This window comes from Gobio gobio, assembly GCF_949357685.1.
Source record: "Gobio gobio genome assembly, chromosome: 20".
Lineage (NCBI taxonomy): Eukaryota > Metazoa > Chordata > Actinopteri > Cypriniformes > Gobionidae > Gobio > Gobio gobio.
The window spans coordinates 16,682,712-16,754,800 of record NC_137113.1 but is presented as its reverse complement, the minus strand read 5'-3'; the positions used below and the strand labels follow the sequence as shown (position 1 = coordinate 16,754,800).

Genomic DNA, 72,089 nt, shown 5'->3' with positions numbered 1-72,089 from the left:
TTACCACGGAAAACAATTTTTTTATGTGTATTAACTTGCACGGATTAGTTGTTAACCCTAAAACCTGTAATGTGGGTTAGCAAAGTAAATAAGATCGATTTTGATTTCATGAGGACTTTAAGGGTAGGCACTTAGCAACAGACAACCAATAGCATGCCTCATATTCATGTGCTTTGGACAGTCATGCAACATTGTGTGTTGTATAAACAGTAGTTTAAGTGCTTGAGGGGAACAATGACAAATGGTGATGAAAAACACGTCAATTGAAGATTACTTTCTTATCTTATAAAAACCCCATTCAGGAAAAACCTGATATTACAGTCGGCAATGTATAATATGCGGATGCGCAATACTAGAGCCTTAACAGGTTTGGTATGTAAATGTTTCACTAAGTGGGCGTGGCTGCACTGTTTTCTGATTTGCATAATTAATTTAGTAAATTGGGTGCAATTCCTTTTGATAGCATGTGCAGTAGCAGTGGGCATAATTTCCCTCACATTTTGGGCCAGATTTACTAAAGACACGCAGTGAGAAATTAGCGCTGGAAAGGCGTGGACACGCCATATTGCATATGTATTTGTAGGTGTTTTCCAGAAATATATGGGAGGAGTCTAGGTAGTTTAGAAATATTCCAGAAATATTTGTAGGAGTTTTCCAGAAATATATGGGAGTTAAAAGGGTGTGAGATGGTGGTCTAGTGGGTTAAACCATGGAACTGACACACAGAAGGTTGCTGGTTCGATCCTAGTGGTCACCATCAGTGTGTCCTTGAGCAAGGCACTTTACTCTATGTCGCTCCAGGGGGATTGTCCCTGTAATAAGGGCACTGTAAGTCACTTTGGATAAAAGCGTCTGCCAAATGCATAAATGTAAATGTAAATGAATCACGCAAGGTGATTTACAAAGATTTGCGCTCGTCAATTTTTTGGTGTTTGCGCCATTATTTACAGCCCAGAAAAAGCACGTCTGAAACCAGATGCTAACTGGTAGATTGCGTTGGTCATTATGGAAATGATCCGGTTGCGTCTGTGATTTAATTTGCACGTTGTCAGTAGAACTGTCCACTCCCATCGGCACTTTTATGGAATTTCGCTCTCACGCTTATTTGCCCTGTTTAGTAAATCTGGCCCATAGACTACTCTTAATTTCCCTTGCCTTGTATCTTTGTATCTCTGGTCCCGTCTCACCGGACCACCTTACTCTATTTGGGGACAGTATTGCTGATTGGGCCCCCAGATATACATTACCCAGGTCCTCTTTGGGAATGCCTCCTTGCCTCAAATGCAATCTAATATTGTGTTGGGGCTGCTGCAATTTTCTCTGGGATATATATCCGAATGGCAGGAGTGAATGGATCTTAAGCTGCACAGTCTATTACATAGTGTATTAGGCCTGGCAAGAGCTCAGGCCATCAGAGCCTTGTGCACTTTATCACGATAATGAAAAATCTGCTGAGAGGCTTTGGACCGCACCTTGCGTTTTGCACATCTCCTGAATTTCCCAGAATGGGATAGCACATGGTCCAGCCAGGACAGCCAGCATGCAGAGCCAGGTGCATGAGTGTGCAGTAAAACAATCTTTATTTAAAGGTGCAGTGTGTAGTATTTCTGAGGATCTATTGAGAGAAATGCAATATAATATACATAGCTATGTTTTCAGTGGTGTATAAACATAATGCACCGTTATGCTTTTATTACCTTAGAATGAGCCATTTCTATCTCCATACACCGCAGGTCCCCTTACAGTGAAATCGGCATTTTGCGCCGTTGTGATTCTAACCCTGAACCTATCACTAAACCTAATCTAACCATGTAGTTACCTTATATTACCAGTACTTTCTTGGGTAACTACACTGTAAGTACATGTATTGTAAAGTAAAGTGTAACCCAGTATTTATTAATCTACTTTATTAATGTTAATACAAATACAGGTGTTCATCGTTAGCTCGGGTATATTAGATTATATTAACAGATGCAACTTTTGATTTTAATTATGTAAATGATGACCTGAAAATGATCTAAGATTAATAAATGGTTTAGAAATATTTTTAATTGCTAGTGTAATCTTGTTAACTAATATTAACAAATGGAACCTTATTGTAAAATGTTACCACAAAATGTATTATTATTTTGATGTTGTTGTTAATATATGTATATGATTGCGATATATATGCCTTATCAGAGATAGGCTTAAGTAAACGATGCATTTGTTGACTGAAGCCTCCATTTCTCTATGCAAAAACAGAGATAAGGTATTTGCATCAGTTAATACACTTGTTGAGCTTGCTGAGATATTGCAGCTCATGCTCCTTTAACTCTCCTGAAGTATTTGCTTCAGGAGAATAAAAATTCCATTAATGCACATATCTTTAAAAACTTGGGAGACAAGTGTTAATAGCCCTTTGTGCCTCTTTAGAGCGCTGAAATGAATTTAAACACTATTAAATGGACCTGCCTCAGGCTGCCAGTGTGCACACTTATGTTCAGGACTGGGCTGCAGAGTCAAGCTGTTCTTGCATTTAACATACAGTTGGAAACACTGCTCTCTAATGATTATGAAGCTTAAAACGGTTATTTTATGATACCACCCAGACACTATTCTTTAAAATATCCAAAGAGCAAGGGAATATTAATTGTTAATGATCTGATACATTTGTCATGTAGCTCAACCAGAGTATGATGCTAGTAATGCCGTGGTCATGTATTTGATTTTCAGGGAATGCATGGACTGATAGAATGTATAGATACAAGTTCTTTATCTTTAGATAAAATGCATAAATGGACATTAGGATGCAACTTTTTGTCGGTTAAACTTTAGGAAATTCCTAGACTGGGTTAACCCAGCCTGATCTGCCGGCAATTTGATTTCGCCCTGCAACTCAGTCCGGAAACCTGGTCATTCATTTCTACTGCTCCTGTTACACTTTTGCAGGAACCAATCACAGACTGGCTTATCCACCTCGCGCTATTGGCGGGTTTAACACAATGACGGATAGAGAAGCGATGGGTCGTTGCCCATTGATCACGCCTCTTGTGGTCTGATTGACTGAAGGACTATCCAATTGCGTACAGAGTCATTTGAATTATGCTCATTTATCATGCCTCTTGTGCAGTAGAAAATACAGAGCAGACTCCCCAGACCAATGTTCAATCTTAAATTTAACTTGGTCTGGTGATAGCCATCTATATCAATGGGCCCTATTTTAACGATCTAAGCGCATGGCGCAGGTGCACTTAGGGTGTGTCCGAATCCACTTTTGCTAGTTTAACGACGGAAAAAATTCGGCATATGGCCTAAAAGGGTTGTACCTAGTCTCTTAATGGCTGTGTCCGAAACCTGGAAAATGCTGCCTTCGGAGGACACATTTCAAGGCAGGAAGGCACATCCAAATCTATTGTTAGCATCACTTCCTGTCTCCTGAGATACCTTTATCTGATTGATTTTTGAAGGCAGCATATTTGTATCCTTCCCTGCCTTTGATATCCCACAATCCTGTGCTTTCCATTCTGTGACAGTTGAGTTGGAAAAAAAAGATGGCATCCGAAAGTTGCGTTTACTGGTCAGCCTGTGTGTAAATGTAAGTTTTTTACCAACATTTTCTACTTCTGATGTCATTTCTAGTGAGAAATTACTAATGTAGTAATTCAATATTTGTTTAGTTCTCACCAAAGCTCTCTCTATTTTGCTGTAGAACATTAAACGGTTACACTGTCTAAGAAGTCTGTCCAAAATTAGTTTCGTGAGGTGTCTTCATACATAAACGCTGCCTTACAAGCCATTGTCTGATAAGGCAGCGAGGCAACGAGTCAGCTGCCTAGGTTTTCGGACGCAGCCAATGAGTCATGGGTGTTTTGGGCGTAACGTGCAATAAACCAATCAGAGTGTCATCTCCCATTCCCTTTAAAAAACAGGTGCACTTGCACCATGCGGATTTGCCTTTTTACATCGTGGAATATAGACATCCTCAACCTGACGAGTCAAATACATGTATGTATTGCCACGATTGGTCAAATGATTAGCAGATTTCATCATTACTGCAAATAGGTTATTCTGATACATGCAATAACTAACCATTATGACATGTAGGCATTTTTATCTTTATGTTCACAATAATAATCTTTTACATTGTAATCCTTTTATTTTTAATATTTTGCATGTTTGTACGCTGCTGCACAACTGTGTGATTAACAAGCACGCGCGTTGTGCATCCGCCTATAAGCTCATATTACTCACGCGCCCTTTAAATTACACAAAAAATACTTTGACTTTAGACCAGGTTTTTGTTGGTCAATGGCACATTCGTTTTCAGTTGCCTCAAAATAGCAACATGCCAATGTGCCTGAACACACCTCATTTTCAGACCAGCACGCCCATGGGCGAACAGATGGGGCGCGAGAGCATTTGCTATTTAAACAACGTGGGCACTGGACGTGAAAATTATAACTGCATCAGGCTGAAACTAGCAAAAACCACGTCTGGCGTCGCATTGCGTCGGGTGTATGATAGGGTCCATAATCCCTGTGCAAGTGTCAAAGGGATAGATCATCCAAAAATGAAAATGTTGTCCTTACTTACAGTGCACCCTCAGGTTGTTCAAAACCTGTACGAGTTTCTTTCTTCTGTTGAACACAAAAGAAGATATTTTAAAGAATGTCAATAACCAGACAGTCAATGGGTGCCATCAACTGTCTGGTTACAAACATTCTTTAAAATATCTTCTTTTGTGTTCAACAGAAGAAAGAAACTCATACAGGTTTGGAACAACATGAGGTGAGTAAATGATGACAACATTTTCATTTTTGGTCGAACTAATCCTTTAAATAACTGCTTTACCAACTCCAAACAATCACTGACATATATTTGTATTTTATGAGCCTACTTTAATCCACCTATCCCTACATGCATTTCTGTGAGTGATCAGGTGGAAATTTTCTCTCTCATGACCTGGGATTGTTCATCTACATTTAGTTCCTCGGGTTTTACAGAGCCGGAAAATGGGTCAGATTTGTGGAGCATGACTGGATCAAAATTGTTCCTGCACTCTATATTATCATTTATGACTGCTGCAGGCAAACAGTGCAGGTTGGGCGGTCTCTCTGGCCATATACGTAATTATTCAGTCCATTTAAGAAAACAGTGTACTTGTGAGTTTTTAAGGCACAGAGAGAGGGCCAGACATCTGTGCATTTGAAAATGTGGATATTTTATTGGCAAAGAAATCATCCTGAAATGGCCTTTTTCATTTCAGACAGAGTTGTACATTTGTAGTGCAAAAAGTGATTTAATTAGAGAGAATTACACAGCATGCATCTCTATAATTGCTCTTTTTAAAATTTTTATAAGAAGAAGAGCAGTTGTGGAATCACAAAATAAATCAAATTCGATAACATCGTAATTAATGTAACTATTGTAAAAAATAAAAACACTGACTCGTACAGAAACGCAAACAATGGCACAATAGCGAGAGTAATGTAACAGTTCTTAAACCAATAGATGACTACATTCAACATTCAGTTGAATTGTTTGCACAGACTCATTTTACAAAACTGAAGAAGAAAAATGGGACATTAAAAGAGAGGGAGAGAGAGAGAAAATGATTAATTGAGCAGATATGAAAAAGTAACAGAGTGAAATAGTAAATGAAAGTGGGCGAGTGAGAAAGAGAGAGTTCGGGACTGAAAAACGGCTGCTCTGTGTGTATTTTCTGTTCGCCTCCTCCTCCCCTTTCCATCTCTCAGCTGAACGCTAATCAAAGGAAGTCTATCAATAGCCGGCCAAGATGAATGGAAGCCTCTGTAGTCCACGTCAACACAAAGAGCAAGAGAATGGGTAGTAATTAAAACAGAAACATAGATCGTGACAACTTGAAACACATGGGCCACTGCTACAGGACAAATCTTTTAATTAACCTTACAGAAATACCACATTAACCCTGATGTACTAGGCCTACAGTGTGAAGATGAAACCTGATTTGCACCATCCTAAATAAGCTGACTGTGTGAGTTGATATTGGGTTTCTCAGTAGGCCTACCTGAGGGGCCATTTACACAACACCGTTTTCAACTAAAAAATGGAAACTTTTTTATGCGTTTTGGCCGTTCATTTACACTACAACAGCGTTTTGGGGGGCTAAAAATAGCAAACTTTTGAAAATGGTTTCGAGTTTTTGAAAATCAGTTAATTTAATTTAATTAAAGGTTCTGTTTTTCGTGATCCCATTTTTCAAACTTTAGTTAGTGTGTAATGTTGCTGTTAGAGCATAAATAATACCTGTAAAATTATAAAGCTCAAAGTTCAATGCCAAGCGAGATATTTTATTTAACAGAAGTTCCCTTTCAAAGCCTACAGCGAACGGCCGGTCTGGACTACATCCTGGTACATCCTGCTTTAATTACGTCAGTAGAACAGTTTGTCGACTAACCTCCGCCCACAAGAATACGCGAAAAAGGGGGCGTGGTCTTGTTGCTCCCTCGTGGAGAAGAGGAAGTGTTGCGTTCGGTTTGGTTCGGTTCGGTTGCGTTTGTCGCCATGTCGTTCAGACGCTGTTATTTTCATCCCGGAGTCAAATCACCTTTGTTTGGCCTTCAGGGGCTGTAGTTTGAGCGCGTTCATCTCCCCGTTATGGTAAGAGGCGTGACCTTTCCGGGCAACGTGAGCTAAGCTGCTGTCGAATCACAACACGGGAACCGCTGGCACAATCAGAACTCGTTACGTATTTCTGAAGGAGGGACTTCATAGAACGAGGAAATTCTCAGGCCGTTTTGAGGACAGTGAAAACAGCAGTATACAGATAAGTAAATTGTGTGAAAAATACTGTGTTTTTACACATGAAACATGAACACATGTTATATTGCACACTGTAAACACAATCAAAGCTTCAAAAAAACACGAAAAACGGGACCTTTAATACAATTTTTAACTCAGCTGATTATTTCTAATGAAAACATTATTATCAACTCTTTCCCCGCCATCGTTATTTAAAAAAAAATGTGGTAATTTGCACAAAAATGTAACTAGAACATTTTGTATGAATATCTGAACATGCGATATATCAAACGAAAGAACGGTAACCCTTCATAATACAGGTGCACTAATATGCATTAATTCATGCTTAACTAATGCACAGATAATGTCAGGGCTGTGTGCAGGTAGGAAGACGACGGAAGAAGAATGAAGTTTAAAATGGAGTTTAATCACAGGAACAGGTAGGTACACACAACGTTACACAACGGAGATCGGACAAGGACTGAGAGACTAACGGTGGTAACCATGGGAACTGATGAGTGGCGGGAAACAGAACAAAGACCCATGTGACAAATAAAAACACAAAGTCCATGAACAAAACAGAACATGGCTGTGACAGATAATCATGAGTTAATGTATTACTCATGAAGGACTAAACATGTATTAATACATCTACAATAATATATCTTGTGATAAGTATGAATTGCTATTAATTATATATGAGCTCATGTATTAATTCCCTAATAACATAGTATATTAACTAATAATGGAAATGCATATGTGAATTATCACAATGGGTCAAAGCCATGCATTTCAACTTCCAGTTGTCTGCTTTAATTATGTTATGTAATTATGTTATACTTTACTTGTTGAGGCACATGACTATTAACTAATTGTTAAGTAATATGTCATTGTGGTTATGGCTTTTGAATTCATTTGGAATTGGTTAATAGTCATGTGCCTCAACAAGTAAAGTATAACATAATGATACCTTTGCAAAAGGTTAGCTAATGATTAATTAAAGCAGACAACTAAAAGTTGATATGCATGGCTTTGACCCATTGTGGTAATTAACAAATGAATTTACACTATTAGTTCATATAATATGTTATTAGGGAATTAATACAATATGACACATTTAACCAATAACAATTTAATGATTACTTAATCTATGAATCATATAGAATCTTCATTAGTTGCTGATGCAGTAATCATTAATAAATGGTTTAGTTCTTCATGAGTTATGATTATCTGTGCATTAGTTAAGCATGAATTAATGCATATTAGTGCACTCGTATTGTAAAGTTTTACAGAAAGAACAGAACCTCTGTTTAAAAAAACCCCCCAAAAAACGTTTTATTCTAGCCTCGTGCATTATTTTTTATTAAGACTTGACTGTGGGTACGTTTCATAAAAAAAGCAACATTTTAAGCAAAAAGATGAGAGAATCACGTTTTTGTCAAACTGGATCAGATTTAGTATGATGGGGAAAACACAGATGAAGTAGATTGAGTCCATCAACACCTTAAAGGGCCGGTCACACTGCACTTTTTGTTCCATTGACATCCATTGAAGCGCAAACGCATGCGTCAGACCGGAAACGCAAGCTCATGCGAAAAGTTTCGCATTGTGCTGCGCTCCAAAGTTCGAGCTTGGTGTACTCTGAGCTGCGAATTCGCATTGCATGACGTTGTGTGACCAGTAGAAGATCGATACGTCATGGCGTGACCTCTTGGCTGAATTAAAAGAACGATATTTTTGCATTTTGAGTGTATTATTATTTGTTACATGCTGAATTCATGTTTATACATGTTTATACGACCGTTGCAGTGTCCGAAGAAATTTTGCATACTCAAAGTCTAGTTTGACCGTGGCTATGCTTGCACAGTCCTAACCACTTCCTGGGTTGACATTTCACTCTGTAACATTAGGTCATTTTGCTTTAGGCTATGCTGTTTATTGGTGATGATTGCATTATTTTTACACATGAGATTGCTCGTTTCTGCTTCTTTTTTCCTTGCGTTTTGATCTGGAGATACTGTACTTGTTCAGGAGATGCATAATAGCGCTCTACCGTATAACAGTGATAACACAAATAGCCGTAAAAACTTGTCAGTGTCAACTCGCCAATGGCAGGGAAAGAAATCAAATGGAAAAATGCAACATAGAAGCAATTTTAGACCCTCATTGTATAGAGTGGTGCAGGGATGTCATCAAAACCAGGAAGACTAATTTGCCACTTTTTCCAAATTTCCTATGTGTTTTTAATTGTTGTTTTTTTTATTTATGAGTAAAGTAAAGCTTGTGGTAAACATAACTTGATGATACTTTGACGTTTTGTTCTACAACGTAAATTACACACCCACACCAAAAAAAAAAACCTAGAATTTTGAAGCAGATATGTATATTTTTTAAATGTTTCTTATAAGTAACTAGATAAGAAAGTTTGGGTATGAGTGTGTTCAGTGTACATTGTAGAACAAAATGTCAAAGTATCGTACGCTTTATTTTACTCATTAAAAAAGAAACCCCATTATAAAAACCCCATAAGAAAATCAGTGGTGATTCTGACGTTATACCTGCACCACTCTATTTACCCAGCATGCTTCCTTCTAGAAATAGAACAGATCAGATTACACACATAAATCCAATGGAACAGAATATGAATATAAGCTACTGGGGCCAACAGGTGTCATATGGATCCATTCCCCATGGTCTCATTTATTAAGCAGAATGAAATCTCTCTGTAGCAGGACATCTTTGGGGCGATTTTATGCATCATAGATTCAATTAAGTGCTCATTCGAGACCTATTATTCATTAGAAACATCCCCCTGACCAGCTGATAAGATGGGACAGCGGCAACCCATTTCTATGCTTTGAATAATAAATTGAATTTATTTTACAGGAACTGCATGTGTTTCTTAGACTTTCATCAGACTACAAGATGATAATTCTTGACAAATTGTAGCATTAGAACGTCATGTATTTTGGTGTAGAGCTTGATGCAGGCATGTAAACAAATCCGTTGTAATATCTTGCATTCAGCAACATATTTCAGTGTGAAAACTTGACTTTAATTGCTAGATCCATAGCCAGAAACAGTTACTCACATACTGTATATGTTAGTTAAAAATCCTCAATTTCGAATTAGTGTTATATTTTTTTTGTCCTGAGTTTAATATTTATGTGTCAAGATTGAATGCAGTTTCTATGGTGAGGAAATTACCCTAAACATATTAATATGACTCATTCAGGCCACAACAGGACATTATATGATCCTAATTTCAAAAAGCATAGCAAAATCCATTACAGCCTTCTGTTATTGGAGAGATGGATATGTATGGACCAAGGGTTATACTGCCTTTGTTCTGTCAAGGACATGGATGACCTGCCTTGATTTCATAGATAATTTCTACAATAGGCGGTGCTCGACACTATAATGGATCCAGCCTCCAAAACTGATTTCCTTTAGGACAGCCGAGTCGTCTCTGTGACTCTAGAAATTAAGATCCTCTCAAAGGATGTGCTCTGGGTTTCTTGTTTCCACTCCTAGTGTCTCACATATTGTTATTTAGTATTTCAGTCACTCATTCCTTCTTCCAGCCACAAGGTTGAAATTAAGTGTGAAAGAAATGTATCCTCATATTAGACAGGGCTGTCTGGCATTTCTTTTTTTAAATATATCGACAGTCAAAGTGACATCACTGTTTGTATTGTAAATTAATGGAGGGGGATGATTGTAAGTGAATGATGATAATCATGATACAAAAATATGGCTTCAGAAGTCTTGGGCTATAATGTATTAACTCTTTCCTCACCAGCGTTTAACATTTTTTTTTTTAGGTTTCCAGTCACTGCCGGCATCTTCTATTGCTTGTGTGTAAGCCATCTTCTATCGCTTGTTTCTTCTTTTTATGGTAAGTTTACCACACGGCACCATTTTCAACTTTTTATGCGTTTTGGCCATTCATCTGCACAACAACAGCCTTTTTGGGGCCTGAAAACACAAGCTTTTGAAAACGGGTTTCAAAGTGCACGGTTTTGAAAATTATACTTTTACCATCTCCATGTAAACAGCTAAAACGTGAAACTGTGAAAGCAGTAACATGGTCTAAAGCGCATGGCGCAAAGTGTACTTAGGGCGTGTCCGAATACACTTTTGCTAGTTTAATGATGGGAAAAATGGTCGACGCACCAGGCGCATGGTCCAAAATAATTGTCCCTATTCTCTTAATGAGTAATGGGTGTGTTTTGGCCATAATGTGCAGTAAACCAATCAGAGTCTCATCTCCCATTCCCTTTAAAAGCCAGTTGCACTTCCACCATGGCCGATTCGCTATTTACATGGCGGAATATAGACAGCCTCAACCTGACGAGTCAGTTTAAATACATGTGTGTATTGCCACGATTGGTCGGATAAGTAGCCAATTTCATTCGTCATTAATGCAATTAGGTAATTCTGATACATGCAATTACTATCCATTACATGTAGGCATTTTTATATTTATGTACACAATAGGGCTGGTCCGAATACCATTTTTTTGAGCTTTGAAGCTTCAGTAGTAATCAACATCGAATATTCGAAGCTTCGGAGGGAAGGGGCTGAACACATTCTTCTCTCTAATAAAGGCAGGAATCTCGAGAAGCGGCGCGCCTCACGCGGGCAGGGCTTATGTGCTCCGAGAACGGACACTGACCTAGTGATTCAAACCAAAGCACTGCAATGTGACGGTGAGGGAAAATGTTCTCACCGTCACACCCCTAACGGGTAAAAAGGCTAATACATTTTGATTCTATTATTCTATTTTCCACAATGTCAAACCAACACAGCTTAACCCAAAATGCAAGCTCAGGCATGCGCTTCTTCCATATAAGCTCATGTAGTTGTGTGCTCTAGACAGAGAATACTCCGTTGAAGGGAATGCTGAGAAGCAAATATATTAAGTATAACGAGGTTGGGTTCCTATTCAACTGTCCATCCTATTAAAAACTGCTAGGCTATAAAATAATTGTAAAAAAAAAAAAAGAGAATTGTATTTCGGCAGATTATATAGTGTAAACATATGCAAGCGCGAATGAGAACCGCTTCGAGGGGGATGCAAGATGTGCGCGAAAAAACAAAAGCAAAATACAAATATTCGAATCACAATTTTGAAAATCGAATACCAACCCATTGAACGGATATTCGATTATTCTGGTCCAGCCCTAGTACACAATAATAATCTTTTAAATAAATGTAAAATCCATTTATTTTTAATATTTGGCATGTTTGTGTGCTGCTGTTCATCAATGTATGTGAAATGAGCAGAGTGTACCCGTGTTGTGCACCCGCCTATAGGCGTATATTACTAACGCACCCTTTAAATAACACAAAAAAACTGCAGCATTGACTTTTGTTGGTTTTTGTTGCAGGTTTTTGTTGGTCAATGGGGCAGTCGATTTCAGTTGCCAAACATTGCACCTGAACACATCATTTTCAAACCAGCAGGCCCATGGGTGAACAGATAGGCACAAATGCATTTGCTATTTAAACAACTTGGCACAGGAGGTGAAAATGATAACTGCGTCGGGCTGAAACTAGCAAAAAACACTTGTGTTGCACATGGCGTGTATAAAAGGGCCCATGGTGTTTCTTGACAAAGCGACGTCTACAAGTTCTTCTTCTTTTGGTTTTATGTTGGGTTGCAAAACGACATCTCCAACTACTGGCCTGGCGTGCATAATACAGCCTTTTTAGTCGTTTTCGCTGATTTGTGTGAACGGGGATCGTTTTGACAACGTTGTCATCTGTTTTTAGTACATCATTATCGTGTAAATATACTCTTATTCGTTTGTTTTGGAGATTCTGAGCTACTTCAGAAGTTGTGTAATAGCGCCCCTACCATAACAGTAAAAACATGGATTGGTGGAAAAACTTGTCAATGGCGGGGAAAGAGTTATGCATTTATGGTGCCAAGATATTTTACAATATTTCTCATTATTTGTCTCACTGAGGAAAGAAAGTGACATGAGGTTTGGGACGGCATGAGGGTGAGTAAATGCGTTAGCTGCTTAAAGAAAGGCTTTTATTGTAAACTCAGTCGGTGGTTCAAACTCAAGCCCTTCTTAATTAGAAATGAATATGTATCCAAGTGCTCACTGGCAAGCTGCTAAAGTGTAGTCTCACTCAAACTGCGGGGCTATGGCATGGCAACCTAGGGGATGTTAATTTGCTGCCATGTTATGAGCCATGGCCAACTGCTGGGGCTGTCACCTTGGAAGGACAAAATGAACGATGATAAACAATGCAGGATTTATTCAGGTCGGTTTTACTTTAACCTTTTGACAGGAATACACACTGACATTTGTCTGTCATAATTTGAAACAGAGTTTTTTTTTGTTGTTCTTTTTTCATTTAGCTGAATACTAAAATAAAAAAATAATTATTTTAACACATTTTTTAAATATTTTAACAAGTAGAATGGGTTTCACTTCAACACATTTCAAAACATTACTTTTGAGTGTACAATTCTGCTTTCATCAGTAAAATGTATGAAGTTTAGAAGGAAAATGAAAAAAGTTTCAGAGTTTGCTGTTCATCCATATGTCCATGTCCAGAGGCAAAAACACAAGTATATCCATTTCTTACATCCTATATTGCTTCATTCTCTGCTGCCCATATACAGAAGATCTATTGCTTATATATGACTCTAGTCAAGCCGTTCCTGACACAAGGTGAAATTGGTCTTCGCCAACACATTTTGAACTCCATCTAAAGATAGAACCTCTGGCAATTTCAGAATGGTTGCAAACAGTAGAACTGAAATATCATTTTACAGTTTTCACCACTATCAACATTCTCATTTTAAACCATCCTTATGTTGTTCAGGCCATAGCAGACTTTAGTTAAATAGGTCAATCTACATCTAAAACTTTTCTAATTTTCTGTGATGTTAGATTATTTTTGTCCTTTAAAGGGTTAGTTCACCCAAAAATGAAAATTACCCCATGATTTACTCACCATCAAGCCAGCCTAGGTGTATGACTTTCTTCTTTCAGACAAATACGGTCAGAGCTCTTCCAAGCTTTATAATAGCAGTGAATGGGGGGTTGAGATTTTTAAGCCCAAAAAACTATCCATCCATCATAAAAGTACTCCACATGGCTCCGGCGGGTTAATAAATGCCTTTTGAAGCGAAACGATGCATTTTTGTAAGAAAAATGTCCATATTTAAAACTTTATAAACTAAAATAACTAGCTTCCGACAGACGGCCGTACACATCGATTTATGGCGAAAGAGTAGCCCCTGACCCAACATGACATCATGACTTTGCGTAAACATACACGCCACTTTCTAAAGCCAAATGGCGTGTTATCTGAACGCATTTTGAGCTATCCGCGTGTATGTCTACGCCGTGTGATTCCGCGTGTATGTCTACGCCCTGTGATTCCGCGTGAATGTAAATGGATTTATAAACATACTCAATGATGTTTTTTTGAAAATGTAAAAATGCAGAATGTTTCTTGTGATAGGTAGGTTTAGGGGCAGGGGCAGTGTGTGTGTGTGTATGTGATGGGTAGGTTTAGGGGTAGGGGCAGTGTATGGGGATAGAATAAAACGGCGTTGATAAACACGCTAAAAAACGATTATGCGTCTTGATAGCACGCCAAAATGCCATAGCGAATTGGCGTGTCATACATACGCCATTTCATGAGATCAGTCTGCCTGACCTGACGCATGTCATATTGACGAACGTGGAAGCACAGAGGATAGAGCAAAACAAAACACCAGTCACGAATTAGAAATCTAAAATGAGATTTTTAAAGGATTTCGATGTTGAGTTTGTTGCCCAGCCCTATTTGTTTGAACCACGAGGCTAGAGGCGTCAAAGTGCTACTCCTATGGGTCAGGGGTTACTCGTTTCGACTTGCGTTGTTATTTTAGTTCATAAAGTTTTAAATATGGCTATTTTTCTTTACACAAACGCATCACTTCGCTTCAGAAGGCCTTTATTAACCCCCGCGAGCGTGTGGATATCTTTTATGAAGGATGGATGCACTTTTTTGAGCTTCAAAATATCATCCTCCATTCACTGTCAGTATAAAGCTTGGAAGAGCCAGGAAATTATTAAATACATCTCAGATTGTATTTGTCTGAAAGAAGAAAGTCATATACACCTAGGATGGCTTGATGGTGGGTAAATAATGGGGTCATTTTCCTTTTATGGGTGAACTATCCCTTTAAGATCAGCCACAGTCTGTCTAATTACGGAGAGACAAAGATAACCCTCCAATGACAAGAACATCCCTTTGTTATCACAGAGCTGTCATTTGAAACACCGCTTTTAAATAATTAGAAAGTGGCGAGTGCCTTTGATTCGACGGAGCCGTCTCAAATGGGATGGTTAACCAAAGCTAATAACCCCACAGCCTCTCCTGTGAGCCCGGGCTGAAGTCTCGGCAGGATTGGGGTGAAAAGGCAGCGAATCAGGTCAGTTAGAAATGAACGTTTTTGACCCGCTGTCGTATCATGAGATCCCTTTGAGCAGAGACGAGAGCTAGAACAGATGATAAGTACAAAGGTTGGGAACTATCAATTCACACAGCACAGGGTTCCTTTAATTAAAACAGTGAGCACTAGGTCTCTCCATGATATGACAGTCAGAAGTCAACATTTGTAGAGCTAGACCAATTTAAAATGGACAGGTGTAAACTTCTACATGTTACAACGATGTAAACAATGAAATAACCAGCAACCAGTTCAAAACCAAACAAAACAATCCCTATTGGTTACTATTGGAACCCATTTCCAAGTAGTGATTAAAATTAATAACAATGTTTTTTTTAAACAATTCTCTTTAATGTGCAACATTTAGTTACAGCTCTTTAATTATAGATTTGATAGATTAGGACAGACCCTGGATTCCTGATATCACTGCTACTCTTCGATGAGATAAAACACACAGAACAGCATAGTACACGTATTACTCATATAGGTTAATTAACATTGTGCTAGCAACTTGATAAAAATCACCTCATTTGATTTGGATACGCTCAGTGCAGACAATGTACTTGTGATTGTGTGGTAACCTACATTAACTTACATCATTCATGTTGTAACCACATTCAATACCGTACCGATAGGTATGCAACAGAACACAGAGTATAAAAAGTATCTATGTTTTCAGTTGTTCATTGTTGTTTGCGGGCAGTGAGTTATTCTCGTTTATTAGCCTGTTCGGTTGTTAATTGATGGAATTTCAGACTGACAGGTTCTCTGTGGTGTCTTTCTCCATCGCCTTTCCCCTCTCCCGCCAGGCTGTGAAGCCCTTGGCTCAAGGTGACCAGCAGCATCTGGGACAATTCGCAACCCTGAAATGACGCTTCAGAGAAATGCAATGATATGAAGGCGTGACACTGGAGGTGTGAGTAATTGTTATATTGTGAGCATGTCTGTAATTGCGTGCATTTCCTTTCTTCCTTCTGACTAGTCCGTTCCATTTCTCTTTCTTTCCGTAATGGCACTGTGACAATGCGCTGTAAAACATTTACAGTAAATAACACAAAGATTATTGGAGGATGTTCGCAAGAAATGTAATTATTTGTGAAATTTACTAGCAGAAATTTGTTTCCACAACATATTCCCCCCCGTGTTAAGTCTATGATAAAAATCGTAAAAATACTGCTCTTTTTAGCACTTCGCCCCGGGGCGATTCCGAGGGGCTGAATTGCAAGCAAATCTTTAAAATGATGAGGCAGATTCAAATGAACATGTGAATTATTAATGTTTCGAATACACACGTCTGCCTCGTCATTCCATTGCATCTTTCTCAAAGCTGGATGAAGACTAGGCCCCCTTGACTTCTAAATGCTTTTCATTTTTCACCACAGCTACCTGTGGCGTTGATATATTGCTGCTTATTTCTTCCAGAGGACGATACCAAGCCTCCCTTGATGTTTTTATATGCATGTATTGAATCATTTATCAACTCGCAAGATCATTCAATAATACGCTTTTCAGAAACACAGAGAAATAAGACTTTGCTGGGATGATGATGATGATGATGATGATGGCTTTAGCCTGCCTCTCCTCTCCTCGTGCTTGGTTTTTTATGAAAATGAAATGTGTGTCGTTCTGCAGCAGGCCTCTTTTTTTGATGTCAGTCACGGAACTGGGAGAAACATTATGAAAAAAGTACAATTATCCTGCGGTACATAAATCTATCCGCGCACTCTGGCGGTATTGGAGATTAAATCACTGCTGCTGTGCAATGAACTGTAATATGGCAATAACAAAGAAAAGCTTGTGATGAAAAAAATGTAAAGTTTCTCGATGTTTAGATTCTGAAATGCTCCTCACTCACCGCTTGAAAAGAGGGCTCCTTATCGGGAGATAACAAAAGCCTTACAGCATAATTACCCCAGCCTAGGTCACCTTGGGCGTCGCGAGAACGCCGCGCGGTGGAGACAGCCGACATAATGAAATCCTAGAGTAAAGGACACTTTTTGGTAACACGTCCTCCTGTATAATCACTCCACAGAGTTGCTTTAATGAGACACTCATGACAACCTCAAATGAGCCTCATGAGCTCATAAACATTCAGATATTGTAGCTTAAATCCCAGTTGAAGGAAGTGTGGTTTCTCATTTCCTAGTTTCTTTTCCATCCGTTGCACCATCCTTCTCTCGCTCTTTCACACTCTGGAGCATCACAAGTTTATTTTGAGGCACAGACAGATTTCCTCGTGGGTATGTGAGGTTCAGTATGCAGGTCAAACAGACTTGGCAGCAGTCGTCCAATGGCAACAGCAAAACTCTACCCTAAACCTGATCTTGCGGGTGTCGGCAGACTTTTTTTTGGTGGAAATTATTAAGGTAATGCTTCTTTCCGTCGTGTCGCAACTGCAAACAGCCAATCCCTGTTAAAAGCGGTCTAAAATATGCTGTGGCTCTGCATATAAAAGGCAGTGTTCAAAGAGTTATATCCGTCAGCCATCTAAAGAAGACAGCAGTTACAAAGGACTAACTGATGGTCCTTTGTAATTTATTAAAGTGTGAAGATCCTTGATGATGCTAATATTAGAGTACCATTCAATTTGCTCTTCTTCAAAAGCCCGCTCATAGCAGAGAGAGCGAGAGGAGATTGGACATTAAACGAGAGACAGAAAGGGAATGTTAGAGCCTGAAAACCCCACTTATATAGCCCTGCTGTTTAAAATAAAAAATATCGGACAATATGTCTTAAGTGTTTACAAAATTCAGTATCATAGAGAATTACATAGCGTATAATACCAAATGTACTTCAAAATGAACACTTCGTATAGTTTAGTGTCTCAATTTGACTTCTCTACTACAATCTTTGAAGAAAGAAATCTTTCGTCCGTCCAATACATATAGTAATATGTTGCATTTTGTGGACTAAAGAGATAAGAACGGCTAATCATTTACAGTTCTACATGTCCATTAATTCATTCATTCAAAATTTAGGATGGCATTTGACGGCTTCCCTCAATTACATTATTGCACTTAAAAAAATAAATTAAATCAACTTTAAATAAATAAAAAAAACGAAAAGAAATGAAACCCAGTAACATGGTTTGTGTTTCTGCTCGTGTTAAAGGCGTAGTAATTTTGTTGGTCAGTAGAAGCTTGTGGGCCATATAGTTCATAATTGGCACATGGAAGGACGAGTTCACACCTCTGATTCCAAACTGGAAATACGGCCCCATGTCATGGGCACCATAGGGCTGCTATGAACCACCCTGCTGCCTGGAACATGCACTAGATGGTCATCCTGTAGGTGTGTGGGCGCCCTATACCCTCCATATACACTGTCACTTGGATGTCCCATACAGGGGAAGATGTTGCATAATTCAGCTGGTCCATATGACAGTGGGCTCTCATAGACTGGCAGCTCAGGGTAGGAGTAGGGTCTATGCACCAAGCTGGACGCCCTCCTGACAGCTGCCACGTTTTGGAAAATCGCCTCCTTGTAGGTAGGAAGCCTAGTGGACTGGCTGTGTCTCAGCTTCTGACTTTTCCTGGTGTTTCGCCGGAAGGCGTGAAGGTAGGTGGGATCCATTGGTTGGGCGTAACACATGGTGTTCCTCACCCGTCCGTGTACATCCACACAAGGGAACAGGTCAGGTATAGCTACTCGTGAGGAGGCCGCGGCAGAGGGCCTGTCCCCCGGGAATCGGACTCTGTCGGGGCCCCAAGTGGCTTTCAGGAACGACGGTCTGCGATGAAGCTTCCTTTTCCCTATCAACGGTATGTCATCGAACGCAGGGTCAAAGTACGTTTTCACACAGGAATTACAAGCTGTGTCCGCCGCTACGAAAGGATTTTCGCCGAAGGAAGAGGACAGGTGGTTTTCAGCAAAACTGTTTGCTTGGGTATGACACATTGACTGGTCTTTATAATCGTGAAGCCCCCTCAGATCCATGGACTCCACTAAAATATTCGGAGGTCTCTTTTTCCTCCTGACGGCGTCTGACAAATTATTGTGACAAGACATGTGGTGTTCGGTGTAGATGTCTCTATATGGAACAAAGGAAGATCCAGGATGGGCCAGGTCGGATGGAGGATCATGCATGGCTAGATGAGGTGTGCTCAGACTGGATACAGGAAGCATACCGTCGTAGAGACCCCTGGTCCTGGCGGGAAGTGTGTAGCGAAGAGGAGTGGGCCGTGTTAAGACTCTGTGGTTTACCATCGGTGGTGGGCTAGTGGTTTTGGTGTGTTGCGTGAAAGGTGGAGTTATGCAACGCTGCATGTGAGGTATGTGGTTCTCCGTGACGTTAGTAATATATGAGAAGTGACCAGGGACTTTTTCAGTTGTGGTCACCAGTGGGATACGTGCTGGGAGGCTGCCGCCGTGTCTGCTCCAGTTCTCAATGGTCTTGGTGGCGTTATCCAGTGAGTTCTCCACTTTGGCTGAGGAGACAATGTCCTTGGCTGTCTGCAGCATTTTCAGCATGTTGGCCTGGGCGTAATTGGCGGTGATATCTGGATTCTGTATGCTGGTAGATCTGCCAATGTCTTCGACTCCATTAAAGCAGCTGTATATGCCCTGAAATGTAAAGTGAATAGTGACTGTGTATTCCTAGAGAGAAATGTTATTTTGTGGGCGTTTCCCTGGGTTCATCTGCAGTATCTTTCTCCATTACAATGATTAATGTACCAGATTACGTTTTTTGTAAGAGACAAAGATCAGTTCATTGTTTCATGTCAAAGTTTAATGTGCCTCCTTATGGTCAATTATTTAATTATTTTTACTAAAATAATGTGCTACGCAGATATCCCTTTTAGTAAACAAGTAGACTACATACAACAGACTGTACATTATGATTTGGGCTGGGTAAAAATATTTTACCAGTGTAAAATGGTATGATACCTAGCCCTAATTATCATTGGTCTGAATCTAAATAAAGACTTAATAATTAACAAGGCAATCTTACCCTGCTAATGGCCAGTAGAAAGTCTAAGTGATCAGACTTGTGGACAGAGTGCCTCAATTTCCAGTAAAGTAGATGTTCCCAAGCAAAGACCAGCAGGCTGAGGCCCATGGCCACGAGCAACATGTAGAAAACACCTGCCATGTTGTCTATGTCTAGTTTAGAGCTCATGACCTCGTTTTTCTCGTTCTGACATATTCCAGACAGCCATACTGTTTCCAGTCTCTGTGTGTCCCCTGCATGAAAGGAAACCAGGTCAGGAACAATGCCAGAAACAGTGGCAGTCAAAGACTACTCAACTATGACAAAAACAAGCGGATACTATCCACAAATCTTGCTCTGCTCCAAAACCTAATAATATGCCTTACCTAGACATAATTTTAAAGGCTTCATTTGTGTGCCCTCGATGTGAAAGCTGTTCTGAAAAGGAACTACTTAGTTTGGGCAAAATTGCATGTATCCTTCAGGGTTAAGCATACAGTGCCTATAGAAAATCATCATACCCTGTGAAAATCTTCACCTTTTGTCACATTACACCACATTACAGTTTTTTGAGCTGTAGGTACACAGTATAACCCTCATTATCAAAGTGAAAATAACATTTTAAAACATTCTGGATTATTAAAAATGGAAAAAAACTAGAATAACAGGGTTATTGGAAATGTCATCCGTCCCTGATTTAATACTTCGTAGAGGCACCTTTTGCTTTAATTACAGCCATTACACTTTTTGGATATGTCTTTACTAGCTTAGCACACCTAGATTGGGGAATATTTGCTAATTCTTCCTTGCAGAATTGCTCCGGTTCAGTTAAATTTCGTGGTGAGCGGCAATGGATTGCTCCCTTCAATCAATTCAGATTTTCTGTCAGATTTAAGTCAGGGCTCTGCCTTGGCCACTCAAGGACATTCACCTTCCTATCCTTAAGCCATTACTTTGTTCCTTTGGCGGTATGTTTAGGATCACAGTCGTGTTGGAAGGTGTTTAGCTGTCTAGCAGAGGGACGCAGGTTTTCCTCAAGAATTTGGATGTACTTGGCAACATCCATATTCCCATTAATCATAATCAATCGCCCAGTCCCCGCTGAAGAGAAACACCCCCCCCCCCCCCACCACCAACATAATGCTGCCAACACCATGCTTCACAGTTGGTATGGTGTGTTTTGGGTGGTGTGCTGTGTTTCCTTTTTGCCAAACATAGTGCTGAAAGAAAGAAGCCTTTCCTGAAAAAGTACCACACTCAGTCTCATTTGTGCTATGCAAAAACACACCTGGAAGACTCTGATGCCATCTGGCAAAAGGTGCTATGGTCTGATGAGACCAAAATTGACTTTTTTGACTGAACTCCAAGTTCAAAGTTTGGCGAAAAGCAAACACAGAACACCCCCCAAAACACACCATACCTACTGTGAAGCTTGGTGGTGGCAGCATGATGCTGTGGGGGTGTTTCTACGTGTGCAAAGCTAGTAAAGACATCCAAAAAGTTTAATGGCTGTAATTAAAGCAAAAGGTGGCTTTACAAAGCATTAAATCAGGGGACTTTCAACCCTATTATTCTAGTTTTTAAATGTTTTAAAATGTTATTTTCACTTTGAGGATAAGCTTTAGGATGTGTACATACAGCTAAAAAGCTAACATTTATTTTATTTTCCAGGGTGTAATGTGACAAAAGGTGAAGATTTTCACAGGGTATGATGACTTTCTATAGGCACTGTACATTGTGTCAAGCTTGAAACAAATTGGTGGGAAAAATAACAAATACATAAATAAGTAAAATGCCACTAGCCACTATTGTCTACTGTCCAGTGGAGGTTTTCTTATGCCTGTAGTTTGCGCTGATATTTCACACCCTCTCAATTCTCAGCACATTGAGTTTTTTTTAAAGTAAGAAGGGAATGTTATAGCTTCCATGCTGGGGCAGAGGATATTAAGTGTGGACCAGTTCCGGTCCCTCAAGTGCAATTTACCATCTCCCAGGAACTGGAGGAGAGCCAGGTCTATGGGGCGCTTCCAGCGGGAGTCCTTCTGCAGAGCAATGCCATAGCCTGTGGTAGCAAACACCTTCCCACTACCAATGGTGACCAGCTTGCAGCCCTCGTCCTTGCCAGCCATATAATTAAGAACTGCTGCATCATATATGAAGGCATCCAACTTCCTACACAGAGGAGAGAAATGAGCCCAAGGCAAATGGCTTAGTAATTACACGTAATTATGTCAAGTAAATAATTAGCTCTTGTTAATTTATACTCCCTTTTTTCTTGACAAATGGTAGACGATACATTATTTATGCTTGACTGTTTCCCACCAGTGTTTCACTGACCCTTTGATCTATCAAAATTGCTTCTAAATGATGCATATAATGACCAATGGAGTAAATCTCATTACACATTATTAACCAAACATTTCACTAACAGAAAATTCTGTTTTGGACATGTACTATGGCAGTACTATGAAATTCTTTGAAGCACCTTAAAAATACCACGTAAATGGTACCACCATAGTACCTTTTGTTAGTGTTCAGAGCTCTTCCACATAACCACACACACACACACACACACACACACACACACACACACACACACACACACACACACACACACACACACACACACACACACACACACACACACACACACACACACACACACACACACACACACACACACACACACACACACACACACACACACACACACACACACACACACACACAACATGTTATTGCTGAAACTCACCCTGTCTTAAGGCTGTTGAGAGCTTCTTCCACACCCTTCTGATTGTATTTTACCATGTGAGTGTGCATGTCAGGGTAATTGCTTCGAATGTTCCTCTCGGTGCTACCATTTGGGACTGTCCCAAAGCGAAAAGGAGGATAATGTTCCTGTGGTTTTTGAAACTGAAACAAAAAGGAATAAATGGCATTTCAATTGTTTAGCTGAGGCAGATTGCGTCTTAACCTTAATAGCGTAGATCAACATAGATTACATGGACTGTCAGAATCACCTACTGCCCGGGTAGTAGTGACCTTGGAAAAGTAAATCGAAGTACGATTTTTTTTTAATCCTTACTGATTCTTGCATTTGGAGAGTTGGCAAGAGTTGACAAATTTTTTATGCACATAAGGGATAAATTAATTTTCTCTGAGTGACCATATTAGACCTAGTCTTCAACCCTAGGCCAATTCATGTTTGATCATACATATTTTTTTGTTAAAAAATTAAAACATGAGTAATAAACATCACAAAGTCAAATTCTATGCACCCTCGGCTCAAACGAAAGCAAGAGCACCCACGGTTGATACTGTAATAATTACATATTGGTGGAACAGATTTGGCAAACGCTCAAGCTGACATGTTTGTTGATCTCATGAATGCAATGGCCAATCAGAGGTGTCTCATTTAGTAAGAATCAGAGTTTTTGTTCAAGTGACTTCTACATATAAATGCAAGATTCACTCTCGAAATTGCAATGATTGACATAGTGATAACCATACACTCTAAAAAAAAAGGTTCTATATGGCACTAAAATTGGTTCTTGGCTCGTAATCATAGGGGAACCTTTTTAAGTGCTGTATAGCACCAGTTTTGGTGCTTCAGTGGTTCTTCAGCGGTTCTTTTGCTAAGGTGCCATATAGCACCGCTACTATATACAGAACATGTTAAGATATGGTGCTATATAGCACCAAAAGTGGTTCATCTATGATTACGACGAAGAACTCTTTTAGTGCCATATAGAACCTTTTTTTTAGAGTGTAGCACGGGACGAAAATACGTATTAAGCAATGTAAATGCAGACAAATCTGTATCAAAATATATTTAACATTCTATTCCAATTATTTGTAAAAACAATGATTTGTAACATCTTAAAAGTCTCACCATACATTGCTACTCTTGTTTTGGTGGAGACGTTGCTTACACATTACATCTGCACTTTACTAGAGCACTCTTACTAATTTCAGAAGAACTCTTTGATTCTTAATTGTCCATCTCATTGTAAAATTAAAATGTGACATTTTAGTAAACGTATAGGCCTAGCTAAAGTTCAGGTAAATGCTTAATTGTCCATATGGCAATACAATTTAAATATGTGACTGCAAATCCATTAAAATAATAAAACAACTGTGAACAACTAATGAATTGTGATTTTTATCGTAACATGTACTGTATGTACCTTTTGTTAAGATGCATACATCTCAATTTTAACAATTAAAGTAATATACACAAAATAATGCATGTGCAACAACAATGACATTTATATTTCTAATCTACAGTCTTAACATAATATAACTATCATAATATGGTTGTATGGTTTATATTAAAGGTGCAGTATGTAATATTGACTAGTAATATTAGCTAGTGGTTGAAATAGGTACTGCAGTCCAAATTCAAAATATTGGAAAGAGTAGTTTCCCCCACCCCCTCCTCCTCAGCTTCCACACTCACGCGGGTTGCCACTTTGAGGACACGCAACAGGAACGAGCGCAATTGACAATGGAAGGCGAGGAGACTTACACACTGTAATTTGATGAGTTGATTTATCTGCGTTTTAATACTCCCATTCATAGAGATTATTAGAGGCTTTTTAGGTCGGGTATAATCTTCGATCTCTGACCCAGTTTGTTTGCTGGCTTCCATGGCTGCAATATGCTGTGTTTTTTCCGCCAACTGGCAACCTGGTGTGTCAAAATACTATTGGGTAAACTGGCGGCGTGCGGTGTAATAATAATAATAATAATAATACATTTTATTTGTACTGCACTTTACATTTGGAACAAATCTCAAAGTGCTACAGTTAAGATAATTTAGGAAGGATAAAATACTAATAGATTGAATGGTTAAAAGTCATAAGTTCTCCTAAAAAGAAATGTTTTTAGTCCTTTTTTAAAAGTCTCAGTAGTTTGAGGTGCCCTCAGATGGTCGGGGAGGGCATTCCAAATCCGAGGAGCGGCAGAACAGAAAGCCCGATCACCCATAGTGCTGAGCTTTGTCTTGGGGAGAAGGAGGCGGTTTGAGTTTGTTGATCGAGTTGTAGTTGAAGGTGTGAGTAGTTCTTTCAGATAGGGGGGGGGGCATTTCCATAGATGCACTGGTGGGTTAGAAGGGAGACCTTATAGTCAATCCTGGCGGTAACAGGAAGCCAGTGAAGTGAATGGAGAATGGGTGTGATGTGATCGTATTTTCGAACTCTCATCAGGATCCTAGCAGCACTATTCTGAACATACTGCAGTCTCTGCAAGCTTTTGTTAGGGACAAAGACACAGACCAAAACATAAACAGACAATCCGACACGGAACGCACATTTCAAAGTAGAATAACTGGCTGTAGCATTGTTTTTAAAAAAAACGAGTATTTGAACTTCCTAAATATCTTATGCTTTAGTAGAGTGAAAAAGTTACATACAGCTCCTTTAATATCGAAGGCTTTATGCTTAATATGAATCTCTGTTTGAGTCCCTGCTCCATGTCTCTGTTGCCTAAGGGGTCCTTTGCCGTGAAAAACATTGTAGACCCCTGTATTAGACAGTACTACTAATTTTCCTCCAAAACATCTGTCAACTTTAAAGCATATGTTCAAGAACACAGAAGTGCGTATTCTTCTGTGTTCTTGAACTCTACTATATATACTATATTATGTTGCTGCTAGCATATATTAGCGTGGCTATGAATGATTAATCTGTTGTTGATCTTTCCTAAGGTCCAATTAATTTATAATTTGCATAATTGTTAAAAACTATGAATATGTTAGTAAATATTAGTAATCATGAGATTGTCTTTGAGACATGAGTGTCAGTGAACTTTGAAAGGTGCACATTTGCTGATATTTAAATTAAACTTTTGTTGTGATGCAGGATTTTCCTCATTCATTCATTCAAAAATGTAAAAAATGCCTTGTACCTGTAAAAAAAAAAATTAGTTGACAGATATTCACAGTATGATATTTCAGGTTTCATTTTAAAATCTTCTTGAATATTTAACATTCTAAATATATGTATTGGGTGTGACAAGGCCTTTCATTTCAACTCTCTCCCAGAACTCGTTTAGTTTCTGCCATATATGCTCTTACACAAAGAAAAACACATCAAAAGTTAGCCAAACACAGCACCACTGTCATACAGCCCATTTACAATTACATATAACTCACTTTTTTGTCACTAAGTCCAGACACGGTGTCAATGTACTGCTCTTGGATCATGAAGGCAGCTAAATTGGCTGTGTAGCTGGCGAGGAAGATGACGGCAAAGAAAGCCCAAACCAGGACCATAATTTTGCTGGTTGTGCCTTTGGGGTTTTCAATAGGAACAGAGTTGTTGAAGACGATTCCCCACAGGAGCCAGACCGACTTCCCAATGGTGAAGGTTGGACCCCCAGGGGCTATAAAAGAGATACATAATAAATTATTAAAATTAATAATACTTTATATCAGGTTTTGGAACAGCACTTAAAAAAAAAAAAAAAAAAATACTTTAATGCAAGCAGGTATTAAATTGATCAAAGCTGATAGTACAAATATATGCTGTTAGATATTTAACTTTCTATTCATCAAAGAATCCTAAATAACTAAATATCACTATTTCAAAAACAAAACTATTTTCAACACTAATAATAAGAAATGTTTCATGAGCACCAAATCAGCATATTAGAATGATTTCTGAAGGACACTGAAGACTGGAAAAATGATGGTGAAATTCAGATTACAATTATATTAATTGTAAAAATATTTCACAATATTAGTGTTTTACTATAATAAATGCAGCCTAGGTGGCATAAGGTACTTCACTCGAAAAACTTTTGAGCATTAGTGTGTATGCATATTTTAATTAATTATTTCTTTAATACATCCTATATAAAAGATGTTATTTCGGACATTTTGATTGAATTAGTCATAGATTACTCTACATGGGCAAAGAAATTATTTTCTAGCTCCACCTTGACATCAGTTCTTAATGTGGTTCTTGTATCTCACACACAGCCACAGAAAAGCCAAGCAATCAATCAAAGTCAAATTAGCAAAGCGACAAACGTTAATTAAACCTCAGAAAAATGACCTTTTACACTAGGAGACAAGTACACACCCTGTCAGCTTGGTTTATGTGGATTGATTAGGCTGGTTCCACAACCATTCTTCCTCTCCTAGCTTTGTGCCTGATAGAGAAAAGACTGTTTGAAAAACCAAGGCTGACCTTTGGCACTGACAAGGCTCCGGTTGTACCCAACAGGGCTGAAGTACTCAAAGACGAACACGGTGATTGCCACAACAGTCAGGCACATTACGAACATCATAACCCACACGGCTGGACTGTAAGGCTCTGCAAGACAGAGAGAAAACAAAACTCAGTTGATTATCTGATTAAGATCTTGCACATAATTTGGTGTTTTTGTTTGTGATGTGAGGGCTGTGCAATTAGCATAAATAATGAACAAATGAAAGTTTAGCAGAGTCAAAATGCCTTTGTTTGTGTGGCGAGCTGGTGATTCAGTAGAAAATGTTTATCCTGTCTAGGATTTATTCTTGATTTAATCCAACAAAGGCATACAATTTTAATCTAATCACATTCTAATCAAAACCGCCACTGGTAGGAAATATTTAACACCGCCTGCAAGCATCTCTCATAGACTGTGTAAGAATGTCCCTGGAAATAGATGGATAATGATGACTTCTCACCCAGGAAGGCAGAAGGTGAGACTGTTCCATTGCTTCTGGCCACCATAACACTAATCCCAGTCTCCACAAATGGCACTGAAAAGTCAACAATCTCTGACCGCTCCTCATTGATAGTAAGAGAGCCGATTGCCATATCTGCACGCTTGTAGAAGACCTTGAACAAGGAGAAAGCGAGAGAAAACTTTAGAGCAGTCATCAGAGGCAAAGCAAAATAATGGAGGCCCCAGTGGACCTGCCCACAAATGCTGACGTTGTCTTGTGACCTACAGCTTTTACTATTTACAATTACAACCATTCTACCGTGGCCTTGTGTGATAGGTGTGTTTCAGAATTTCAGCGTAAAGAGTAGGCCATACGGGTATTTTTTGCATACTGCATATTCATACTTACTACTCATTTGACATACAACTTCTCGCATACTACATCCTAGAGAGGTGGACATATTTGGTCACACTTTTTTAGGGTTAGGGTCCAATTCTCGCTATTAACTAACTGTTAACTACGACATCTGCCTCAATAAACTCCTAGTTACTGCTTATTAATAGTTAGTAAGGTAGTAAATTGAGGTATTGGGTAGGATTAAGGGATGTAGAATATGGTCATGCAGAATAAGGCATTAATATGTGCATTATAAGTACTAATAAACAGCCAATATCCTAGTAATATGCATGCTAATAAGCAACTAGTTAAACACGAGAATTGGACCATAAACTAAAGTGTTACCAGTGGGTTAAAACAAACTATAAACCTGATTTTTTTTTAAAATTGAATATCACAATTAAGACTGTTGTTATTAGCCTCTGGTTTCCTGATTCTAATTTCTTCAAGGAATGTAAATGGTCATGAATCACCAGGTCTCATTATACAACTTTGTTAACGTCGCAAATTGCTAACATCGCAAATCATTGTTGACAGATTTGTTTTGCCGTCACCCGCAATCAGGCTCATGAATGAAAATTCCTTATATCACACTCATGTCAGCCCGGAATTTCTGTCTTGCTATTATATAATAATTATTTATCTCATTTAATGATCTATTTCTCTTGCAATGTGAAAAGCACTTAAGCCTTGTATGCGGAGCGTGGGTTTGCTATCTTTAAACTCATCAGCGTGTGAGCAGATGCAGGTGATGAGAACCGATGAAGTGATCAGCAGCTGTGGAAGACACTAAACCACCGGATTAAGTGACACTACACGCGGCAGGAGGTCACAGGATGGAATGTGTCGAGATCGCTTTTAAAGCCAGTTATGCTCCCATGAATGCTCTTAACAACTTTAGCTGCAATATTTGGAGATTTATGGAGATCTGTTAAATACAGAAAGAAAACAGGGTGTGAGTAATGCTAGGAAAAACGCGTTGACACTGTCATAGGAAGCTGATTTCTTTTTTTGTATCACGCTGTAAGCTGTTTTATTTTTATATTCTCAGATGTTAATTTAGCTCATTTCCCATGAGCTCTGAACTGTTGACATGTTTGAAGTGTGAGCTCGTTTATGTGAGAAAAAGAGAGAGAGAGAGTGCCATTTCATACCTCTCCAATCATCCCATTCCAGACGCCACGGACCATCTTTCCATGTTTCCCATTGGTGACCAGATAAAGATCGTATGAAAACTTGATAGTGCGTGAGAGCTTCTTTAGGATGTCTATGCAGAAGCCTTTGCAGCAGAGTTTGGTGTAAGGCTCAGTGTGACCGGTTATACTGCACAAAAGAGAAGTATATATGCACATGTTAAACATTTAGTACAATTTTTAATCTTTCTTTAAAAAAAAAAAAAAAACCCAAGATGAAGTATGGAAAATTGTTCCAAGCAAGTTGCATACTATATTTCAAGCATTCAGAAGCCAAACAATAGCTTTATGTGAGAATTTATGTCAAAAATGGTTATTATGTTACTACTAGGGTGCTTTTGTGTTCTATTTGAAGTTTATCATATAGGTTTAAATAATGGCAAAACTTAATGGGTAATAATGGGTAACTAAATTTCCTTTAACCCATTTAGGAACCATAGTTAAAAAGGTTAAGATTGACATGCTCCCACTGAAAATTTGGTGAAGAGGATCAAAGCGCATGGTTCCAAGGCAAAACATATGGTGTGACACACATCTGAAAGAAAGATTACTGACAGGAAGAATAATTAATTATAACTGGAATAATATAGACACGAATATGGAGAAAGTAAAGGATCTGTGTTACCATAAAAGATTAAGGATTAAGGTAAAATGGCATCTACAGTAGTGGCCAAAAGGGATATTTGTTTTTAATGACCCTGCAAGTTTGATTAAACCATTAAAATATGAGGCCAATATTTAATATTTTTATGATATTTTAAATATGAGGGAAGAACAAAACATTAATCTTGGTTATGGTATTTATCTGACAAAATTACATTTTACTATGCAAAAAGCATAAATGAACTTAATCAGTTATTAATATTATGTTGGTTCTCTGCATGTGTTCATAATTTCTTTGTATGACAGCCCGGTCAAAACTGATGTCCGCACAATTTGGCATGATTCAAAAAGATTGACTCTACACAATATGCTCACAAAAAGCAAATAAACACTGCTCTCTTCAGCAAACTGCTGTGATTTAAAAAGCCATAGCCCAGAATCTAACATAATGCTTGGTTGTGAGCATTCACAATAAAATGTTCCAAAAAAGCGATGGTCTCCATTAACCGTTAGATGCTGGAGGCACTGAGCAGAGAAACTCTGAGAGCAATAATGATACATCACCTCTAACCTCCCCCAGACCTCCTGCGTAATGAGCTGTACGGGGAGTGGACTTGGGGCGGAGGGCCGGCAATGCAGGGTGTGCGGCACTGGCAGCAACCATAACAAAGAAAGACAAATGAAGTGTTTGGAAAGATGAGAGTCTGCCTCTGCAAGCGATCGGGACATAACATAAACAAGCCTGTCTCTTTTCTAGCCAGTCTCACCACCTGCAAACAGAGCTGGCGGTTTGGGTTAAGTGGGCTGTGAATTGAGGATGAGATGTTTAATCAGTCAAACAAACACAAACACACACGAACCACAAGGGACAGAGGGACAAAGTGCATTAGTTTCCTGGTATAATGGACACAGACACCCCTGCTGCCTAGGGAGTGCCAATCAATTATTTTTTTCTTTAAACAAAGTTAATTACAGTACATTGAGTCCTATGGATCTTTGTTATCGTTGGTCTACAGTCAGTTATTGTGAAACAGCTGGATGAGAGATGTACAGTGGCTTGACCTATCTATTTCAGAAATGGGTGTAGCACATTGATCTGGTTGTGGTAGACTAATGCATTTCATATCCAAACACAGCGCCACATTAGTGCCACAGTCTGCTGACCTTGATATACATAAATGCCAGTGACCGCTGGTGCTCTGAGCTTTAGAAAGAGTATACCATATATAGGGGAGACCTAGTTCACACTACACTACCAAGTTTGGCTTCTGTAAGATTTTAAAAAATAATGTTTTTGAAAGAAGTCTCTTATGCTCACCATGGCTACTTTTTTTCTTTTTCAAAAATACAGTAAATATTATTACCATTTAAAATAATTGTTTTCTATTTTTTTTAAACATACATTTGATTTTTTTTAAATGTAATTTATTCCAAAAATGGAGGTAACATTAATTATTGATTTTGCCACCAGATTAATAATAATAATAATAATAATAATAATAATAATAATAATAATAATAATAATAATAATTTGTAACATTTATATAGCGCTTTTCTGGGTACTCAAAGCGCTTTACATAAGGAAGGGGGGAACCTCCTCAACCACCACCAATGTGCAGCATCCACCTGGATGATGTGACGGCAGCCATATTGCTCCAGAATGCTCACCACACACCAGCTGATTGGTGGAGAGGAGACAGACTGATGAAGGTAATCAGTATATGGAGATGATTAGGAAGCCATGATGGATAGAGGCCAATGGGCAAATTTGGCCAGGATGCCGGGGTTACACCCCTACTCTTTTTCAAAGGACATTCTATAAAACAACATCATATGGGACGATATTATGTACTGAATCTTGTCTTAAAGGGCACCTATTATGCCCTTTTTTATAAGATATAAAATAAGTCTCAGATGTCCCCAGAGTGTGTATGTGAGGTTTTAGCTCAAAATACCCCACAGATAATTTTTTACTGCATTAAACGTGCCGTTTTTGTGAGTATCCCTTTGAATGCAAATGAGCTGGTGCCCTGGCCCCCTTTCAAGAAGAGGGCGGAGCTTCAAGAGATCGTGCTCCGGTGTCGAGACAATCTCATCTCACAGTCACAAATGACAAAACAGAAACTGTCGGTGTACAGTTTGAACCAGAGTCGGACAATAATGCCTACTGAACAGATATAGTTTTGTTTAATTATTATAACTATTATAATTATTACTACAAATATAATTATTTGTCATCTTGCTTTTATCCACTATTAGTACAAGCCTGTTGTAGAGGACCCTGTCCGAATGATGGCCACAATTTTACTGAGGAGTTTTATTGTACTTTACACAAAAGACAAAGCTTCTGTTTTACTCCAGAAAGTCACTGTAAGAGCTGAATACACAGTACAAGAAGTGCGCATTAAAGTCTTGTCCATAAACACTCTCTCTCCATTATCATCAACATACACAGCGAATTACATAAAAAACACGTGTTAACAGTAAACAAATATATACAGAACTTTTCAGGGGATGCTTCATAAACTGGTAAACTTTTTATCTGTAAAACAACTCTGATGAACTGTAATAAAGTGTGCGCTCTCCCATTCAGTACTGCCGTGACCAGTAGGCCTATCGTTCTGGAGACTATAAGCTGGATCACGAACAGTTGGTACAAATCCATCCTTGAGTAACAACTTTTTAGCAAAGCCTGCCTTGTATTGCCCTTGGTTCACAAAGCAGTCTGGAGTGAAATGATTTGTGCAAACATAAACGAGTTTGGGTATATTTTGGGGCGCATTACCTTCAAAAACAAAAGTAATCCACTGCATTTTCAGTGGCTCAGATTTTGGGAGTAAATGACGATTGCTATGTTCATTCTTATATCCAACAACAAAACACCTCAATCGCTTAGGAGACATTCTTGTCTATATCTGCTCCGGCATCGAAACAATGGCGGACTGTGTACAGCTCACTCAGGGTGGGTCTATGCTGAAACGGCAGTGTCCGTCAACAGTCGTGGGAGGGGCCTGTGCAAAGTGACATCACTTTGCACAGAATATGCGAACAGCTTGTTCTGAGACTTGTGGATTTGTATCATTATATGGTGGTTGTGTACACACACTGCCAACACACATTTACATTCAAAAGTGAATTTTGCATAATAGGTGGCCTTTAATATATGGAAGTGATACATTAAGACAAAATTATGTAAAAATGTATGGAATGGTTCCCCCAAAAATGAAAATGCTGTCATCATTTACTCACCCTCATGTTGTTACAAACCTGTACGAGTTTCTTCTGTTGAACACAAAAGAAGATATTTGGAAGATTTTTGGTTCCCAGATAGTTGACGGTAGCCATTGACCTCTAAAAATACTATGGAATTAATGGCCGTCAATTGTCTGGTTACCAACATTCTTCAAAATATCAGGTTTGGAACAACTTGAGGGTGAGTAAATGATGACAAAATTTTCATTTTGCGTTAATTATCCCTTTAAGTAGAGAATTCTCAAATTATTTAACAGTTTGAAACCAATATACAAAGCTAGTGCTAGAGAAAACATGTGTTTGTGTAATTGGACTTTTGACTCAAAACCTTTGTGTTTGTGACAATAAACCCCAGTCTCCCCAACCATATTTTGGTATACACTTACTTTAAAGGGGTGATGAATTGAGAAATCAACTTTCCCTTGAGCTTTGATATATAAAAGGTCATGGTAATATAAGAATATTCTGTAAGTTTCAGAGCTGAAAACGTCCTTGTTAGTCAAAGAAAAGCTTTTATTGACATGTGAGAGTGTAGTGAAGTACCGCCTCAACAGAAGAAGAACAACGCCTGATTTTGTAGCCCCGCCCACCGACTTGTGCCACTAACATGACAGCTAAGAGCAGCATAGAACTAAACAGCATCGAATTTCTAGGCAGTAAACATACCACATGCTTTTCGGATTCGGATTTTTAAGAATTCGGATTCCAATACTATGAATGCATGGATGAACTTTATTTTTAATGAATATCCAGCTCACGTGGGGAAGACATTGCACATATGTTCATTTAACCACGGAGTCGTTTGTAAACAAGAGTCTAGATTTGCAGACAGGATGAGATTACATGAACGAATGAAACAACACACTAATGTGAATAAAAATGTTTTTTTTTATGTGATAGTATTGCATTGTTACAGATCGTTTGATATCTATGGATTATGTGTACGTGTCTAACAGGACATACCTTAGCATGCTGTCACAGGCTGGAGAATCCTTTATTTGTGGTGTTCTTGGTTCATTACGGTCTTGATGTGCGTTGTTCACTCTCTTGACTCGAAATTTGAAGGGTGCGTGCTGTGTCTACGGTTCGCGCTTATATTCATCGACCGGGCAGGCCAAGTAACGTTAATAAAAAAAATAACATTCCAATCAATCGCGGGTGGATGAGAGATGAATCATTGTGTTTGTTTGATAAAGTCATGTTGCGAGCCCTCTCTGTGGACTGGGCGATTCATTCCGGTTGTCGTTTGCCACACACTGACAGGGGGAGCAGAAGCTCATTAAATATGCAAATCTTATCCAATCCTAGACGTGGGCGTTTACTTCCAAATCTTCAGTGCGGCACGCCCATGAAAACAGAGCGTGTCTTCAGAGAGCCTCAAAACTAAGGCAGAAAATAGCCTATTACTTATTCATTATGATGTTTTTGAATGTAAACACCACGCGAACGCAATAAGTTGACCTCAGACAACAGTATAAAAAAATAAAAAAAGCCAGTTCATGACCCCTTTAAATCCTGAATAATAGTTTTCCCATTTGTATGAATGTCTAATTAACATGTGTAAAACACATTGGTAGACAAGACTTGGGAATCATTGTATAATAAATCCATAAATTAATTCAAACATAAAATGCACATTGTTACCTCCGCTCCAATTAAAAGCAGTTGTCACACTTTCCAGAACATTCTGAACATGGGTGCCAATTAGCATGAAGGTGTGTGATGGGCCCAGAGCAGAACGTCACCATTACAGTTATTGATCATTGTTTCCCCTTCAGCCATCACACGCTCCCCAAGGGGTGATTACTCTGCTTTATGATTTATTTACACTCTCTCCTCTCAGCATGGAGCCATAATGAGCCTGTCATCTCTCTCTCTCTCTCTCTCTCTCTCTCTCTCTCTCTCTCTCTCTCTCTTTCTCTCGCCATGACACACTCCTCACTCAGCATGTGTTACCACCAAATCACTGAATCTGCTTTCATTTACCTGGAGGAAGCAACTTTTGGAATTACACTATTTTATTGTTCATGTCTAGGAATTCCACAGACAAAAGAAAGCAAATTACTGTGATCAAGGATCACAAATGGCAAGTTTATTCCTAGGGCAAGGAGGATTGAGGGATTAATTGCTGGAATGAGCAAAACAATTCCTAATAATAGGTTTGGGGTCTTCAATCAATTGATCTTCTGTTTAAATCATTAAGCCCTCTGGTAAATGAAAATGAGACTTGGTGGCATTCAATGAGAGCATGGAAATTTTAGTAAGTCTTTTTATAAGTCTTTGCTATAAGGTGATGTTCTCATAAAAGAGGTAGAGTGCATCGCTGCTAAACACGACTAAACAATTTTAAGGCCAACATATGTAACTAAGCCAGTCTCAACTTGACAGTAAATATATGTTGGATCTCATATGTATGTGTATGAATGTATATACATATACACACACACAAACACAGGGCTTGACATTAACACCAGCCAACCCGCCATTTGCGGGTGTATTTCAGCTTTGGCGTGTAACACAGTCACTCCCACTAGCCACTTCGGCAGGTTGAATTTTATTGTAGTCTTCTCAAAACAAAAGGTATCTGTTATAATTGCGTCGCGTATTATAACCAATCACACGATTCTGTTGAGCTTATTAATGCAATGTCTAATAATTAGAGGGTGTTCAGATTAGTCATCGCTGAAACATCAGAGTTTTGTTCAGAGCGCGCTCCAACTCACTGAACTCTGCACTCTCATCATAAATGGACTGCATTTATAAAGCGCTTTTAACAGACCAATGGCCATCCAAAGCGCTTTACACATTGCCTCACATTCACCCATTCACACACCAACGGCGGTGTCTGCCATGCAAGGCGCCATCCAGCTCGTCGGGAGCAGCTGGGGTTAGGTGTCTTGCTCATGGACACCTCGATACTTGGTCAGGTGGAACCGGGGATCGAACCACCAACCTTCCGGTTTGTAGACAACCTACATGAACCACTGAGCCACTGCCACCCCAAAACAACAAAGCAGCGATGTACGTAGGAGATTCATTCATCACACAGCGATTGACTGTTTTTGTTCTATTTCATCAGCGAAAATAGTTTCAAAAAAGATCACAGCAGAACCATAGCGCATCTGATGTAACTGGCATAAAGTTGGCTTGACGTTCGATAATAATGATTTTAGGGACCGTCTCTAAAGTTACATACGACATTGGTATAGCCTACACGTTTCTAACTTCAAAAGCATTTGAAGAGAATGACTTACAGTCATAAAACCAACTGTAAAATGTAGATGTCTAGATGTAGATATCAGGTGTGATGCACACCTTTTAGATTTTTGATATTTGATCAAATAAACTGTCACAGGAAAATATTGATATGTATTTCACTAGGCTACTGCATAGGCTCATAAACAAAATATGCTAGATTTAAATATGTGAGCTGATAGAACACTGATGAGAATATTGCTCAAGAATAAATTATATTTACACAATAAATCAAAAAGTAACTGTTAGTGTTTCGTGTCTAGATTAAGGAGCTTTACACACATTATCAGAGCTAAACAGACCTATTTGACGTCCTGTCATTTCATGTAGACTTGATTTGGGTGTGTACAGTGGTCATTTACATATAGACAACAACAAATTTCCAAACACCACAATTTTGGCCAGTGAAAATGCTGAGTGGCTAGTAGTAACTTTGGTAAACCACTAGCCGCAGGGGCTGGTGAGCAAAAAAGTTAATGTCAAGCCCTGCACACACACGCGCGCGCACACACGCACACGCACACGCACACGCACACGCACACACACACACACACCATGTTCATCATGCATCTGGGAACTCTTCCAAACTCATATGCCTTTTTTTTTTACGTGGAACACAAAAGGAAAACATCTGAAGAACGGTTCTATTGCTACAAAATATAAAAAAACACACCAAAGAAGGCAGTTCAAGTTTTCAGATCTCATATGATAGCTTTGTAAGGAAAATGTATTGTGTTAATCTCTGATAATCTTTACCTCCAGTGAGCTGTTAACTTGAGAACTGCTACGACCAGTTCATTAAGTCAACGAGTTGCACTCGAGAATTTGTTTTTATCTTTTTCCCTTTTTTGTGTGAACTATCCCTTTAAATAATACTCCATTTAGATACTGTAATTAGCTGCCTCTCAAACTCTCCACAAGCTCACAGACGCAACATCCCAACAAAGTGTGTAATAGGCTTGCTGGACTGTAACAAGTTGCATATGCTAAGTGACTCTCATGGCATATTGCTAAATGGGGATGTTTGCCAGGTTTGTGTAGGCTAAATTAGACTTTTCTTTTTAATTAGCAGTCTGTTTTTTTTCTTCAGCTCTGCCATCTAATATCAGAAAAAGCTGGCAAATATTATATAAAACAGTGGTACGTACTGTAGGAAGGTATGCTGGAGATTGTCAAACTTGTAATATTAAATGTTAGACGTTTCCACCTAAAATTTTGTAAAACTCTTTCTCGGTTTCAAATGTTCTGTATTTGTATTTTGTATGGTGACTCATTCTTGAAAGTGAAAAGGTTGCTGCTGCTTTTTTTTATAATTATTATTAATGGGTACCTATTATCCCTGTACTAGGTACAATCCATCCAGTGGACACTCTTTATTGCTCGCCTTAATAAGAGACAATTCATTTTAAAGATCAATGTAATCAAATAGTACATTTGCATGTGCAGCAGAGAGAGGATGATGTAATGTGGAGACTGTGCTCTTTATGAAATGTTCTGGATATTGGTCTCATAAACAACCCCATTTGATGAATACCTTCATAAACAACAGCCACAGATGTTGACCTTTTGAAGTCACATTCACAGGTGTACCTTTCAGTCCGGTTGGACTGCCGACGGCATGGCACAGTATTGCGCACACAAGTGCCTGTGGCAGGATCAACACTCTCCACAATGACGAAAGGCCTCTCCTCCAGCGTGGCCACAGTCAGATGACGGTTGTCAGACACAGGCTCCAGAAAGCTTCCATATCGGGGCCATACAGGGTAACGCACCTGCAGAATCCCTTCCTCGTAGCTTCCTACCTGTGGAGGGTTTCAGAAGAGGTTTAAATATGGATTAAACCTCATGGATTGTAAACAAAGCAAAGGTTAAAACACAAAGGTTTATACTGTACAAACTGTATATTCTATCCCCTAACACTAACCCTACCCCTAAACCTACCCATCACAGAAAACCTTCTGCATTTTTACATTTTCAAAAAACTTCTGTATGATTTATAAGCTTGTTTCCTTATTGGGACCTCAATTTAGGTCCCCACTGAGATAGAAAAACATGTACACACAGACATTTCTTCATTGACTTCTACTATTTTTATATTGATTAACTGATTTTTATACTAAATATATTTTCTATGCCTAAATCTTGAAGCTTTTCCTCACATAAATCCTTTTGCATTTTTAGACATCCATTAACCCTAAAACCTGACATATCAAATAATTGTCAGAAAATAATAAAACATTTTGTTGTTGTTGAATTGAGAATTGTGAGATATAAAGTCAGAATTGTGAGTTATAAAATCAGAATTGTGAGATATAAAGTCAGAATTTCAAATTATAAAGTCAGAATTGCGAGTCATAAAGTCAGAATTGCGAGTCATAAAGTAAGAATTGTGAGATATAAAATCAGAATTTCAAGTTATAAAGTCAGAATTGCAAGTCATAAAGTCAGAATTGCGAGTCTGTGAGATATAAAGTCAGAATTGCGAGATATAAAGTCAGAATGGCGAGACATAAAGTCAGAATTGTGAGATATAAATTCCGAATTGTGAGTCATGAAGTCAGAATTGCGAGATATAAAGTCAGAATTGCGAGATAGTGAGTCATAAAGTCAGAATTGCGAGATAGTGAATCATAAAGTCAGAATTGTGAGTCATAAAGTCAGAATTGCGAGATATAAAGTCAGAATTGCGAGACATAAAGTCAGAATTGTGAGTTATAAAGTCCGAATTGTGAGTCATAAAGTCCGAATTGTGAGATATAAAGTCAGAATTACGAGATATAAAGTCAGAATTGCGAGACATAAAGTCAGAATTGTGAGTTATAAAGTCCGAATTGTGAGTCATAAAGTCCGAATTGTGAGATATAAAGTCAGAATTACGAGATATAAAGTCAGAATTGCGAGACATAAAGTCAGAATTGCGAGATATAAAGTCAGAATTGTGAGTCATAAAGTCAGAATTGTGAGATATAAAGTCAGAATTATGAGATATAAAGTCAGAATTGTGAGACATAAAGTCAGAATTGCGAGATATAAAGTCAGAATTGCAAGATATAAATTAAGAATTGTGAGATATAAAGTCAGAATTGGGAGTCATAAAGTCAAAATTGCGAGTTATAAAGTCAGAATTGTGAGATATAAAGTCAGAATTGCGAGATATAAAGTCAGAATTGTGAGATATAAAGTCAGAATTGCGAGTTAAAAAGTCAGAATTGTGAGATATAAAGTCAGAATTGTGAGATATAAAGTCAGAATTGCCAGATAAAGTCGGAATTTTGAGATATAAAGTCAGAATTGTGAGATATAAAGTCAGAATTGCGAGTCATAAAGTCAGAATTACGAGTTATAAAGTCAGAATTGCGAGTTATAAAGTCAGAATTGTGAGATATAAAGTCAGAATTGTGAGCTATAAAGTCAGAATTGCGAGATATAAAGTCAGAATTGCGAGTTAAAAAGTCAGAATTGTGAGATATAAAGTCAGAATTGCCAGATAAAGTCAGAATTGTGAGATATAAAGTCAGAATTGTGAGATATAAAGTCAGAATTGTGAGATATAAAGTCAAAATTGTGAGATATAAAGTCAGAATTGCAAGTTATAGTCAGAATTGTGCGATATAAAGTCAGAATTGTGAGTCATAAAGTCAGAATTGCGAGATATGAAGTCAGAATTGTGAGATATAGTCAGAATTGCGAGATAAAAATTCAGAATTACGAAATATAAAGTCAGAATTGCGAGATATAAATTAAGAATTTTGAGATAAAAAGTCAGAATTGTGAGATATAAAGTCAGAATTGCCAGATAAAGTCGGAATTTTGAGATATAAAGTCAGAATTGTGAGATATAAAGTCAGAATTGCGAGTCATAAAGTCAGAATTACGAGTTATAAAGTCAGAATTGTGAGATATAAAGTCAGAATTGCAAGTTATAGTCAGAATTGTGCGATATAAAGTCAGAATTGTGAGTCATAAAGTCAGAATTGCGAGATATGAAGTCAGAATTGTGAGATATAGTCAGAATTGCGAGATAAAAATTCAGAATTACGAAATATAAAGTCAGAATTGCGAGATATAAATTAAGAATTTTGAGATAAAAAGTCAGAATTGTGAGATATAAAGTCAGAATTGCCAGATAAAGTCGGAATTTTGAGATATAAAGTCAGAATTGTGAGATATAAAGTCAGAATTGCGAGTCATAAAGTCAGAATTACGAGTTATAAAGTCAGAATTGCGAGTTATAAAGTCAGAATTGTGAGATATAAAGTCAGAATTGTGAGCTATAAAGTCAGAATTGCGAGATATAAAGTCAGAATTGCAAGTTATAAAGTCAGAATTGTGAGATATAGAGTCAGAATTGCCAGATAAAGTCAGAATTGTGAGATATAAAGTCGGAATTGTGAGATATAAAGTCAGAATTGTGAGATATAAAGTCAGAATTGTGAGATATAAAATCAGAATTGTGAGATATAAAGTCAGAATTGTGAGATATAAAGTCAATATTGTGAGATATAAAGTCAGAATTGCAAGTTATAGTCAGAATTGTGAGATAAAGTCAGAATTGCCAGATAAAGTCAGAATTGTGAGATATAAAGTCGGAATTGTGAGATATAAAGTCAGAATTGTGAGATATAAAGTCAGAATTGCGAGATATAAAGTCAGAATTGCGAGATAAAAATGCAAAATTACGAAATATAAAGTCAGAATTGCGAGATATAAATTAAGAATTTTGAAATATTAAGTCAGAATTGTAAGTAATAAAGTCAAAATTGCGAGTTATAAAGTAAGAATTGTGAGATATAAAGTCAGAATTGTGAGATATAAAGTCAGAATTGTGAGATATAAAGTCAAAATTGTGAGATATAAAGTCAGAATTGCAAGTTATAGTCAGAATTGTGCGATATAAAGTCAGAATTGTGAGTCATAGAGTCAGAATTGCGAGATATGAAGTCAGAATTGTGAGATATAGTCAGAATTGCGAGATAAAAATTCAGAATTACGAAATATAAAGTCAGAATTGCGAGATATAAATTAAGAATTTTGAGATAAAAAGTCAGAATTGTGAGATATAAAGTCAGAATTGCCAGATAAAGTCGGAATTTTGAGATATAAAGTCAGAATTGTGAGATATAAAGTCAGAATTGCGAGTCATAAAGTCAGAATTACGAGTTATAAAGTCAGAATTGCGAGTTATAAAGTCAGAATTGTGAGATATAAAGTCAGAATTGTGAGCTATAAAGTCAGAATTGCGAGATATAAAGTCAGAATTGCAAGTTATAAAGTCAGAATTGTGAGATATAGAGTCAGAATTGCCAGATAAAGTCAGAATTGTGAGATATAAAGTCGGAATTGTGAGATATAAAGTCAGAATTGTGAGATATAAAGTCAGAATTGTGAGATATAAAATCAGAATTGTGAGATATAAAGTCAGAATTGTGAGATATAAAGTCAATATTGTGAGATATAAAGTCAGAATTGCAAGTTATAGTCAGAATTGTGAGATAAAGTCAGAATTGCCAGATAAAGTCAGAATTGTGAGATATAAAGTCGGAATTGTGAGATATAAAGTCAGAATTGTGAGATATAAAGTCAGAATTGCGAGATATAAAGTCAGAATTGCGAGATAAAAATGCAAAATTACGAAATATAAAGTCAGAATTGCGAGATATAAATTAAGAATTTTGAGATATTAAGTCAGAATTGTAAGTAATAAAGTCAAAATTGCGAGTTATAAAGTAAGAATTGTGAGATATAAAGTCAGAATTGCGAGATATAAAGTCAGAATTGAGATATAAAGTCAGAATTGCCAGATAAAGTCAGAATTGTGAGATATAAAGTCAGAATTGTAAGATATAAAGTCAGAATTGTGAGATATAAAGTCAGAATTGCAAGTCATAAAGTCAGAATTACGAGTTATAAAGTCAGAAATTGCGAGTTATAAAGTCAGAATTGTGAATTATACAGTCAGAATTGTGAGATATAAAGTCAGAATTGCGAGATATAAAGTCAGAATTGCGAGATATAAAGTCAGAATTGCGAGATATAAAGTAAGAATTGCGAGTCATAAAGTCAGAATTGTGAGATATAAAGTCAGAATTGCGAGTCATAAAGTCAGAATTGTGAGATATAAAGTCAGAATTGCGAGTCATAAAGTCAGAATTACGAGTTATAAAGTCAGAAATTGCAAGTTATAAAGTCAGAATTGTGAGTTATAAAGTCAGAATTGTGAGATATAAAGTCAGAATTACGAGTTATAAAGTCAGAATTGCGAGTCATAAAGTCAGAACTACGAGTTATAAAGTCAGAAATTGCGATTTATAAAGTCAGAATTGCGAGTTATAAAGTCAGAATTGCGAGATATAAAGTCAGAATTGCGAGTCATAAAGTCAGAATTGTGAGATATAAAGTCAGAATTGCGAGTTATAAAGTTAGAATTGTGAGATATAAAGTCAGAATTGCGCAATATAAAGTCAGAATTGTGAGATATAAAGTCAGAATTGCGAGTCAAAGTCAGAATTACGAGTCATAAAGTCAGAATTGCGAGTTATAAAGTTAGAATTGTGAGATATAAAGTCAGAATTGTGAGATATAAAGTCAGAATTGCGAGTCATAAAGTCAGAATTGTGAGATATAAAGTCAGAATTGTGAGATATAAAGTCAGAATTGAGAGTTATAAAGTTAGAATTGTGAGATATAAAGTCAGAGTTGCGAGTTATAAAGTCAGAATTGTGAGATATAAAGTCAGAATTGTGAGATATAAAGTCAGAATTGTGAGATATAAAGTCAGAATTGCGAGCCATAAAGTCAGAATCGTGAGATATAAAGTCAGAAATTGCGAGTCATAAAGTCAGAATTGTGAGATATAAAGTCAGAATTGTGAGATATAAAGTCAGAATTGTGAGATATAAAGTCAGAATTACGAGTTATAAAGTCAGAATTGTGAGATATAAAGTCAGAATTGCGAGTCATAAAGTCAGAATTACGAGTCATAAAGTCAGAATTGCGAGTTATAAAGTTAGAATTGTGAGATATAAAGTCAGAATTGTGAGATATAAAGTCAGAATTGCGAGTCATAAAGTCAGAATTGTGAGATATAAAGTCAGAATTGTGAGATATAAAGTCAGAATTGCGAGTTATAAAGTTAGAATTGTGAGATATAAAGTCAGAATTGCAAGTTATAAAGTCAGAATTGTGAGATATAAAGTCAAAATTGTGAGATATAAAGTCAGAATTGTGAGATATAAAGTCAGAATTGCGAGCCATAAAGTCAGAATCGTGAGATATAAAGTCAGAAATTGCGAGTCATAAAGTCAGAATTGTGAGATATAAAGTCAGAATTGTGAGATATAAAGTCAGAATTGTGAGATATAAAGTCAGAATTTCGAGTTATAAAGTCAGAAATTGCGAGTTATAAAGTCAGAATTGCGAGTTATAAAGTCAGAATTGTGAGATATAAAGTCAGAATTGTGAGATATAAAGTCAGAATTGTGAGATATAAAGTCAGAATTGTGAGATATAAAGTCAGAATTTCGAGTTATAAAGTCAGAAATTGCGAGTTATAAAGTCAGAATTGCGAGATATAAAGTCAAAACTGCCAGATAAAGTCAGAATTGTGAGATATAAAGTCGGAATTGTGAGATATAAAGTCAGAATTGTGAGATATAAAGTCAGAATTGTGAGTCAAAGTCAGAATTACAAAATATAAAGTCAGAATTGCGAGATATAAAGTCAGAATTGTAAGTCATAAAGTCAAAATTGCGAGTTATAAAGTCAGAATTGCGAGATATTAAGTCAGAATTGGAAGTCATAAAGTCAAAATTGCGAGTTATAAAGTCAGAATTGTGAGATATAAAGTCAGAATTGCAAGTTATAAAGTCAGAATTTTGAGATATAAAGTCAGAATTGCCAGATAAAGTCAGAATTGTGAGATATAAAGTCAGAATTGTAAGATATAAAGTCAGAATTGTGAAATATAAAGTCAGAATTGTGAGATATAAAGTCAGAATTGCGAGTCATAAAGTCAGAATTACGAGTTATAAAGTCAGAAATTGCGAGTTATAAAGTCAGAATTGTGAGTTATAAAGTCAGAATTGTGAGATATAAAGTCAGAAATACGAGTTATAAAGTCGGAATAGTGAGATATAAAGTCAGAATTGCAAGTTATAGTCAGAATTGTGAGATATAAAGTCAGAATTGCCAGATAAAGTCAAAATTGTGAGATATAAAGTCAGAATTGCAAGTTATAGTCAGAATTGTGAGATATAAAGTAAGAATTACGAGTTATAAAGTCAGAATTGCGAGTCCTAAAGTCAGAATTACGAGTTATAAAGTCAGAAATTGCGAGTTATAAAGTCAGAATTGCGAGTTATAAAGTCAGAATTGTGAGATATAAAGTCAGAATTGCGAGTCATAAAGTCAGAATTGTGAGATATAAAGTCAGAATTGCGAGTTATAAAGTTAGAATTGTGAGATATAAAGTCAGAATTGCGCGATATAAAGTCAGAATTGTGAGATATAAAGTCAGAATTGCGAGTCAAAAAGTCAGAATTACGAGTCATAAAGTCAGAATTGCGAGTTATAAAGTTAGAATTGTGAGATATAAAGTCAGAATTGTGAGATATAAAGTCAGAATTGCGAGTCATAAAGTCAGAATTGTGAGATATAAAGTCAGAATTGTGAGATATAAAGTCAGAATTGCGAGTCATAAAGTCAGAATTACGAGTTATAAAGTCAGAAATTGCGAGTTATAAAGTCAGAATTGTGAGTTATAAAGTCAGAATTGTGAGATATAAAGTCAGAATTACGAGTTATAAAGTCGGAATAGTGAGATATAGGGCCCTATTTTAACGATCTGAAACGCAAGTTTCAAAGCGCGAAGCGCAAGTAACTTTGTGGGCGGGTCTCGGCGCTGTTGCTATTTTCCCGGCGGGATAAATGGCTCTTGCGCCCGGCGCAAATCTAAAATGGGTTGGTCTGAAGTAGCTTCATTATTCATAGGTGTGGTTTGGGCGTAACGTGAATAAACCAATCCGAGCGTCATCCAACATTCCCTTTAAAAGCAGGTGCGCAAGTTCCATTATGGATTGCTATTATTATGGCGTATTTACCAGGCGCACGCCAGGAGCGGTTCACAGCCGAGGAGACTGATGTGCTTGTAAGAGCAGTGAAAGACAGAGAAGTGAAGTTGTAATGTTGTACATTATGGTAAAGGTGATTTCACAGTCTTTTTTTTTTCAGTCTTTCAGTTTTTTCAGTTTTTCAGTCGATTTTTTTTCCTGGTTCTTGACGGACAAACCAATTTGTCAGATGTCCTTATATAGGCTACATATATGTCTTGCCACTATTGGGCAAACAGGTCTTATCCTTATTACAATTAGCCTGAATCATTTGTAAGCTAGATTTATGCCTATTTTTTCACATCTTCGTGGCACACCACAATGATTTCCGTCATGTCATGTGTTAATATTTTTTTAGTGTAACAATTTATGATTTGCAAAAATAACTGTTGCATCTGTGTTACATGAGCAAAGTGTATGCGCGTTGTGCACGCTATACATTATGGTCAAGCATGCGCCCTTAAAATAGCATAATGAACAACGCGCAACGCGCCACTGACTTTAGACTAGGTTTTTTCTGGTCAGTGGCGCAATTGTTTAATGGAACAGCAAAATAGCACCAGGGATTGTTTGCGCCGGAACACGCCTCCTTTTTTGCGCTGAACCGCCCAGGGAGCGCAAGTTCATTCACTAGTTTAGCGACGTGCTTCTGTGGAGGGAAAAGCGCGCTTTGCGCGGGTGCAAAATAGGAATGACACATGCGTCGGTGTACAAAGTCAATTGCGCTGGGTGCAAGATAGGGCCCATAAAGTCAGAATTGCAAGTTATAGTCAGAATTGTGAGATATAAAGTCAGAATTGCCAGATAAAGTCAAAATTGTGAGATATAAAGTTAGAATTGCAAGTTATAGTCAGAATTGTGAGATATAAAGTCAGAATTGCGAGTCATAAAGTAAGAATTGCGAGTTATAAAGTCAGAAATTGCGAGTTATAAAGTCAGAATTGTGAGTTATAAAGTCAGAATTGTGAGATATAAAGTCAGAATTGGGAGTTATAAAGTTAGAATTGTGAGATATAAAGTCAGAATTGCGCGATATAAAGTCAGAATTGCGAGTCATGAAGTCAGAATTACAAGTTATAAAGTCAGAATTGAGATATAAAGTCAGAATTGCGAGTCATAAAGTCAGAATTGTGAGATATAAAGTCAGAATTGTGAGTTATAAAGTTAGAATTGCGAGATATAAAGTCAGAATTGCGCGATATAAAGTCAGAATTGTGAGATATAAAGTCAGAATTGCGAGTCATAAAGTCAGAATTGTGAGATATAAAGTCAGAATTGCGAGTTATAAAGTTAGAATTGTGAGATATAAAGTCAGAATTGCGCGATATAAAGTCAGAATTGTGAGATATAAAGTCAGAATTGCGAGTCATAAAGTCAGAATTACGAGTCATAAAGTCAGAATTGCGAGTTATAAAGTTAGAATTGTGAGATATAAAGTCAGAATTGTGCGATATAAAGTCAGAATTGCCAGATAAAGTCAGAATTGTGAGATATAAAGTCAGAATTGCGAGTCATAAAGTCAGAATTGTGAGATATAAAGTCAGAATTGCCAGATAAAGTCAGAATTGTGAGATAAAGTCAGAATTGTGAGATATAAAGTCAGAATTGCGAGTTATAAAGTTAGAATTGTGAGATATTAAGTCAGAATTGTGCGATATAAAGTCAGAATTGCCAGATAAAGTCAGAATTGTGAGTTATAAAGTCAGAATTGTGAGATATAAAGTCAGAATTGCGAGTCATAAAGTCAGAATTACAAGTTATAAAGTCAGAATTGTGAGATATAAAGTCAGAATTGTGAGTCATAAAGTCAGAATTGTGAGATATAAAGTCAGAATTGCGAGTTATAAAGTTAGAATTGTGAGATATAAAGTCAGAATTGCGCGATATAAAGTCAGAATTGTGAGATATAAAGTCAGAATTGCGAGTCATAAAGTCAGAATTACGAGTCATAAAGTCAGAATTCCGAGTTATAAAGTTAGAATTGTGAGATATAAAGTCAGAATTGTGAGATATAAAGTCAGAATTGCGAGCCATAAAGTCAGAATCGTGAGATATAAAGTCAGAAATGCGAGTTATAAAGTCAGAATTGTAAGATATAAAGTCAGAATTGTGAGATATAAAGTCAGAATTGCCAGATAAAGTCAGAATTGTGAGATATAAAGTCAGAATTGTGAGATATAAAGTCAGAATTGTGAGATATAAAGTCAAAATTGTGAGATATAAAGTCAGAATTGCGAGTCATAAAGTCAGAATTACAAGTTATAAAGTCAGAATTGTGAGATATAAAGTCAGAATTGCGAGTCATAAAGTCAGAATTGTGAGATATAAAGTCAGAATTGCCAGATAAAGTCAGAATTGTGAGACATAAAGTCAGAATTGTAAGATATAAAGTCAGAATTGTGAGATATAAAGTCAGAATTGTGAGTCATAAAGTCAGAATTACGAGTTATAAAGTCAGAAATTGCGAGTTATAAAGTCAAAATTGCCAGATAAAGTCAGAATTGTGAGATATAAAGTCAGAATTGCCAGATAAAGTCAGAATTGTGAGATATAAAGTCAGAATTGTGAGATATAAAGTCAAAATTGTGAGATATAAAGTCAGAATTGCGAGTCATAAAGTCAGAATTACAAGTTATAAAGTCAGAATTGAGATATAAAGTCAGAATTGCGAGTCATAAAGTCAGAATTGTGAGATATAAAGTCAGAATTGTGAGTTATAAAGTTAGAATTGCGAGATATAAAGTCAGAATTGCGCGATATAAAGTCAGAATTGTGAGATATAAAGTCAGAATTGCGAGTCATAAAGTCAGAATTGTGAGATATAAAGTCAGAATTGCGAGTTATAAAGTTAGAATTGTGAGATATAAAGTCAGAATTGCGCGATATAAAGTCAGAATTGTGAGATATAAAGTCAGAATTGCGAGTCATAAAGTCAGAATTACGAGTCATAAAGTCAGAATTGCGAGTTATAAAGTTAGAATTGTGAGATATAAAGTCAGAATTGCCAGATAAAGTCAGAATTGTGAGATATAAAGTCAGAATTGTAAGATATAAAGTCAGAATTGCCAGATAAAGTCAGAATTGTGAGATAAAGTCAGAATTGCTAGCCATAAAGTCAGAATCGTGAGATATAAAGTCAGAATTGCGTGTCATAAAGTCAGAACTATAAATATCAGCACTCACTCTATATCCCCCAACAATGTGTCTTTATAAGATATTTAAATACATTTAAATGATTATCATCTGCTGTTCAATACAATGCATTATTCGTTTGTTGCACCCTCATCGTGATGCATAATCAAATATCCCAAACATTTTTTATGTTATTCTCCTTTATTGCTTTCCCTCATAACTTGAAATTAATTTGTAATAATGGTTAGAATTTATCCTACTCCAGTAATGAAGGTGTTGCACAAAGCCGTAAATCTCCCAGGGCTCAGAGGCTCATGGGGAATCTTCACGGAGCTGTTTGTAGACTGTGGAAAAGCCCTATTATCCAGAGAGAGCTCAAACCACTGGTCCAGCTCAGCTTAAAAGAGACTATGGAGAGTCTGTCTCAGGGCTGCCTCTGCTAAAATTTCCAGAATCCATGCGTCACACCCAACTACCAAGGGGGAAGAAGTACGAACCTGCTGTCGATTTCTGTGACCCTCTTTTAAAGTTACATGAGAGAAGAACATACACTCCTCCATCTAAAATCTGCAGTCCATTAGCTGGGGTTATTATTACCTGACTGCTTCTTGAAGGTGTGACCCCCTTCTACAGATTTTGAGCAAACAGCCATTTTTTTAAAAAGAAAAATGTAAAAGAGCTAAAGAAGGAGGCACTGTTGCATATCCTTTTAAGGAAAAAGACAGGAAAGTGTTGCCACTAATTGTGCAGCAGCTGTTTGACAGCCTTTCCCAAATGCAGCAGAGGCTTTTCAGCTTGGGAATTGTAATCCATGTTTGGTTATGGTATTAGCTGTGAGGGGAAGTGAGCGTGATAAGCCTCAGCAACAGGGATTTATTGAAGAATCATTCATAAACTTCAGCAGAACAAATAGATTCAATCTCTAGACTCCAGGTGTGGATAACATGACAACCTGGTGGCACATCACATCTGATCATTAGCAATGACTACAAGAGCAGTGAAGAACATTTTATTTGCACATTAAATGAGGACTGTGTCATAGAAACTGTTCTTTATGTGTAAAGAATGAATCCAGACAAAGACCAGCAGTTATTTCTGTCTATACCTGTTTTAGTGAGCACTTTCAGACCAGCAACTGAAATAGGCTGTGTTGTGAAAGTGAGAGGTATAGTAATTCAGCAGACTATAATGGCTGTAATAACAGGGTATTCTATTCTCGTTCTGAGGCGCAAACCAGATTTCGGTCGGAGTAGATATCTGTTATTTGGAATAGCCTATTACGTTTTGCCGCCTAGCATATCTGGGATTGTTCAGCTGAGATTTTCAAAAGTCAATGTCTGTCCAAACCACTGATCCATATCCAGATCTGTGGTCCAAAAACTAAACCAAGTCATCATGTACTTCAACTACAACAGCATTTTGTCTATTTGCAGTTCATAGCAGTAAATGGATTGCAGGTCTGTTCTGAAAGGGTTGTGGACAGCAGGGGAACAAATGCAACTAACCATATGATTGTGGATAGTTAAGACAGCAAAATGTTGTCTGGCTATTACCAGACCAAGCTCAATTTAAGATTGAACATTGGTCTAGGGGGGTTTGCTTTGTGTTTTCTACTGCACAAGAGGCGTGATAAATGAGCATAATTCAAATGACTCTGTATGCAATTGGTTAGTTCTTCAACCAATCAGACCACAAGAGGCGTGATCAATGGGCAATGCTTCTCTATCCGTCATCGCGTTAAACCCGCCAATAGCGCGCCAGGTGGATAAGCCAGTCTGTGATTTGTTCCCGCAAAAGTGTAACAGAAGCAGCAGAAATGAATGTACAGGTTTCCAGACTGAGTTGGAGGGCGAAATCAAATCGCCGGCAGATCAGGCTGGGTTCACCCAGCCTAAGTAAAATTACCTTATTACCTTCAAACGAGAGAAAAAAAACACACCATTAAATACTTCCCATATGCTTAGTTCTGTCAAGAAAACTTTCAGAGTGTTTGGCATGATAATGAATAGGACAATGTTGATATGTTTGGTCTTGGCGGAATAGATTTGCTACTGTTGTTGCTGTTATTGCTGCTGCTGTGCCTGAGCAAGTACAGGACTTGCTACTACCAATACATACACAACAAACTGCTGTGAGCAAGAAAGACATGCTGCTGCTGTACAAAATAGCATACACGAATTACCCATAGCAGATCTATACAGGTGGAGTTGGGGAAGGTGGAGGGTTTCTTACTACGTGCCCCTATTATGGTTTTTCGAATATTCCCTTTCATGCTCTGTAAACGTTCTGCAAAGTTGTAAAGTCAAAAGTGCACGATAAATAAAGTTATTGTCTCCCAAAAGAATCGACTCTGAACCGCCTAAACGAGTCGTTTCTGTTTCGAATCCCACTGCGTGACGGTTCTACGTCACTAGAAAAGACATTTGCGTAATGCCCGCCTATGTTGTACGTTGTCCAGCCGCGAAAAACTTCACACGCCCACAAACACGTCGTCCCAAAGACTGCTTATCAAATCTCAACGCGGGAGTTCAACGCGGGATTCGCAAAACGCTTGCTCTTGAAAGATGGGTCAGTACCCAGTTTATCTGGACCAGCTTGCTCCTCATAATCACATCCTGTAAGTATGATTAATTATGGATGTATATATTTTCTACCGGGTGATATGTCGTTTTGTGTTTTATATTGTGTAAGTTTCCGGCTAACACACGTTATTACTGTCTTACTGAAATACTACCGCAAATCAGCTGTGTGCCACTATTACCTAAAACTGTGTCTATGTATGCAGATTGTCAGACGTTCTTACTACTTTGAGTAAAGATAACGGATGGAGCAAGATTTGTTTTACAAACGTTTATGTTACAACAGTCCTTCATGTTAGTGCTCGGCTAACATATTCGCTGTTATTGATCCAGTTCCTGCATGTGCACCGCAATAAATTAGAAATATACACAATGATGGACATACACTTGTTAATGCTGATGGTGAGGAATTACAGCTGCAACATCTCATAATGTACCTCAAAATGAGTAGTGTATCACAGAGAGATGTCCTTCTCATGCCGTCCTTGCGATGGAGGTTCGGATTGAATAACTAGTTCTTCCAATATTTCATCATTGGATTCGCGCTTGGATTGATATGGTAAAATCGATGTCATTGTTACTGTCTTTACAGTGTGTACAATCACTAAGGACTGAGGAAGCCTCCTAAGCTGAAGTACAGTTATAGTAATGGACGTTAGCTTCCGAAAAACAGTAGACCAATCGTAACAGACTGGGCCATCTGGCCAATCAGAGCAGAGTAGGCTCACGGAAAGGAAGGATTTATAGAGACTGATTCATCCAGCGAGTCGTTTGAGAATCATTGAACAATGTGGTGATGTGCAATGTATATTTTGAGAAAATTAAAGTGTTTTTGACCTTTGCTGCATGTAAACCTGTGTTAGGAGACCTCCAAAACAAAATTAGGAAACTTTAAAATAGCATAATAGGGGCACTTTAATAAAGCAACTGCTAGACACAATGCTGACCAGTATTTGAAGGTTGAGCAGCGAGCTCATTGGCTACTGACACAGCAGGAACCAATCAGCTGTGCCCTATGCAAGCAGATTGAGTTAGGGACCTATCAGCCTGCACCATCTGGAGTTTCATGACAGAACTTTGTATTTGTTGACGTCAAAGGCGAGTATTCTATCAAACTCTATATTTGACAGAAGCTAGGCAAATAAGACCGATTTCTCAGAAGATGCCATTGTTTTTGTTTACTTTTGGACAGTAAATAAGTTCCATACCGTTTCAGGTTGCTACTTGATGTCCAATGCGAAATAACTGGGTCCTGAAGCAAAACCAATTTCCTTACATCTCCTTTAAAATCCACGCACTAATAGCACAGATGCTCAAGGACGTTTTCCGAAAGCACTGTTTTTCCCAGTCTGATCTGCGTCATTTGGGCTTTGTCTGTCTTGGAGACACTATCATGGTACCAGCAGAGAAAAACAGTCTCTGTGCTGTCAGTATGCCTGCACTTAAAAAAAGGGAAGCAATGATTCATCTTGCTAATGACTTCAGCACACAACATGAGCAGGGTGTGCACAGCATGGGAAAGTGAGGTGGTGCAGAGAGTGTCAATGGGAGCATGAGAGGGGCTACAGAGCAAGGTGACCAGATATAGATAAACTGTTATGTCACACAGAGGGGGGTCAGGTGAGCCATGAAGGCCAGAAGCGTGAGTTAAAACTAAAGACTGAAAAAAAAAAAAAAGAATTATCAAAATTTTTCAAAAATAACAAGCTCATTGCGGCTCCTTCACACACAAATCTACTTGTCATGCACTTGTTGAATTGCTCCCACTAATTGTGCAGTTTATTTGCACACACTGTCTGTATTGTTTTAGTGCTTAGTTTACTAAAGGAATTATGCAAATCAGCAAATGCACCTGCAAAAACACTATTTGCATGTCATGCTAAATAGAGCAGACTTGCAAAAGCTAGCATACTATGCTGGAACTGCACAGTATCGCTCCACAGACACACGATTCAGCTATTTAAATGCGCAAAAGCGCAAGTCGACACAGTGTGGCTGGATATATGCCCAATTATAATGGTTTTCTCCATCATTTGATCGTAATTTGATGAATTACTGCTGTCATTTCAATAGAAAATGTACTCAAACATCTCTTTTAAATTAAATTCCCACAAACGACTGTTAACAGCACAATGCTAGTTCTGCCTGGCAAAAAGCAATGATTTTTGTGAATAAGGCACAAAATGTATAATGAGCCTAATTTACAAAGAAAGGAGGCTTGTTTGGGCTACCTAATTTAAATATTTAATTTACATTGTAGCACATTTAACATCTGGATTTTTGAAATACCACATACAAGTGGCACACAAATGTAGTGAATCCAGCCCTTGAAATTTACAGAAAACATTTACACCCTACTTTCAAAACACAAAAGCTCTTTCAATTTAGTTATCGTCTACTAGCCATCAACAGTGATTTTTTTTTTATTGCAGCTTTAGATGACTACACTAATATCCGTATCCTCTAATCCACCTAGAGGAGGGCGTGATGACCGGATGTAAATTTGGATGTCAGTTTGATCTCTGTTTATTCCTCTAATCTCTTTTTGTAGTCAGGTGGTATTCACACATTGCCAGGCGGCCTACACATGTCCCTATCACAGAGGCCAAAGTGCTGAAGGGCTGGCCATGTGAGGAAGAAAGGGCCGTTTCAGAAAGCCAAGTGTAATTGCATCATGACCTAGTGTGGATGGTAATAAATATCCAGCGTTGGAGGAGCCTGTGAGGCAGGCTTTTCTGATTCTTTTTGTATAATAATAAAAGTTATTGAAATGGTCCAACCTATTAGTGAAATAGCTGCCAATACATTATAATAAAAGGCAAAAATGTAATAAAATTATACATAATAAGAATGATATGGTATTAGAATGTTTAAAATTAGAACTATATTACACTATATATTTAAGACTTCCGTGGACTCTAATTCTGCTATCTATTTACCAGGGAATACAAAATATTAAATATTATTATGTTGGTTTGACAAAGAGACCCCGGAGAGACTCAAAGACCTCTAACCTGTTCTGACTTGGATTGCTATATCTTTTCTAACTGATCTGACGTTCGTTAAACATACGATCAAATTCAAAACTACGATTAGTCTCAAACTTTAAATTAGAGGGTCAAAACCTTTGTACAATAAGACTTATAGAGTATTTAAGCTGTCTATCACTAGTAAAGCTTAATGACTATCCTAGGACAACACGCTAAAACATGCTAGCAACAAGCTAATCATGATAAAAACATGCTAATTCATGCTAGCAAAATGCTAAAACATGTTAGAAAAATGGCAGCAATGTGCTAAAAAACATGTAAGAAACATGCTAATCATGCTAGCCATGTGCTAAATCATGTTAAAAACAGCATGATTGCAATGTGCTAAATGATGCAAAAAATTTGCTAATGGTGCGTTCAAGTCATGTCATAAAGATCGTATTTACGAGTTGAACGCCACCACAATGTCGTAAATATGAGTGGGAAGCTCAGGATTTTCTTTAAGCCCTGATCTTTAGGAGTTGGGTGCGTGTCATTGAGAAACATGGCGGAATACTGCAATACTTAAAAGATATTTAGCAGTGATATTGTCAGGCTTGTCTATTACAGCAAAGTAAGGTAATGGCCTGCACAAAATATGATAGCATTATAATATAACATAATATGTAACTATAAAGATTACAGTGGCTTAAGAACCTGGCAATATTTTTTGTGTAGCTGCCGTAGTAATGACTTCCCACCTTGTAAATACGAACTTCCCAGGACTTGAACGCACCATTGATCATGCTAGAAACATGCTAGCAATGTGCTAATTCATGCTAGCAACATGCTATAAATGTGTGCTAAAACATGTTAGCAACATGCTAACAACATGTTAAAACCAAATGCAACCTCCCACAGTTTCTCTCTTGAAGCCAATACGGAAGTGACTTAAACTGCAATTCATTGACTGGCCGCTAGGGACAGGCTCCAGAAGGGAGCAGAATCTCATTGAGCACCATGTTAAAATGGCCAACTTTACAGCAGAAAAAACATGTTTACAGCCTGGTAAAAATTTTGGTCTATAAGGCTACTTTTGCCGTTCATGACAACTATGAGGGGGTGAATTTTTTTATAACTCATTTGTTTACATTCGTCTGCATAATTAAGGGCGTGGCCACTTTGAGTGACAGGTGGATTAACGTTTGTCTGCTGTCTGTTAGTCATCGCGTCACCTCAGCTCAACCCACGTCCCGCCTCTTTGACTATTTTCAGTTATCCGGGTGACGCGATGCCAAGATGGCAACGGCCAGCTCGACCCTACTTTATGCTTCAAAACTGCTCTTTAGAATCCTATGGGTAACGTCACGAACATTATATTCATATTTTTTTACAGTCTATGGTTAAAACATACTAGCAACGAGCTAAATTATGCGTGCAACATATAAGTTCATGCTAGCAATATGCAAATTCATGCAAGCAGAACGGCAATTCATGCTAGCAACATGTTCATTCATGTTAGCAACATGCTAATTCATGCTAGCAACCTGTTAAAACATGCTAGTTCATGCTATCAATGTGCTAAAACATGTTAGTTCATGCTAGCAATGTCTTTCTTTCACTGTTCACTTCACTAAATTAAGAGCTTATAAAACTTTTATACGGCTTGATCTTTACTCATCTAGTTTATATTTACAGCTCAAAGGTTTGGGTTCAGTAAGATTTTTTGTTTTTGGAAAAGAAGATCTCTACATTCACCAAGGCTGCATTTATTTGATTAAAAATACAGAAATCATTATAACATGTTATATTGGTGTTCAAGAAACATTTCTTCTTATTATCAAAGTTGCAAACAGTTATAGTTATGCATCTCCAAAAAAAAGTTGAGTATTCCCTGGCACCTTGGTGTCACTCGCGCTTTGCTCTACTGCCCAGTGTGACTACAGTACAGTGTAGTCACTTGAAATGATTTATTATTATTATTATTATTCAGTCTTTATATCATGTGTTGTTACTCAATGGGTGTTCCAGATATAGACCAATATGACTTCCAACCACTTACTTCTATAAGGAATAGATAAAACACTTTAGGAAACTGTATCTCCAGCTCTGTGGGTGTTCCCTATTCCAGCTTTGTGTGGTGAACTCTAAAATGTTTCAACATTATTACTGTTATTGTTCCTTCTAATAATAAGACTAACCTTGTCCCAGTGTCTCTCTCGATCCAAAGCAATGATCACCATGGAAGGATTAGTGAGATAGCCATCAGCGTTGAAGGAGAGGTCCTTATGCTCCCATGTCACATTTAGCATATGCCTGTAGAACAAATTAGTAGCTTTAAATTAGTAAACCAAAAAAAGTAGATTTGAATTTTAAGTGATTGTACAATTGCCTGGATTTTATCCATCTCTGAAATGAGACAGAAGACTATTAGGCAGAGAAAGCAGGACATTTCAAATACAAGCCTATCATTTTTTACCCCACAAGTCAAATGAATATAAATCAAAGAAAGCGTACAGACACTAATACATTTACAGTATTTGTTCTCTCTCTCTTTTAATCCTCTTTGTCTCATAGACCTCAACATTTTACTAAACAAATTGTTCACTTATAGAACCAGCCACTGGTGGAGCACAACATGAGGCAGGATTTAACAATGTCATTCAATTTTACTTATGCAGAGTGCAGCAGCAGTTATCATTATACAGACATCATTGATAATTCATGATAATGGCTAAAATCATGACATGACTAACAACTATCAATAACAAAATCCTCAGAGGAACTCAAATACACCATTCTATATCCATCTTATCCACCTTCTCTGCGATTTATAGCTCCTTTGAAAAAACTAAGCTCATAAAGAACTATTCAATTTCAGTTGGGCAAGAGAATGTATTATATTATACAAATTTGCACAAATTCTGAACATTCTGTAACCATTTATTCACCCTCTAGTCATTTCAAATGACTGTCTGTAAATAAAAACAACTTCACACATATCTTTTCATACAATGGCAGTGCAAAGTTCACCTGTCTGAAAATATGAAACATGACAACCCCCCCCCCATAAAAGTAGTCCATATAACAATGCATGACAGATGGAAATGTAAGATTATCCACCAATAATCTTCCTTTCCTGTGAATTTGTTAATTTGACAACTGCTGAGATTTGATCATTGAGTCACTGAGTTGAACTCTGATTTTGTGAAAGTGAATTTTGTGAAAATTAATTGATTCATTCAACGATCTGGTTCTCAAGTTCAACTCACTGTTCACAACATGCAACAGTGATTCTTGAGTTAACAACTTACTTTAATTGCCCTTTTTTCCTTGTCGTTTTCGTTGTGTATTTAAAAGAACCATGTGAAGATACATGAAATAACATGAGGGTGAGCAAATATGTCTTTTTAATTCAATCCTCATCCCCATCTTACCTCATCACCTCAGACCATCCTACTAATATAACGTTTTTCCAGGAAGAATACTTTCCATCTTGCCGTGCACCTGATGATTCCTTTGATACTGCCCAACTAGTCACACGTCTGAAAAGCCAGTTCTTTAAAGATTTATAAACTGTCTTACGACAGACGTTTCTTTTTATGCCAGAGAAACGGGCAGACACCTGAACAGCACCGAAGCCTGGGAACATTCCGGATGGAGAACCCAGTCACTCATGTGTCTCTGATACGCTTGATCACAGAAAGCTCGGAGAGGCAATTGGAACACTATTTAATGAGGACGGTGACTCCCAGGTGAATGGCAGATTTAACAAGGAAATCTGGAGAATCTCCCAGTCTCATTACAAGGGAGAGAGACCACAAGAAAAGGCACAAGAATGCAATGTTTTGTCTGGAAAGCTGTTTATGATGAAATCTCCAGCGGCCAGCTAAGCTGTGAGAATTAAAATTGTCAGGATTTTGAGGATTTTTGAATTTGCCACCCACACTTTCCAGTTGAATTTGATGTGATCAACGCATTTGACAAAAAAATAGGGCAATGCTGGCCAAGGGAGGACTAAATATATGACAGCTTTATAAAACATTATTGGCAGTCAGAGTACTACAGATATTCCAAAGGGATGTCTATGATATGATATAGTATGTATATATATCAATAGCATGTCCTATATATATATATATATAGGACATGATATTGATAAAGATCAATAAACCAAAATAATAGGAGATAATATAATATTAAATAAATAAAGGTCCATAAAAGAATACACTTTAATTTTTTGGTTTTTTTAACACAATTAGGTACAAAGTGCATGACAAAGTAAATGACAACTTAAACTTCATCATTAGAAATGTGTAATTACAAACATATTTATATATTTAAATATATTTAATTTACATTAACATACAAATTTTAGCTTACCATAAATGCTTGATTCAGCAGTACATTTACTGCTCGACAGTACACTTTATTTTACAGTGTCCTTGTTACATATGTTACATGTACTTACCATAGTAGTAACAGTAAATTATGCATAATTACATGCAACTAACCCTAAATCAAACCCTGATCCTACCCTAACCCTATAGTAAGTACATATAGATATTAAATATTACTCAGTACTTAAATATATAATTACACTGTAACAATGACACCTTAAAATAAAGTGTAACCCCATATTTCAACAGAAGTAATTATAAAATTACATATAGAGATGTACTTAAGTCCAACCTAAGTGGGTCAAAAAAGCACTCTAAAGTCCTTAAACTGCCATTAAACTAAAATTCCTTTCCATTTAATTGCAATTGACATGCAATTAAGTGTCTGAAACCATTACATTTTGTTCACACTCAAGTATATTATTTTAAAGTATATTATTTCTGTAATAAAAAGACGGATTTTAAATCCTTTCTTTTAACAAACAATCTAAAGGTGCTCTTTCATTTACTAAACGTATCAATCTTAAAAAGTCTTACCTGAAGAGAGAATTGTTGGCATATGATTTGGCAGGACTACTGCAGTCACTGTGGCCCTCAGGAATGGATCCTCTGCTCTTGTGGAAACTGTACACCCCTTTTACTATGACCGCTACTCCTTCCCGAACCCTCTGGCGCAGTGTTTTCTTCCAGCGGTCTGTGATAATACTGATGACGCCCACTGGGAAACTGTCAGGAGGGGACGCTTCAGGGTTCCCCACAGCCAGACTGGGGACAACCCAGATGTATCCAGGCCCCAGAAGCCCCACATCAGAGGCCATCCTGAACAAGTACTGCGCCTCCTCGTGAGAACAGTACACTAGATATACCTGCGAGTCCACCTGCTGTAGTAGTCTACGTGTACGGATGTCATTGGCCCCCACGGACATCTCAAAGCTCAGCACATCCTGCAGCTCCCACAGGAAGTAGCTGGTGTCCGTGAAGGAGCGAATGTAGTCCACAAAGTTCTCATAGCCGGGATACAAACTGGTGATCACCACAAAGTTACCCCAGTTGTACTCCTCCATCACTTTGAACATTGCATTTATTTGCTGCTCTATAGAAGCTCCCATCTGGAGAAAGGTAGAGCCTTCAGCCTGCAGAATCAAGACAAAAGTTAAAAAGGAAGTAATTCATGTGAATAATTGAATAATTCTCCATTGAATAATTTGAATTATCAATTGAATAATTTAAGCATTTCGGCAGTGTTGTGGAAGAATTAAAAATAGCAACTTGTCTACTGACGTGCCATTAACTCAGCTGTTTCCAAAGTGAAACTTTTCAATAACAAGCTACTTTTTCCTAACAAGTATAGTGCTGAAGTGTTTTTTTATTCACATTATACTGCTTTAAGCTTTTAATACATCCTCTCTCATATTTATTTTTGGTAAGTTTGATTCATTACAGTGATTCATTTTGAACTAACCGATTTAATAAATAACCAGACTTTCCAAAACTACAAAGAGAGGACGTTTTAAAGTAAATTTTTAAACTACACTGTAAAAAAAGTTGCTTCCTTAAATTTTTAAGGACAATCAACTTGGATGTTTAAGTAATTTCAACTTAAATTACATTAAACTTCTAAAACAATATCAAATAACTTGTAAATAAGGCGTGTGGAGCAGTTTTATGATGGATAGATGCACTTTTATGGACTTTGAAACAGAAACAGCCATTCATTGCCATTATAAAGCTTGGAAGAGCCAGGACATTTTTTATTATAACTCAGATTGTATTCGTCTGAAAAAGAATATACATATACACCTAGGACGGCTTGAGGGTGAGTAAATCATGGGGTAATTTTCATTTTTGGGTGAACTATCCCAAATATTTTTTTACAGTGTAATTCAGTCAGTTCAAATGATTCACAATTTCTCTGAAAGAGCTGTTGAGCCAGGTAATACAGCTGTGATTGATTGATACAATAAAATATTATATATAATATTTTACATATTATAATAAAATATTGTTATATATTTTACAAGGTATTTTTTAAATGTAATTAACTACACTCAATGTAGTTAGCAACTTTTTTTCCCATATAAATGCAGCATTGGTAAGCAAGAGGCTAAAAGATAAAAAAATACCTACTCTAAACTTTTGAACTGTAGAGTATGTATGTTTTAAATTGACCAATGAATGAGCTTCTGATGAGAGCCATAACTCACGCTGCACTATAATTGTTCTGCATTTCAGCTTTTATAGGTTGTACACACATACAGGAGATCCATAGTAACTCAATCATGGTACATGGGACTTTTTCATACCATTGAAATAACATGTATTACTGAGCAACATTAACCTTGAACACGTTTCAAAGTATGAGATACGAGAATTGGATTTACAACGCAAAGACAATTCACTAGACTATTGATCCTATCTGTACCACAGCCACGCGTAGAACACTTGATTTATTGCCTGACTTTCAACCATTATTCCTCTTTCTGTAATCCTATTGAATAGATTTACACTTGACACCTAATACTCGTTTATCCACGCAGCTGTTCAATATCATGCCGGTGTGATGCGCTCTTTGAACAAAACAATATGCAATATTGCATTTGCATATAAAAATGTGTGAATCACCACACTTAGCGTCAATATCAAGCCACAGTTGTGCACGTAAAAAAACAAAATGATCTATTAAGTGTGGTTTTAATTTCACTTGCACTGTCTTGGTTAACTTCAAACAAGCAAGCGTCCTAATGCCCTACACTGCCAACCGCATTTACTTCCACCGCACAGCATGAGATGACTCAAAGGTACCGGAGGAGGTGGTGTCCAATTAAGTTCCAAAGTGAGAAAAATGGGTGTGGAGGTCTTGGGAGTGTCAGGAGCCGAGAGACATTCTCCCAAGACTCCTCTCTGACTAAGAGCTTTCCCCTTTCCTGACAGACTGATCCGGTGTCCTTCAAATAACTTCTGTGGTTAAAGTAGGCTACCTCTTGGAGAGAGAGAGAGGGCTTTCGAATGTCAGGTGCTCTGGAAGTTTTTTTTTTCTTTAAGAAGTTATACAATCACCCAGACTCAGCTCAGCTCTCCTGCGATTAGCACTCATGAGTCTCGGCAACACCATTTTAAAGTTATGCCATAGCAGTCAAAACATGCATTCTCAGTAAAATGGGACGATACCTCAGGGACTATGGTAATAGGCATTACATGTGCACTTTGGGCATGAACTTAGTCCCATGAGTTTTGATAGGTGCAATGCACCCTCAGTCACTTATGCAGACAAGACCTTAAACCAGGGATTCTCAACTCTGGCCCTCGAGGTCCACTTTCCTGCAGAGTTTTGCATCCTACCCTAATCAAACACACCTGAACATGCTAATCAAGTTCTTTAGGATTACTAGAAAGCAAAACTGCTTTAAGGCATCCCTCCATGTTTAGCAAAAAAAGAAAACAAAAGTGCAACTTTACGGTATGCAAGGAAGGAGACAAGTATTTTTTAAGGAACGTGAATGGAGGAGAGGCTTCACTACACTGAATAAACTGCTTTTGCAGGAAAACAGCTTAGGATTTAATGAATCGACAGCTAATCAGCAAATCTTCAACATGTTTGTCATTTAACATTCATTTAACCAGAAAAAAAATCTGTTTTTTATAAAAAAATGACAATTTTGTGACAGGTAGGATTCAGTTTAAGGACCTTCTCATTCATTTCAGTGATTGACTGTCGCACAAAAATTAAATGACGCCAAGGTTGTAATGTGATTGGCTATTAAGGCACACATGATCCAAATTAGCTGTTACTCATTCTCCAATGGTAGAGCCACGCAGCATCATATCTCCCAATAATAATACCATCTCTTCTAGAAAGTTATTGGCAGGTTAGTTTGATAAAGGTTGGAGATGAACTCTGCAGGTAAGTGGACCTCGAGGGCCAGAGTTGAGAACCACTGCCTTAAAGGTACTGTGTATTGTTCACTCAAAAATTATGTAATAATTTTTTCAACCCTCTTTCTTTCCAAATATGTCTGACTTTCTTCCGTGGAACACAAAAGTCAATATTCTGAAAAATGTCTCAGTATTTTTTGTCCCTTCAATGAAAGTACATTTTTCTCATTATTTAGTGTTCCACAGAAGAAAGAAAGTCATACAGGTTTGGAATGAGTATTTCAAATATATAATAATAATATTTAAAATTCTCTGGAAAAAAAAACAAAATAAATGAATACATTAAATTCCAGGCCATGTTCTTTATCCAATGTCTGGCGCTTGCACCCACTTACCAAAAAGGTAAGCTCTGCCAGATTGTAACATTAAGTGCAAAAGTGATACTTTAAGATCTTTATTAATTTGACAAGGCACTTGGCCATTGACAGTGTCCAATACTACTGGGAATTCATGAAAAAAAAATCCCATAACAGATGCTTGTGACCTACAGTCCAATCCCTCAAGCTAGACAAAATAATCAGCAACAGCTTATTCAATTGCATGGGATTTACATGTGCAATATACATTGGTTTGTCTTGCTGTAGCATGACCAGATTCGAACAAAGTAGAACAGGATGTTGCATATCTCTGCCTCCGCCCACCGCATGCCTATACAACAGGAATTGTATAATCACATCAGATTTATATGATATGATATGCACGCATTTCTCAAAGGAGATTAAACGGCTAATCCACAATCTGGAAATGTGGTATGAAATATGGTTCATTGCATTATGCAAATGTTTCTTTGTGGCAATTTTTCTAATTTGATTGATATTTTATATGTTGAACCCTTACTTTCAAGTCTATTACTGAATGTTTTTTGTATTATAGTGTGCTGTGCGGTCCGAAATATTAACGCTTTATTACATAATTGAGAATTGGAAATGATAAAAATGAAGGATGCAAGAGATTCTTTTTAGGTTTTCCCTCAGTGCTCTTTAATATAAAGTAAGAAAATGGTCATTGGGCTGTTCAAAAGATTTGGCAAATTATTCAGGATCTTTAGATTTCATGCTCTATGGTTAAACTCCTGAAATATAATTCCCTGCTTCATTTTAATCCAGTTCTTACACAATTATCTGGCATTGGAGAAAAACGCATATTTTTGGCTTTCTGTTCCACTTTATACATCTTATCGACCTTTTTTTCTGCACACCCTGCGAGTCTGAAAGGCATTTGTAAATGACAGCTGGGCGGGAAGGAGTATAACTGGTATTGAAGATACTCATCTGTCCCATTAAATCAAGGGCTATTGTGTTTCTCATTTAAAGATATACATCTTTTGCCAGTCTGAAAGCATAATGATTGTTTTACTGTACTTTTTTTCTTTTGTGGATTTCAGATATCAGATGCTGTAAAATCCACACAGCGTGCACTAATAGAGAAAAAGCGACACAACTGCACATGCCTTTAGTAATGCTTGTTCAAATTAAAGGATTAGTTAACTGTTAAGCAAAAAATTAACATTTTGTCATCATTTACCCTCATGTTGTTTCAAAATTGTATGAGTTGTGGTGATGAAGATTTTTCAAAATTGAAACCCAAACAATCTATGTGACCGTATAGACTGCATTATGTTTTTTCCTTAAACTTTTCCAATAGACAAAACTATCATTTTTACTTCATTCAAACAAGCTTAAGCTGCCAATAGACGCTCAATAAATGTACACAAAATTCCTTCACTCTAAAATTATGTCAAATTACAGTCATCATGAAAGCCTTATACACAGTTGCCTTAAAATGTGCATTGATCAGCTGTAATTGTATATCATTTCTTGATGTTATTCAGAAGTTTCCACACCTCAGTAATCACTGGAAAATGGGACACAACTGTCGGGTGCCGGTTATACATCATAACACATATTGATTTTCACACCTCACAAAATCACTTTTCCACGCATCTATTCAATAGCATATCAGTGCAGGGGGCTCGCTGGAAAATACACACACAAACCATATGCACATGCTAAGGTTTGTTGACCTCACAGCAGTTATTTTACACTCGCTGTGTCTAATAAGAGCTATGAGAACAACGTTCCTGAAATGACTTCACAGATTCCCCTGATTAAATCTTGATTTGATATTTGAAATAAATATACGTTTTTATTTCATGCTGAGTTTTAACTGTACTCCGAGTAAAGCACAGGGGACTCTGCTGCATTATCATAATTCTAATACATTTCTTGTTTATGTAAATTAATGAATGCTAATATTATTGAGACTTACCACACGCCAGCATACAACTTAAGCTCAATAACATTACTGAACTGAGCCTAATTCATGGAACAATCAAAATGTTGATTTTGCACGCATAATTACTGCATTTAATTACATTTTAATTACGTAACAAACACATTTCGGTGTAAATCATTACATTTTTGTGGGTAAATTGGTGCAATACAGTTCAATGTGACCATTTTAATTCAAAAAGTTTTAGAAACAAACAAACACCATTTGGTGTAAATCATTCTCATTTTTTGGTGCATAAACTGTCGGAATGCAACTACGAATGATTCGGTTTTACAAATGATTTACAAGAAAATTATTTGTACAAATTATCCAATGTAAGTTATTGCACTGTGAACATCATAAAAAAGTTACACAAACATTACTTGTACAATTTAATTGTGGCTGAAATTTTTTTATGAATGATTTTCTGTGTAACAATCACACAATTTTCCATTGCATTCAATTGAATGTGACCATTTTGCACGTTTTATTTTTAAAAAGCTTTATGAATAAAAATTTGAAGCAGAAATTTGTTCTGCTTGTGTTTCATGAATACAACCCAATGATTCACTTTTCTGTAGTTGGTTTAATAATAATAATAAAAAAAGCTTAACTGTAATTTTAAGTGATCCAAAGGTTCTTTATCTAGTTGCAAGAATAATCCTTACGTAGTAGATTAAGTGTTGAATTGTGATCACTTTAGCTGACAGATCCCTAAGATCTACCACTGCCATCTTTTCAAACACTTACTTTATGTGAGATGACAACGGCAGATCCTCCACTGATTCCTACGATGGGGATGGACGTCTGAGAGGAGACAAAGTCTAAGATTTGTGCCACAGCTTCTGAGTCCACGTCATCTTCAAACACCACTCCATGGAGGCTGTCTGCTGCCATAGTCTGACAGAGACGTGTGAGTAAAGCCCTGGGGTTAGTGTCATTCACCAGCACGGTGATGGGGTTCACTTCCAGGGGCATGTCTAGGAAGTTTTCCGGACTCAGACGGCCCTTGATCTCACTGTGGTGGGCCAAACCACTGAAAACCACAGCCACGTTGACCGAAGGAGGGCCAAAGAACGGACGTCCCCGGCAGGGAGGTACTACATTGTGTAACAGATGAAAGAAGAAGACGAGTTGAAGAGAGGGACCCCAACACCCTTGAGGAGTGGCCATTTCAGCCTCCTAGAGCCTGAGAGACAGAAAGAGAGCAAAGACTTAGCATTTCAGAATTGTTACTTGTTTGCCAGTTTGTAAAATGTCAGACTTGTGTTCTCTCTAAGTTTATGTATCATTTAAAATATATATTACGGTTTCCTCAAAAATATTTTAAATATTGATAATAATAAGAAATGAGCACCAAATCAGCATATTCGATTGATTTCTGAAGGATCATGTGACACTGAAGACTAGAATAATGGCTGCTGAAAATTCAGCTTTGCCATCACAGAAAAAAAAGTAAAATTTTAAATATATTAAAAAGAATACTGTAATATATTATATTTCACAACATTACTGTATTTTTATCAAATAAATGCAACCATGATGAGCATAAGGGACTTCTTTCAAAAAATTTAAAAATATTACATACCCCAAACTTTTTAATTGCTGTGTACATTTACATTTTTATAGAGGGAGACAGCAGTAATTATTCAGCAATATTGATTTCTGCGCGTTGGTCATGAGATGAAAATAGGACACAGCGTTGCATTGTTGTGAACAAGAGTGACAAATAAAAAGTACTGCTGCAGAAATCTGCATTAGACACACACATACTGTATAATATCCTACAAGTGTCATCCACACAAAATATACAAACTCAATAATTACACAAACAAATTATTTTTATCATTAAAAAGGAACTGAATGAGTAAACACAGTCTCTATACTTAAAGGAGTTCACCCAAAAATGTAAATTACCACATCATTTTCTCACGCCATCCTAGGTGTTTATGACTTTCTTCTTTCAGCCAAACACAATTAGAGTTATATTACATTTGCATTTATTTATTTTGCAGACACTTTTATCCAAAGCGTATACAGCAAGTGATTCATCGTGAAGAGGCAAATAAACACAAGAAGTGCTCAAAATACTAAGTTTCAGACATTGCTTAGAGTAGCATAAGCTAGGGAGTGATTAAAGAAAAGTTTTTTTTTTTTAAATGATGATGAGGTTAAGTGCTCATGGAAGAGATGAGTTTTCAACTGTCTTTTGAATATTGTCAGGGATTCTGCATTGTCAATATAAGTCTGCAATATCTTGGCTCTTTCCAGCTTTAGATTTTTTAACTGAGATTTTGAAGCTAAAAAAAGTGCATCCATCCATCCATCCATCATAAAAATAATCCATCACTGATTCTTGAGATAAGGGACAAATGTCCCAAACACAAAAGCCCTATTTATGTTAAAGCTGCAGTCCGTAACTTTTTGCGCACTAGCGGTTGATAAACAGAACTGCATGCATCTTGCGGAAGAAAATTGCAGCCGGAGCTACTTCTCTCTGTTTATGTCTATGGCAAGTCACGCAGGGACTGTGCTCCTCCGCAGCGCTACCTACCAGTCTGGGCTGCGTTTCCCAAAAGCATCGTAAGCCTAAGTGGATCGTAAAAACGATCGTACGAGTGATCTTAATATTAAGGTCTGTTTCCCAAAAGCATCGTAACTTAAGTAGCACTTGAAAATCATCGTAGATCTACGAGTGCTCTGGAGTAATCGTAAAGCTCTAAGTGTATCGTAAGAAGACAGAGTTATGAGGTCACCTACAGGACAACCGGCAGATTACACCTTTAACTTTATTCAAGTGCATTGTGATAATACTATAAGGTTTTGATTGTACTTTATTGTACACTTTTTTATAATTTTTTTTTTTAATGTTGATTAAAAAAAACAGTTCTGCTGCTTATTATTATTGTGGAAACTGACTTTATGATCAATGGATTTTATTATTTATTTTTTTATGAGGGCAGGTTACAAACAAAAAAAATTATAAATACACATCTGAATTAAATGAGGATATTTATTTCGTCCTTTTTAAAGGTATCTTTTCTTGTTGTTTTTTTGCCTTGTTTTTTTTTGCCTCAGCCTGAAGGTAGTTGCTTTATATAGACGTGTTTTGATTGCTAATCCACATCAGATGACAATTATTAGGTGAAACGTTCAGAGGAAACGATTCCATATAAGGTTATATTTCAGAACTTCGCAAATGGACAGCGACTATTAAGTAGCACTTAGAGCGCGCGTTCTCGCGCGTTCATGTTAAGTACATTTTTGGGAAATGCACGTGGAATTGCTGCGAGTGATCGTAACTTCGCTCGTAGAACACGCTCTTTAGAGCTAAGATACATCGTTATTGGGAAACCCGGCCCTGGTCTGAAATAGTCCCAATATAAACACTTATTATAAGTGTTTATAAGACAAAAACATGGTTTGGAAAATGGATTTATGTTGTACATTCTCATGATATAATTTTTGTAAATCTTGAACACAAAAATAGTTACGGACAGCAGCTTTAAAAAGTAAGAATGTCAACACAATAAAAATACTTCTAATTACATCTAAGGGATATTTGTATACGCATGACATTCATTGCTTATTCTTTTAAATAATTTCTTTAGTATTATTTTAAAAGCACACTCTATACTTAGAAACACATATAATTCAACCTGTCCTCAGCATGTCTCAATGTAACTGCCAAACAAAGTGTTTACACTTTGAATGCAATTACATTAAAAGGCGGAGATCTTTAAGATATCAAAAAATACAAGAAAATATTGAATTATATTTTCCATTAAAAAATAGTTATAAAAGTTGTGTCCTCACTTTGCGTAAACTCCGTCAGGATTTTTTATAATTCTGAATAAATCAGGCATTGTCATGCACAGCTTTAACTCTGAGGAGCACTTACTATTTCCTGCTCATTGTGGATCTCACAGTAGGACACACAGTCCTGGAAGTTATACTGTATATAAAAAAACAATATTGAAGTCTCTGCGGTCACAGCTTCAACATGTCAACTCCGTCATCGCAGTGTAATAGTTTCTGTAAATAGTTGTGGAATAAATCTTGCCATTTTTATATGTTTATTAAGGCAGCTACAACTGAGGAAAAAAACTAAATTGCTCCACTGTACAAAATTTAATTTTGTCAACTCTGTCAGACGTCAACTATGTTTGATGTCTGATGGTTGAGTGCTCTCAAAAAGTCTGTATAATGTGATTTAATTCTTCTAATGCTGTTTCATGGTTCTATTTACATATACTGTATATTTGGCCCCAGCTCAACCTTTGTCAACACCTTCAGTATTTGTCAACCCCATCAGTATTTGGTACATCGGTCAGGTTTGTTCATTTTGAAAGAAATGTCTCATTCTTTTTTTCAATTTATTGTGTACAAATCAATGAAACTACATGATATTATGTCTTAATTACCTAAGAACATCAGTGATATATGTTTAATATTAAAAGGAGGTAGGAGAATTAAGGAATTTAGAAACTGGGTTGTTCATAATAGAAAAAATAAATAAACAGAGAATGTATTTTATGATTTAGATCCTTTACTGAAAACCAATATTACATAGCTCAAGATTTTACATTGTTTTTGGACGGATTCAATTAAATTAGCATGCTTTTTAGTGTGTCTGACGGAGTTGACACAAATTAAGTAATGGAGTGAATAAATATATATTTTTTGAAAAAATATTTAGAAATAAGCCTGTTCCCTTACATGGTTCATAATCTGAGACCTTTGTCTACAAAAATAAAAAAAATGTATAGTGTAGCGTTCGTTTAAATTTTTTTACATCTAAAACATGTTTTGTCCCTTATCTCAAGAATCAGTGCCACACAGCTCCAGGGGGTTAATAAAGCTTGGAGTGAATCAATGCGTTTTTGTAAGAAAAATATCCATAATTATAACTTTATAAACTGTAATCACTAGCTTCCGGTAACATCCCTCCATGTGTTCACTAGAGAGTCGAGTTCCGGCATATGACGCATAGGTGAGAGTAGATGCCTCTCGTGGTTCAAACAAATAGGGCTGGTCGACAAACTCAAGCTCCTCTGACATTTCTCTTTAAAAAATCTCATTTTAGATTTCTAATTCGTGACCGGTGTTTTGTTTTGCTCTATCCTCTGCACTTCTGCGTTTGTCAATACGTCATGAGTTGGGTCAGAGTTCACTCTTCGGCCAAAACTCCAGAAGCCAGTGATTCTAGTTTATAAAGTTATAAATATGGATATTTTTCTTACAAAAACGTGTCGCTGTGCTTTAGAAGGCCTTTATTAACCGCCTGGACCCTTATAGACTACTTTTAAGATGGATAGATGCGCTTTAGGGGGTAAGTAAATTTTGGGATAATTTTCATTTTTGGTGAAATAACCCTTTAAATTATGAGGCTAATCTCATAATCTTGTGGATTCACAGGTTAAATTTTAACACAAAAATGTAATTTATTTAATTGTAATTAATTTTATATTACTGAAGACAAATGACAGGCATGCAATATGAAATTGTTGCATAAATAAAGATAAATAAAGAACAAGTGTGCTTTGATGTATAGTAATCCTCTGTTTAAAAACCACTCACATGGTCTGGATGTCTATTTCTGTCACTCATAATCTCAGATTGCATGTGTTCTGGTTACAGTGTGCAAGTGCCTTTGTGACACAACAGGCCATTAACGGCTGAGTGGGAGGTTTACAATGAATCCAGCAGGGAATCACATCTAAACTCAGCTCTCAACACTTCACAGGGGCCCGTCCCTGATCTCCCAACCCGCAGATGGTGCAGGTCATTGAAAGCTCACCTTTAGTGAGAAAAAAAAAAACTGACGAATGCTTGTTTATTTCATTTCACACCACTGCAAGTTTGTGAACCACTGATATCTTTACAGTGCACAGGTCTATAGCATATGTTGTTTGTCTTAATCTTAAGTGACCTTAAAACCTTAAAGTCTAGTAATTCCAAGGACAGGCCCCTTGGAGCGACCTCGGGTCAAGTGCATTACTGGTAACCATGGTGATAGAGCATGATAGTGACCTCAGTAACTCTCCAGTTTCTGGGTCGCAGCTACTTGGAAATGAACCAGCAACCTTTGGGCTGCCAGTGCTGAACTTTAACCATTAGGCTGCCGCCACACTTCTAAGTGTGTTACAGTACACACAAATTAAACTGGCTTGTAAGAAAAAGCAAGGACTTTCTTCTCAACACAAAACTAAACCAGAACCTGATGAGAAGCACTTGAATTAGAATCTTAAAGGTTAGCCCCATCCATCCATGCCAGCATCTTACGACTGTGACACCGCAGCCTATTAAACGATCAGAGCTAGCTGTTGGACCATGGACTGTAATTACTATGCATGATAAATGCAACGCACACTGTGGTAACTATCATGTTCCTTAAAATGCTTCCATGAATACATCTGGCTGCTAATAAACCTAATTGCTACGTTAAGGGTATATAATACGTTAAGAACGTGTGAGGATTCGCTTGTCCGCTTTTATGATTTCATTGTTTTGCTACCTACTTCATTAGCAGTGCTCCTCTCCCAATGTGGGACTTTTTGCACAAGTGGAAGACAGATGGTTAAGTAAGAATGGAGATATGCATCCCAATTGCAAAAATGGGATGCAACAAAACCAAACACAAGACTTGCCATGAGAAACCCTACACACTCAAAAAGAGTTAAAGCTGTCATGGTCTCTGTCCTCTCTCTTTCTTTCCCTCTCTGTCTGCTTTTTTTTTTTTTTAAATCCTCATTAAAAAGAGACTGTTCAAACTCCACTTAATACTGGCAAAGCATCAATGAGCATATTTGTATGCTCGTAACTCAATGAAATCCTCACACTTACCCAAGCAGCAAAGTTAACATAGCAACAGCTGGGCGAGTTTCTAGGGAACACGACAGAGAGGAGTAAAAAAAAAAAAAAAGAGTGTCTTTTATTTCAAAAATATGCATAGGGTGTTTCTTCAACTAGGCACTTCTGGTCTTGTGGAGTTTGTTAAAACAGACGTTGCAAAATCTCACTAGTTTATCTGTCTACTTACCATGTTGAAAAGTTAATATCATGAGCATTTCCACCACAGTGTCATTTCCAGCACATCTCATAGCATTAGCATTCATAGCTTTCAGCGTAAAATATATTTTAAACATTTAAACTAAATATTATGTATCCTATA

General features: G+C 37.3%; 1 protein-coding gene across 1 annotated transcript; it reads right to left on the bottom strand.

Annotated features, from left to right (window-relative positions):
* Positions 1–18,418: 18,418 nt before the first annotated feature.
* On the bottom strand, positions 18,419–66,088 carry grin2cb (glutamate receptor, ionotropic, N-methyl D-aspartate 2Cb; the record flags this gene model as incomplete). Its single annotated transcript, XM_079845872.1, has 12 exons — positions 18,419–19,798; positions 20,187–20,419; positions 22,150–22,337; positions 22,918–23,078; positions 26,323–26,552; positions 27,362–27,487; positions 27,844–27,997; positions 29,376–29,544; positions 38,115–38,326; positions 56,513–56,627; positions 59,249–59,844; positions 65,666–66,088. The coding sequence occupies 12 exons, from the start codon at positions 66,086–66,088 to the stop codon at positions 18,419–18,421; spliced, it is 3,987 nt and encodes a 1,328-aa protein (XP_079701998.1).
* Between the last annotated feature and the right edge of the window lie 6,001 nt (positions 66,089–72,089).